General features: G+C 41.0%; 1 protein-coding gene across 1 annotated transcript; it reads right to left on the bottom strand.

Annotated features, from left to right (window-relative positions):
* Positions 1-11,993: 11,993 nt before the first annotated feature.
* Positions 11,994-60,940, bottom strand: E2F7 (E2F transcription factor 7). The gene is made up of 13 exons (XM_066368507.1): positions 60,741-60,940; positions 59,939-60,031; positions 52,115-52,390; positions 46,986-47,154; positions 42,718-43,008; positions 40,611-40,766; positions 39,046-39,180; positions 23,013-23,198; positions 22,171-22,243; positions 19,409-19,910; positions 17,852-18,107; positions 15,732-16,153; positions 11,994-14,089 (listed from the first exon to the last, which is right to left on the bottom strand). Exons 1-13 carry the CDS (start codon positions 60,804-60,806, stop codon positions 13,919-13,921), a joined length of 2,796 nt encoding a protein of 931 aa, XP_066224604.1. The 5' UTR covers positions 60,807-60,940; the 3' UTR covers positions 11,994-13,918.
* Between the last annotated feature and the right edge of the window lie 11,149 nt (positions 60,941-72,089).

Here is a 72,089-nt window from a genome sequence, read left to right as displayed (position 1 = left end):
TTTGTTCCATTTAGGTTTCTCTCTCCACCCTGGTCTTACTATGTGTGTGGGAAGAAGTGATTACAGAAACATGATCCGTGGCAGAGATTGTTAAGTGTTGCCCAAATTCTAGGTCTATTTCTTGGGAACTGAGCCATGTTACATCTCCCAGCCTCTTGCTAGTGGCTGTGTCTATATGAAGTGGTGCCCAGCCTCCAGGTATAACTTTGGAAAGCTTTCAGCCACGGTCAGGTAGCTTACTTGGTTGGAGTGTCTTCCCAACGCACTAGGTTATGGGTTTGATCCCCAGTCAGGGCACGTACTGGAATCAACCAGTGAATGCATGAATGGGTAGAACAGCATATTAATGTTTCTTTCTCTCCTTTTTTCACTCTCTAAAATCAATTGGAAAAAAAACCACACCTTCAAACACTTCTCCCACTCTTTCCCACTTCTAGCTTACCTGGTTTGAGATAATGCCAGGGTCATCTTGAAAGCCATGTGTTAAAGACAGCAGAACTGCTGTCAGCCTGTTGACCCTGAAGGCGGGAGGTGCTGCTGGCGTGCCTGCCTCAGACTACAATGTGAGTGAGCAAAAGGCTTCTGTAACGTCTGAGCCATGATGCATTTGGGAATCCACTTGCTACAGCGATTTAATATCTGCCTAATACACACACTAATTTTCAAATCATCTAATGAGGTAGATACTATTTATTTTTATAAAGGAGAACTGAGGCCCAAAGTGAGGAGGTGACTTTTCTCAGGTTACACAAATGGCAAAGCAAGGTTTGAACTTGGTCAGTCTAACCCCATTCACACAGAGACCGCAAATATTTCATTCATACAGAGAGAAGAGCCTCCCAGAGTTGTACTGTAGAGATTCTCATCATAGTTTTACATGTGGGACAAAAAACCCCACTTTATTATAGATTAATGAGCTAAGAGAGCAATTCTTATAACATTCTGAACCCAATTTGGGCAAGAGGCAATGTGCCATGATGGTATTAGAATCTTACAGTCTAAATCTGCCATTTGCTGTAAGGCACATCATTTAACTTCTATTGGTCTCAGCTTTCTGATCTGGAAAATTAAAGTAAAAATTAAAATGAAAAAGAATTTTGGCTAGGAATCACCGATGAATGGTTATCTATTCAAGTTTTTTTCCCCCCACTTCCTTTTTGTCAATAACCTTTTCTCAAAAAAAGAAAAGAAAAAGACATACTTTGCACTCAATCGAATCTTATAGTCACTGTATCCTGGGGTATAAAAACATTAAAAAATAGGGTTGTATATTAATAGAAATGATATTTTGAAGATTGAAAGAAATAATAAATATTAACCACATAGCATATATGTACAGTACCTAGCTTATAATAGATGCTCAATAATATCATGATCTTTTTAATAAGGCTTAGTGGACTTTGTTTTTGGGTATCCTGTTCAGGGTTGCTTGAGAATTCTGGGTGGTTTTTTTTTAATTTTATTTTTTGTATTTATATCTTGGGATGTGGTTAGCTTAAGTCATAGCATCCTGCTCTGCTTTTGTTTGTTTGTTTCAGGAAAAGGAGGTAATTTGGGCTGCAGCCATGTTCTCATTAGAGAAATTGAGGGCAGTTAATGGTTTGTGTTCAAGAGCGACAAAGCTCTTTTAGTTGCTTAGCAACTGAAGCTGGGGTGGGGGTGGGCAGAGACAGTGTAAGCAGAGAAGAGAAAAGCAACAAGGAGTGTAAAAAAAATGACTTTAATGTCCGAGTCATCCCCAGTTGGGTGAATAAAGATTTATATAGCTCTAATATTTATAGCTATAGCCTATTTTTTACATGACTGGAGAATTTAATGAAATAGTTTTAAATTCATCAGTGTTTAAGTCACAGTGGACATTTATTGTTCTAATGCAATATGTAGACTGTATATTTAACATGTTGATGGCAAATAAAATGTAGCAATGATTTAGCAACCCCTCTGGATTTGGAAACCCATCCTTCTGCATAGACACTACTGCCACCGTGTGGACAATGCTGGGAGCCTACAGGGAGCTGAAAGATGAGGGTTCATTTCTGGAAATATGATAGTGGTTTGCAGTATCCCTTAGAATAATATAAAAGTTTCTGGTCCACTTTAAAGTTGGCATATAAAAATTTAAATGATAAGTTTAAATAATTGTAAGAAATGTAATCTCTTTTGTCCGTGAATATTGACATTTTAAAATAAAACTGCTATATCACTTCTTTAAATATATACAGTGGAATTTAAAGGATTTAATACAGGGGTCCCCAAACTTTTTACACAGGGGGCCAGTTCACTATCCCTCAGACCGTTGGAGGGCCGGACTATAAAAAAAAACTATGAACAAATTCCTATGCACACTGCACATATCTTATTTTAAAGTAAAAAGAACAAAACGGGAACAAATACAATATTTAAAATAAAGATCAAGTAAATTTAAATCAACAAAATGACCAGTATTTCAATGGGAACTATGGGCCTGCTTTTGGCTAATGAGAGGGTCAATGTCCGGTTCCATATTTGTCACTGCTAGCGTAATAAGTGATATGACGCTCTTCCGGAGCCGTGACATGTGCATCCTGCGTCACGGGAAGTAGTACTGTATGTGAGTGATGCTTTGCGGCGCCGCCACATACAGTACTCCAGGAGCACAGGATGCGAATGCTGTGCTCTTGACCACCAATGAAAGAGGTGCCCCTTCCGGAAGTGCGGCGGGGGGCCGGATAAATGGCCTCAGGGGGCCGCATGCGGCCCGCAGGCCATAGTTCGGGGACTCTTGATTTAATATGTAACACTAGTCATTTTTAAATTACACGAGAATGCTATTTTAAATAAGTAATTTTTACATAATATTTTTTTCTCCTTTAACTTATATTTGAATTCCACTTCCCCATCAGAATTATATCCTAATATTTTATGTATATCTACCTTAGTTAACTATAGAATGTTATACATATAATGTTATATATATTACATCTTATATATGTATATTTCTCTGTAACAAAAATAAATATATAAATTAGAATTTAAATTACAAAATTTTTTGCAACTATAAAACTATAGTAGTTATCCTTATCTTTTTAGCACATAATTGATTAAAAAACACAAATATCAATCAATAATTCTTAAACATTAAACAGTGGAGCTTTATTTGGAAATTGCCCCTTTGTGAGATAGGGTTTTTTAAAATACTACCTCACTTATCTGTGATGAATATTACTGCTAGAATGAATAAAAAGTACGCATTGATACTGCTTATACTTTCTATTTTTTTCTAGTTGTAAACCTCAAGAAATTTCATTCAAAGTAGTAAGTAATGAGACTGGAAGAAATTTTAAAGGCAACATAACTCAATTCTTTGAATTGTTTGTGTGTTACTTGCCAAATGTGACCTTGTACAACCCCCCCATATACGGTATATACTTAATGATCAGTGAACAACTGCTTCATTTTGCTTCAGTGGTATCGAGACCAAAAGAATTGGAAGCTACCTGACTTGCAAAAGGATTTGGTACCCAGCCATTACAATCATTTACTTTCTCAGCACAGATACCAATGATTAAACCTGTCCCTATGATGGCCATTCCATCGATTTCTAGTGTACCTATTTAGGCTTCAATTGTAGAGGTGGTAAGATCTTTTTTTGTGGGTGAAAGAACTTTAAAATGGGGTAGATGGAAATGGAATACTGTAACAACATAACACAACATGATGAGACAGTTACACTAGCGAAAGTTGGCCAGAGATTACCAAGGCTATCAAGTTTATCTGTCTTAGTAATTACAAAAATTATCAGTTTTAGAAATAAGTATAAATAGAATTGGAAAATACAAGGAAAGTTAATTATTTTAATATATACCTATCCCTTGAAAACTCTTTTTACATCCTAGGTTGAAATCACTGATTTATCCCCAACATCAGTCTATGACGAAGTTTTTCATAAGTCCGATACCAAAATGGTTAAGAGGCAGAAATTTTCAACCTGCTGAATTGACTGCATCGCAATAATTCTATTTTTGCTGTAATGTCTTCTTCATTGAAAAATGAAATGGTGCTGGGAGGCGTTAATAGCGACTTTGAAAACCCATGCGATGTTGGTTCTTCCTTTGTTGTACTTTTAAAATTGTGTCAGTTAGGATAGTCTAGATGAGGTTGCGGGAGTAAACAACCCAGATCTCAGAGATTTGAGAGCAAGTTTTATTTATCCTCATGCTTCATGTTCATTACAGGTTGTCTACGTCTCTGCTCCTTACTTAAGACAGTGACGGAACAGCCCCTCTCTGGGACCTCTGATTTCTTGGCGGAGGGAAAAGCAGACATTGAAGACCATGAGCAGTCTCTTAAAACTTCTGCTCCAAAGCGATTTCCATCTACGTCTCATTGGAAAAAGTAAGTTCATGAACTCAGCTGAGTTCAACAGAGTGAGCTTGTACAAACCTCCTCTAGGAAGAAGCAACAGATATTTTGACCAATATTGCAACTTTTCACACCTATAAGAACCCCAAATCTAGGAATGGTTGACTTAAACAGAAGATAATCATTTTCTAAAATTATTATATTAAGATATTTAATTTTAAAGTTACAAATAATCCAACATAGAGAATAGTACAGAGATGAATAAAACAAAGATATGAGTACTTATATCCCAGAATTACCAACTGTTAATTTAACATCTGCTATATTGACTTCAGTTCCCTTTGTTAAAAAGAGAAAGAGATCATTGTAGGTGCTGCTGAAGGCCCTCGCCAATCCTGTCTCATTCCTTCTTTAAACCCTGCCTTTCTATTCTGATGCTAGTATGTATTCTTTGTGTCTATTCTTTTATATGTTTATTACATAATCTAAAATGTGCACATCTTTTGACAGTGTTTTCCAATCAGCATTATCAATTTTAGACATATTGTGTTGATGCATATAGATCTAGTTGTTTTAAGTATTCAATAGTAGTTTGCGATATGAACGGGTCACAATTTATCCATATTGTATTTTTAGTTTCTAGCTTTTTGTTGTTACAAAAATGGAATGACAAACACCTCTCTACATTTTCCTGTGTATAAGACAAGAGTTCCTCTAGCATTTATGCTCTAAAGATGATAGAAACACTTGACCAGGTGGCTTGCAGGGTTGAAAAGCTACTTGCTTTTGCAAATCAAATTAAAGCTTTACAAATGGCAGCTACAAAGAGGCTGACTTAACAGGAAGTGGGACTGTGGCCCAGGCCTGTTACTGACCAAGTTTGGTAGGTCTTTTAAATGTTGTGTACAGAGAGGCTAGATTCCGAGGCAACAGGTTTTTTGCAGAGAAACATGGTGTTTATGAGGCAGCCCAAGGAGGAGGTGAGGAGAAAGCCCACATTCGCCTCCCAGATTGATTGAAAGCAAATATAAAGAATGGGGGAAAGGAGGGGCTATGCATATTCATTAATTCTAATGTAGGGGATATTCTGATTGGATAGTCTTAGAAGAGGCCATCTAAGGTGAAGAATGTGAAAGCACAGGGGTGGGGGAGAAAGTGATTTCAATCTGCCAAAGTTTGATTGGTCACTCTTGTATGTGTCCATATTTGATCTGGGCACCAGATCGCCCTGACTGATAGACCCCCGCTTTTTGAAGGGCTTTGAATGGCTACAGTGGCACTTCTGTTACTTGAGTTTTGTGACTTTGTGACTTTTGGTTCTGTGATGCTCTAGAGATCAGCTTAGGGTCTTTTGGCTACTGACTGCACCTGCTCACCTTCTGAGACCCTTCTGACCCAGCTGGGTCTGGTGGCCTCTGGAGAGCTGACCTGGTGTTATCTGCTGAAAAACGAAAAAAAAACAACAACCCCCAAACCCAAAACCAACCAAACAAAAACAGTAGATAGAAAAAAAAACAACAACTATTGGAGTCTGGTTTCAGTGATAGGGTCAGGTTCAGTCTTACCTGAAACCACCGTGGCCGAGGGAACAGCAGCCTCGCAGGGCTTTGCAGAGTCCCTGCGTCATGGGCAAAGCATCGGAAAGATCACCATCCTGGAAAACAAGTGCTTCCCCATGGGGCCGTGCACGATGAGGTGAACGGAGGATGGAGACCCGCAGACTCAGAGAGAGACTCTTGTGGTTTGATGAGGAAGGTCCCGCAGGGGATGCCAGGGGCGTGGACTTGGCATCCAAGGAACTCATAGTGGTTGTCAAAGGGATGCAGGAACCAAAGAGCAGAAGGAAAAAATATACATCTCAGCTGATGTCAACTTGACCAGATGAGGGCAGAGAGCCCGCTTGTTCTGCTCCTGCCCTGGTGCCGCGTGAGGGCAGGGAGAGGGACCGGGCTGTACTGAGGTTGCTGATGCTAGCTGGCGTCTAGTTCCTCCTTTTCCCATCCTAACAGAGCCCAAATTTTGTTCCGGTGTCAACCCCTCCCTTACAGAGTCCAAGTCCTTCAGTTCCAGAGATAAAGGTTATCCTTGTCCCTTGCCAGTAGTTGGTCTAGAAATGGACCTGTGACACAATCTGGGCCAATCAGAACTGAGAAGAGATTTTCGGGGGGACTCTGAGAAGGTTGTTTCTTACTCCTCAGAAAGAACTTTCAGAGTTGTTTTTTCTCTCCCTTTGATCTTGAACTTGTATGGAGCCATAATCACTGCAACCTGTGGATAAAGCTAACTTATAGAGGAAGAGCAAAGAGACTGAAGTGAAAGTGAGCTGCAGCCATTGTCCTTTCTCTGTGCTTCTAGTGATGGAAGCCAACAAGGCCCTGTACCACTTAAGTTTGTTTGAATTATGAGTTTGAATTCTTGCTGGTAAAAGGTACTGCTTCTAGAGAGTGGCAGGAAGTATGTGTGGGGCCAGAAGCGGGCTTAGCTGACTGATGTTATTCAGAATGACTGATATTAATTTCTGCCACAAGGTAGAATAGAGTCTTAAAATAGGAAATCATTTCAATCACAGAATATATACAAATGGTCCTTGCTTTCCACGGTTCTGATGAGCATGATGTCAGTTACCATGGTTTAGTTCAATAAACCCCAGTCTCCAAATAACATGGTTCAAATTTCAGTTACTATGATATAATATATTAATTGTAATTGGATAAAAGTAGACACTTTGCTGCTTCAGTCCACAAATCCCTATATGAAAAGCAGGTGCCAATCATGACCAATGGCCAATCACGTCACTCCTTTCAAAACCTGTTTGTTACAAAGTCTTTCTATGCAGACAGCAAAGCATGCAGTTATATTGGCTTTGTGCTTCCCAATGGTGAAACACATGACATTTTAATAAAGTGAAATGCTGTATTTTCAATTTGCGGTTGGGAACCCTCATGTGCGGAGGACCAACTTAAGTAAGACTCAAGTCATACTCGGATTTTCAACTGCAAAAGTGGCTGGCACTCCTAAACCCCGTACTCAAGGGTTAACTGTACTTGGAAGAGCAAAATGGCCACTAAAGATGCAGTGAAGCAAACGACCAGGTAGTGGTCCTCCTGGAGGGGAACAGGACTTGAACATAAATGGAGTCAAGGAGAAACAGCTGAGAATGGGGATGGTGATACTGCCCCCACTGGAGAGCCTCTGCATATGCAGTTAGAGGAACTCAATGAAGATGAATTTATCCACATAAGTGAGGAAAGTGATTGTGATGAAGAAGATGACAATGCCCCAGAGAAAATGATGCTACTAAAACTTACACTCTTGGAGATAATTCATAGAATTGAAAGAGTAAAATTGGGAAGCTGTCCCAAACTCAGAAATGAGTACAATTCATCCACAATACAGAAAAGATGACCAGTACTTATTGAATTTAGACAATGAGAAGATAAGTACTGTTCAAACTATCATTGGTAACTTTTTAAAAGAAAAACAGGCCTGACCTGTGGTGGCGCAGTAGATAAAGCATCGACCTGGAATGCTGAGGTCGCCCGTTTGAAACCCCGGGCTTGCCTGGTCAAGGCACATATGGGAGTTGATGCTTCCTGCTCCTCCCCCCCTTCTCTCTCTCCTCTCCCCTCTAAAAACAAATAAATAAAATCTAAAAAAATGAAAAATTAAAAAAGACAGAAATAAAGCACTTCAATTCTTAATGTTTCTAATATTTTAAATTACATACTAAATATTAGTTTTACTATTTTTTCGTTTTCTGAAATATTTAGTCAACAGTAAGCATTTTTAATGTTTTGATATAAAATTTTAAAGATCACAGAATAATCATAACTGTGCATCTATGCCTTTGACGCCAGCCACTGCCTGTGCCTCTGCTGCCCGCCTCCCGCCCCATTTCTCGTGGTCTACTGATGAGCTCATATGCATCTTCCCAAACCAGGTCACATGTTCAGATTACTTTGCACAGTTTCAGCTGGCTGTGCAGAAGGACTGCCTATGGAAGTCACACCTTTTTCGCACACCCGGGTTTGTAATCTATAAAAGTTATACATCTTGAAAATTGGATCGGTTTGTGTGGATGACTCCTTCAACATTTTGTTACATGATTGTACCATACTGGACCGGGATGTTGGGAGTCTTGTGTTCTGGTCTCAGCTTTCGGGTTAAGTAACTGTATGATCCGGGGATAAATCCCTCTTGTTTCAGTTTCCTCTCCGTATAATAGGTGAGTGACTAAGATGACTTTTAAGGTTTCTTTGGGAATCACATTTCTATAATTCTCTACCATGATTAAAGAGAGAAGAAAAAAGTGGAATGCTGCCCTGCCCCATTACTTACATTTGCATAGTAACTGTGAATGTTTATTGAGTAACGGGGCAGGGGGGGCGGGGATTGTGAACAGATAGAAACCATCTGTGGTCTCCGCCCTTAAAAGGCTAATATTAATTCCTTTTGAGTCAAAACTAAAAAGAGTTTTAGAGGGTTGTTTAGCCACTAAACTTTAGTGGATTAATTCATTGCTTCTCATAGTTCTACAGAACTTTGTAAAATGTCCTAAAGAAACAAAAAACAACTATGAAATCAGTTCAATTTATTTTTTATACATACAAAATTCTTGTGAATTTAAGTCTCTAATAAATCCTGTATTAAAACAATGGGCGCTTGCCTAGAAGAGCCAATCATATTGACGACTACCAGTGGGCCATTTCCAACAAGGGATTTAGATGAGAATAAGACGAACAAAACTACTTTAGTTTTAGATATTTCTTAATTTCAGAAGCATTTTCAGGTTCAGAAAGAACATTAAACCAATTTTAACACTAACAACAAATGATTAGCTATCAAAATTTACTTTTATAAAGATGAGCTATTAAGTGCAATAACAATCATTGAGGAAAATACCAATCTCGGACAATGTTGAGTTGATAACTGTTGTAACAAGATGTTAAACGGTGAGCTTGGCTGCAGTGTTAAATTATAGTCAAGGATGCATTCCAAACATTGAGAGGAGGTTTTGCAAACCGTCACACAACTATTGAATGCCTTCACCCACGAGGCTTGAAAGGTCTGACCTGAGCAAACGGAAAGAGAAACACATTTTGTAGAGATGTCCTTGGAGGGTTAGGCTGTGGATCCTCACCGCTGCCTCCTCAGAGCCACTAAGGGGAGGTGTGGGGCGTTGCTTCCTTCTCACCCCTTTCCTCTCAATGTAGGTGTGTTCTGGTGTGACTCTGGCCTGTGGGACCTGCGGGATGTGGGTGTGCCAGCAACTCTGGCAGTGAAGGGAAGAGGCTGCTGAGTTAGCAGGGTCTTTTCTCCAGAAATCAGAGCACAGGGCACCAATGTGGGCTGATGGTGGAGCCAGACGGGAACTATTCTGAATCCTGCCCAAGAATCAGTGGCCTTGCTGGGGCTAGAAGCCTAGGCAAGCACACTGAGGGTGAGCAGATGCTCAGCAGAGATAAAGGGCCATGCCCTTCTCCAAGTGAGACGAGCTGCCACTTTAAATACTTCCATGTAATGAATCAGACTGTCTTTGTGGTTTGAAGTGACTGTAGAACTTCTGTTCCCTACAGTAACCAGGTAAGTCCCAGCACATAAGGGTGAGTGGGTTACCCTCTCGGACCAGGTTTCCAGGATCTGGGAGACACGTCAAAGCTGTTTTCACGTAGACTCTGATTCCTGCTTGTTCAATGCAGTTTACACCACTCAAGACAACCACAGAAGGGCCTAGATGATACTGGAAATGCCTACAATAAACACAGCAAGATCCTGTTACAATGTAACATGCCCCTAAATATATGCTAGTAATATCCTAACCCAGTGCTGTGTAGAATTGACCCCGGTTTATTTTCTGTCGTGTGAGACAAGGGACTGGGGCAAGAAGTGACAGGTTAGAAGAGGTCACAGTAAAATAAGGGAGGGACCAGCTAAATCTAACTGAAGACTAGCACAGGGACAAGCCCTATGGGGGGAGGGGTCTTACAGTTCCTCTGTTCACCATTTTGGGTGCTTCAAGTGGGTACCAAGCACTTGATATTGGGATTCAAAGTTGTTGCTGTCACGAACACCTCACAATTTAGCAGGGGAAGCTAACAACACTGCGACATTATTGACCCGGGAGATATAATGAGCTAGTGTAGGTCAGATTGTCTGCTTGGAGGTTCATTGAAAAGTGAGGGTTAACAATGGAATTTGACTTTGAAAGTGTGAGACTAAGAAGTGTTTAACCTTGTAGATACCATGAGAAACTGGGGAGGTGGTCTGCATTCACCTGTGATTCTATTGCATGAGCGTCAGAATTGTTCGGAAACTCCAAACCTCCAGAGACTCTAAGTTAGACAGAATTCAGAAGCTGAATAGCACAGTGCTTCAACCCCCCTCCCCCCCCCCCCAAGCTCCCGTGGAAATCTAACACAAGATGTTCTGGCATTGGGGAGCCACCCAGGTCTGCCTTGGGTTTACGAGGGCCTGCTGGCTATCCTGCAAATATTGCCGATTGTCCTGGAAGCAGCACACACAGAAAGTCCAGCAACACATGTAACTAGCACCCCTTAATTTTTATTGCTGTTTTATAAAGCTTAATAATTTTTCTAAAAGAATAAAGAAATCCATTTACATGTAGTCAAGTTACAAGTAAATAGCTATAGATAATATAGCCATCAGAAAAAAAGAGAACTAGATATGGGAACAAGAACAGCGAGCAGCAATAAAATTAATACCTACATAAAACCAGCAGCGCAGTAAGAGAAGCAGAAGGTAGCTTTACACAGAAGAAAAACATGACTTAAACACAGAAATAGCACCTTACAAGAAGGAATTGAGAAATGTAAACTTGGTAGGCAGATTCAAGTATAAAAGTGATACCCCCTGGGTCATGACAGGGTTTCACAAACCCTGGACAGGGGAGGACACATACCCTCCTCAGTGCCAGTGCAGAGCGGCATCCCCTTAGCAGGCCGACTCGCCATTTTTTCTTTGACTGAATGACACAGTGATAGACTCAAGGTCCCTAGGGCTGCGTCACTGCCCCGGACACCCAAGTCTAGCTCAGCAGCCTTGCTGCCGTCAGGTGCTCTGCCTGAAACGGACCCATCGCCTGTCCCCACAGAGACGGCCACTGCATTGTCCTCTGTACACAACACACGGCCAGAGTATGAAGTGGGTCCTGAACACGAAGGAATCTGTTCTTAGCTTTCTGTTGCTCCCTGTGGTCAGGGTCATGATCATCTTACTGATGGGTTTGCTCCCTAAGCCCCCCCCCCCCCCAAGAACTGAGAATTCTCTGAGGTGTACAAGGTCTTGTCAGGAACAGCATTTTCCAAAAGGACAGTCAGGTTAGAGCGAGGAATATCTAAGGCAGGGGTCCCCAAACTTTTTACACAGGGGGCCAGTTCACTGTCCCTCAGACTGTTGGAGGGCCGGACTATAAAAAAAAAAACTATGAACAAATCCCTGTGCACACTGCACATATCTTATTTTAAAGTAAAAAAACAAAACGGGAACAAATACAATATTTAAAATAAAGAACAAGTAAATTTAAATCAACAAACTGACCAGTATTTCAATGGGAACGATGCTCCTCTCACTGACCACCAATGAAAGGTGTGCCCCTTCCGGAAGTGCGGCGGGGGCCAGATAAATGGCCTCAGGGGGCCGCATGCGGCCCGCGGGGCCGTAGTTTGGAGACCCCTGATCTAAGAACAGTGAGGAGAAAAGTCAGTTTGTGTTTTAATTTAAATGCAGACCTCTCAGGTGAAAATGTTTTGGGAAAACCCTGACGTGCGGTATATTTAAAATGCAATCCCTGTGCAGGTCTGTGGGCCACGTGTCCTGGAAAGACAGGTGTTCATCTCTTTCGAGAGGAGATCCATCATGTCAGTTCAGGGTAACCATTATCAGTCAGTCGTTGATGACTGAACATTTTTATGTTTAATTCTAGAGAAGACTGTGAAAAAGGGAAAAATATCACCTTGTAAACTTTAAAAGTTTAGTGTTAATAAAAATTTTATGTAGTCGCAAATTTATTTAATCTGGCTACCTACCTCGAGTTTCAGAAATATCTTGTGGGGTAATAAAGCTAATAATATCCTGTAGTTAATATAAAGCTACTTTACACAGACTCCTAGAGTCTCTTAAATTAATATTTTTATTCTTTCATAGAACATTTTATTGGGTCCAAAAGTAAAAATAAAATAAAACCCCACACTAAGGTTCCAAATCTAAGAGAAAATTTAAAAAAACAAAGGAATAAAGAGGGAATGACAGCAGGCAGAGAGGAAGGCAGGGGAGGAGGGAGGGAGAAAGCCGTTTATTCTCAAGAGACAGGACTGAGGTCAATAGCAATTAATCTGGGCATACAAAGCTCTAGTTTGGCTACTTCCAAATGCCCCAACATGATATGGTGTAACAACGAGATACTGCATACATTTCCAGAATTGTAGTCATGCTAGAACAATAAACCCCTGCATTCACTGCTCCTATTTTCCAGAAGTTCTATGAAAGTTAACTCAGGTTCAAATGCTCTTGAGATACCGAACATAACGGGTCCATTTTCCTCTTATCCTTCTAGACTGAAGAAAAAGAGTAAAAGGAAAAAATAAAATCACCTATTGTTCTATTATCGATGTCTACATTAACTCTTCAGAATTCTATCAAAAGGTCTTATTCATGTCCTAATTTTCCATTTAATTACTTTCCACCATCCTGATTTATTCAACGAACAGCCATTGTTAGAAGGCATCCGTACTTTATACTCTACAGTTAACATTTAAATAAAGAAACCACAGGGGCACGTAGTGAAGGCTACTGAGCATGTCCACACAATTAGGGAGACGCCGTGCTGAGGCCGCTGGACTTGGTCTGAGTTCGCATGCTCAGATGGGTGGCCATTCACAGTTGTTTTGGTCTTGACATTCTGTCATGTGTAGACATTTATCCACATTATCACTAGGTTGTAAAGTAAGTGCAGGGCAAGTTATAGGACAAAAGTACAAACATTCAAGTCGTCATACCCTGAAGAACATGGTTGGCTGCAGTTGTAAACTCTTTGCACTAAACCCCATTTCGGGAGCAAAATAAATAATACCATAGGCTTCACAACTGTAGCTGCCTTCCTGATGAAGCCAAAGGAAGCAGTAGCTTTTTTAAACTGCAGAAAGGAGGTTTCTCTCACCACAGATGTCATCGGGGCGAGTGGAAATGCACGTGGAGAATGCTCACTCGAGTTAAGTGCTAGACGGGCCCCGCCTGCAGGAAAACCGCGAGGCTCCGGGAGTCTGTTCAAATCTACGTCTGGCAAGGAGATAATTCTTGAAGCAAAACCACAGGTCAGTCAGCACTTTCACTGGGAAACCAGGCACAGGATCTGGACTCTAACTCGGATTAAATGCACAGTGAGTAACAGTGACCTTCAGGAAAACGGATGGTGCAGGAAGTTAACGTTGGAACTGGTGGATGAAAGAGAGGAAGGGGAAGATGGTGCGCATGCTGCTCTCCACGCCAGCCTGAGGACATGGCCGGTGACCTGGGGAGATCCAGGTGGGGTGATACCACCCCCATCTGGCAAGGCGTCAGGTTAGTCGGCCCCGCTGCTGGGTATTTCGAGTCTCCTCTGTGCTGAGCTGGTGCTCTGTGACCGTTTGCTTTCTCTTCTCCTAAGGACACGGTCTCCGAGGCTGCCAGGTGTCTTGAAGAATGTCTCCCGGTGTGTGTCTCGGAGGCTCTTGGGGGTCACAGGAGCTGGTGACTACAAAAGAAGAATAAATAATAGCAGAAGTGAAGTCAAATTGTTCTCAGTCTCTGAACCGGAAGCCCAGACCTGTCACTTTAATCCCTAGGCAGGTGTTCGCTCCTTTCACTTTCCTATCACAGTCATCCAATTTCTCTCCTTCTCGACACCTTCTCACAACTGGAAATTAACTTGGTGTGTGTGCAGAAAGGCAGCCTAGCGAAGTTTACCCGCGTGGCACCCGGAGCTGGGGCTGGGCTCTGCCAGCACTAGCTGTGCAACCTTGGGCAAGTGACTTAACCAGTGTGTCCCTCAGTTTCTCCATCCATACAATGGGCATGAGGAAAGTACCGACTTCAGAGAGTCGTAAAAACTGAACAATATATTTACAAAGCACCTTAGAACATGCTAGGCAAATAGTAAATATATGCATACTACCTTTTTGTTTACTAATATTTATTCTCTCCTGTTAAATGCGAAATATTTATCCCCTTAATGTGCCCTAAAAGGGCAGGGACTATTATACTGTTTACTGTTCTAGCTTCACTGCCTAGATCAGTGTCTGGCACATAACTGGGGACCAAAAAGCATACATTATGTTATAATCGCCTTGTTTTTTTTCTTTTTTTAGCAAGAGACACAGAGGCAGAGAGAGGGATTAATAGGGATAAACAGACAGGAAAGGAGAAATGAGAAGCATCAAGTCTTTGTTGTGGTTTCTTAGTTGTTCATTGATTGCTTTCTCATATGTGCACTGACGGGGGGGGGGGGGGGCGACACAGCTGAGCCAGCGACCTTGGGCTCCAGCCAGTGCCCTTGGGCTCAAGCCAGCAACCATGGGGTCATGTCTATGATCCCATGCTCAAGCCAGCGACCCTGCACTCAAGCCAGTGAGCCCACGCTCAAGCTGGTGACCTCGGAGCTTTGGCCCTGGGTCCTCAGTGTCCCAGTCTGATGCCCTATTCATTGAGCCACCATCTGGCCTCTGAAGAACAGTTCTAAAATATTTTTGGCCACAATGTAACCCTCTCTTTGGGAGAGAAAATAATCACTCTGAACAATGCCCAGTGCAGGATAGTCATTCAACAAATACTTACTGATTAAAGTACAGGTGGAGTGGGGAGAAAATACAGTACTGATTAATATAATGATCATATACCTTTATATATGTACACCTGCATATACTTTATGAGTGTGTGTGTATATATATATTTATTCATTGCCTCCAAGCACTACATTTTAAGAACTGACAGATGCTAAAAATCTTTGCATCAGGATTAACACCATCTTCCGTGCTTCTGTTAGCTGTTCAATTAAAATTCAGGGCAGTCTACTTATGAACCTAACAAAATGAAAGCTTGAGGAATCTGAATACTCAGCATTCAACAAAAATCTACCTGAACTAAGCCTAAAATAAATCCCCCTAATTTTAAAAAACTGAAAAATATTTTTGTCTTTGAAGCACAGATCTCCTGCCTGAAGCATATGTTTTATAAAACAAGCAGAAAATTGTGAGTCTGTAATGGAAGCTGGCAGAACCCGACCTAGAACCTCTGTCCTGCAGTCAGGTGACTAAACCAAAGCTACTTAAACGCAGGTGTACTCGTGCCAGAGAGAGGAGCCTTCCTGTGCCACACCGAAATGCAACTTCAGGGCTTACCTGCTGTGATTTTACTGCAGAGACCGGTTGTCCCTCATAAACTGGGGGTTGGGGCTGGATGATGTTGTGTGGTCTGGACATCACTGGGCTCTGGTTCAGTGAGCATGGACCCTGACGCTGGGCGTCTGCGGAAGGGAGTGTCAAGGATTTTGGATTAACCATGCCTGCAGGGCTGATGAGAAGATGAGGCGTTGATCCAAGGCCTGGGAAGCCAAAACTCACATGTCCTGGGTTTGGGAGCGAGCCAGGAGCGGAGGAAACGGGCCCGGCCACTGTGGGAGAGTAGAAAACCGGAAACGGACCCAGTGTCGAAGACGGTAAGACCATGCAAGGGACACTGAGGGATGGCAGCTGACCCGATGGTGGTCCCACAGCATGAGGGGTCTGACTGCCAGGTAAGAGCACGCTGAGACCATTCAATCCTGCAACAGAAGCAGAACAAGGCAAAAGTCGGCACAACCTGAAGACGTTCTTCGTGGCCCTTGCACATGGGAGCCCACAACTGACCATCCCCACCTGAGCGGGTCAGCCCCTCCTCTGTGCTCTCTCAGCCCCACAGCCACTTCTTCGCAGAGTGGCTTGGACTGAGATCCCACACATTCCTGTGTGAGAATTTGGTGGATGCCTGTGTCTCCTGAGAGGGTTTCTACATGTGAGCTCCACCGAATCCAGATTGAGGAGGAAAGTGAACTTGGATGGGAAAAATTCTGTCTTTACTTCTAGCTGAAATTTTATTTCACGCTGTTCGGATCACAACACTATTAATAGTACTTTGTATTTCAATATAACTGGCTTCTTTTGCCATCTCTATGTTTTATGCATTTGTAAACATACTAAGGAGGAGTCCACGAGCTGCACCACAGTGGCAAAGGGCCCCTGGCCCAGCCCTGTTCTGGGTGGTCATTTACATTCGGCAGGGGCTGCGTCTGTTTTTTGTTCAATGTACCTGTAACACAAAGTATTTTGCTTAAACTCTCAAAAAATGTTTGCTAAAGGAATAAAGAATATTTTCTTTTCCTTTTGTTTTTTTTAGGTGAGAGGAAGTGAGATAGGCAGACTCCCACATGCACCCCAGCCAGGATCCACCTGGCAACCCCCTCTAGGGCCAATGCTCAAGTACTGAGCTATTTTTAGTGCCTCAGGCTGATGCGCTTCAAGGAGCTATCCTCAGTGCCTGGGGCCCATGCTTGAACCAATAAAGCCACTGGCTGCAGGAGGAGAAAAGTGAGGGGGAAGAAGCAGATGGTCACTTCTCCTGTGTGTCCTGACTGGAAATTGAACCCGGGACTTTGATACTCTGGGCTGCTCTATTCACTGAGCCACCAGCCAGGGCTAAGGATGTTTTCTAGATGAGGGAATAATAACCAGTACCTACCTAACCTGAGAGGTAAACAAGGAATTGAGGAAAATCAATTTAAGTCTCTTTGCATCAAGAGCAACTTCCTGTACAATGTGCCTAGCTATCTTAAAAATTAGGAATCGATTGTATCTCCTCTTTATTTCAAAATAGTAACAGCATTTATTGAGTCTTGCTGAGTGTCAGGCACTATTATTCTAAATGTTTTTGTTGTATTATCTTATTAACTTTAATGTTCACAGCACCTCTCCCCCCCCCCCCCCGCCCCCATCAAGTCGGTGCTATTATTATTGCTGTTTTACCAACGAGGACGGCTGAATACTCGTCTGAAGTCCCCACAGATACTACATGGTCCTCACAGCCAGCCCTTCACTCCTGCCCTGCACTGGGCCCCGGTCCCATGCAGCACAATCAGATACTCAGGAGATCAGCATGCCAGGGGCACACAGCGTCACACGGAACCAATGCCAGGCTCGGCTAATTATAAAGTCAATCATTTTTTGAATTTGTTGTGCTTTTTTAGGTTTAATGTATTTTTTTGAAAACAATCACCTGCCCTACTGATTTTCTCCTTCTCCTTGAGGCTGGTGAGAGTGAGAGCAGCCTCCCCCTTCGTCACATCGTTTCATCGATGGAGGAGACAAGAGGGCAGAAGGCAGCTCATCAATGAACCGCTCTGGTCAGGTGACATGTCAGAGGTTTAAAAATCCAATTTACGGCCTGACTACCCCCAGGGACTTGAAGGCAGGATGACGTCCCTTACCAGCTGGCGGCTGCACATAAAGACAAGGCAGCAGAGAGGGTTCTTTGGTGCCTCCCTTTTCCTTGGAAGGCTTTTCAACCTCGGTATTTCTGGAAAGACTTCCCCACTCAGAAGAAACGAGGCCGCTTGCCAGAGCCTTTCCCCAAACTTCCTCTGCAGCAGGGAGCTGGCTATGCACGTGCGCGTCTCCGAGGGGCACGGACTCCCTGCTGCCCGGCATCTCGGGAGAGGCAGTGTCCGTGGAACCTGAGGGTTTCTAAGCACAACCAAACCCGGAATTAGAAAAGCAAGTCAAAACCCCAGCGGCAAACCCTAACCCTTTGAGCAGTACGAACGTTCATGTACGTCCTCATGCCTCCTGACCGCCCAGAGTACGATCGATTTATTTTAAAAGTGTGTTAGGCAACATTAAAAAAAAAGTAAATGTATGTTCTTCTTGTTTCCATAAATTGGTTATCAAACAAACATGATTTTAAGTTAATAAAACTGGAACTGGAACTAATTTCACTTTTTGAAAGAAACTCACTCCCGGGGATCAGCAAGCCTGAAAAAAACCTCACTACTCAAAGGGTTAATAAAATTTTTATCAAAATAGCTAACATATACACAGAAAGGTTGAACATAGCCGTGCACCACTGCCATGTGTATATGTCAACTGTCTTAGTCATGTTTACAGGGATGGTCTGACAGTCAATGCCACGTCTCAAGCACAGAAATGGTGGAGATTATAATGGAAAACTGGCCACAGTGTTTAGACTGTGAAATAAATGTCTGAGCTGCTAACACAGGGTGTGGATACTATCATCTCTGAGGAGCCTGATAAGAATTGTGGGGAGCCCCAAAGCTGTCCTGGTTTTCTAAGGCATATTCTACTCAGTGTTTCTCTTCTGTCTCCAGCTCAAGCTATACACAACTTTAGGAGAATTCACTCTGGCAAGAGAAAGGAATAGAGGAGAAAAGGTCTTAATTAATGAACTGATTTCCATGAAGTGTGCTCAGCTGACCCATGATAAACTGCTGTAATGACAGGGCTTCTGCCAGACTGTGAGAGTTTCGCTGGTCATGTGTCATGGACCTCTGAGTGGCTAAGGAAATGGGATCTCTGGGCGGAGAGGACCACTGACCAAGCACAGGCTCGGACAGTCGAGCAGCATCCCCACTCCTGACTCTGGAACTTAGGTTCATTCTGGAGTAAGGTTATTTCTGTGCTCTCAATGTATTTAAACAACAGTACAGCAAAAAGACTGGGAGGAAATAATACCAACGTTAACAGTGATCGCCTCTACGGAGAGGCATTATGGGCAGGTTTCTTTCTTCAAACTTTTTTATCATTTTATATGAAGCGTGACTTTTATAAAAATCACTTTTCTTACAGTACTACTTTATGGCAAGATTTTTTTTTTTGGTGAAAAGCTGTTCATGGCTTAAGTATAGAGGTGACAGATGAAACACTTCCTATTCCAGACTCAGTAGCTTATTAATATCTGTGTGTCCTTAACAGGAAGAAGCTCTCGGTTAGGGAGACGTCACTAGTCACGTCCACCTGAACCCCCTTACCTTGGGCATGACAAAAGAGAGAGGGCCATCTCCGTCGTCCCTACTTTGCCTTTTAGGGGCCGGCGCCTCCTCCGCCTGAGGCTTCCTCTCCTCACCGAGGCGCTTCTGGAAGGCAGGTGCTGGTGACGGCTCTGGGGCTGCTAAGACTTCTGAGCTCCTGCTGTCCCTCTCTGACCCTGAGCCTGGGGACGGTCCCTCCTGCAGGCTCCCATACAGCATGAACAGGGAGGTGGAGGGCACGTATAGCAACGGCTGGCCGGCCAGCAGGGCTGGCTGCAGGCTCTCAGCATCTGAGGCTGCCGAAGGGAGCGAGACACCGACTTCTCCGTGCAGACCGTTCCGTATGGAGAAGGCCTGCAAGTCCGTGTGAGGCACAGAAAACACTGGGTGGGCCAAAGGGTTGACACAGTGTTCTGAGTCAACAGAGAGGACAGGGAGAGGAGCAGCGGGGTCCAGGTTGCTTGAGGGAGGCATCGCTCTCGTACTGTCAAAGGTTTTCTCCCTGCAATAAAAAGAAACATAATGGGAACCAACGAGTTACCACAGTCTACCAACTCCTGACTCTGCTTTTCTGAAGAGAGATGCACCAAAGCAGGAGCAAGATATGACCGCCCAAGATGATATTAAAGTCTTGTTTCCTGAACACGCATTGGCTACTAACCCAGAAGCAGACAACCGGGTGGAACTGTGGCGGATGGAGAGGGAGGGGAAGCTGACGTGGCCGTCGTTCTGGGAGGGTCTCGGGTGAGAGTGACATTGGCTCCTTACCTGCCTCCTCCACATCTAACCACTTGCCCAGCACGTACCCCTTACATACATACTATAATAATCAGCATGTTATTAATAACTTACATAATTATTGTAATACTGATAGCCACTCTCATTCCCCCCAGTTTACTAGGGAGCAAAACTGAGGTCCAGAGGCTAAGCTACCTGCTGAAGGTCACCTAGCCGGGCCTCACACAGTCACCGTGAGAGGTCCCGGGTGCCTAAGAGACTGTGACATAAATGAAGTGGGCAGTGAGTGAAAAAATCAATGTATCTACAAAATTATTTTCTCTCATTCTTGTCCCATTCTGCTCAGTATTACTATAGAATTTCTAGACAACACACATTCAAAATTAAGGCCCATCAATATGTGAGATTACACAATGCTGGCCTTTTATACAAAAAAGACTTCCAAATATTAAAAAAAATAATAAAGTTTATATGTTTAATATTATATCTTTTTAGAACTAGATGAGGAAAATCCCTTCAAGACTCCTTTAGGAACTAGCAGGCAGAGACAGGGATTCCCCGCAGCCTTTCTGATGGGATTGCTGAGATCGCAGTGCCCACAATCTCATTGTCCGCTGCACCGCTAGGAATAACATGGAGTGCACTGGGCTGCAGAGGTGAGTCTCTCCAACCGCAGCCCTCTCCGAACCAGTCATCACTCTTCCTCAGCTCTGTGAAACTCAATCCCACACTGAGTACATCACCCACCCCTCTACCTCCAGCCGTTAACCTTCAACCTCTCCATCTCTACTGACAGCATAATCGTCTGAGTGAGACCCAGGTGTTCTCTGTGTGACACCTCTTTCTACTTTGGTAGGTCTTGCTGACTCACTGATTTCTTACACTAATTTCCACCTCCAGCTGACCTGCTCAGGCCTGCACCCCAGACCAGAATGACCACAAATGCTCTGCTCTCTGATCTGCTCACCTGGCACCTCCTCTACCTGCTCCAATCCCACCTGCTTCAAGCAGCCATGATGGTCTTTCCTTCCTAGTAAACCTTACAACAGTTCTTTACTGTTTGTCTCATATATCCAAACTTTTTTTTCCCTTTACAGAGAGACAGGAAGGGAGAGAGAGAAGGGGAAGAGAGACATGAGAAGCATCAACTCGTAGTTGCTTTACTTAAGTTGTTTTTCGATTGTTTCTCATACGTGCCTTGACCAGGGGGCTCCAGCCGAGCTAATGACCCTTTGCTCAAGCCAGAGACCTTGGGCTTCAAGCCAGCAATTCTGGGATCATGTCGAAGATCCTGCGCTCAAGCTGGCAGGCCTGTGCTCTATCCAGTGACCTCGGGATTTTGAACTGGGGCACACTGTCCTAGGTTGACACGCTGTCACTGCGCCACCACTTACTAGGCTACATTCAAACTCTTGTATCTGGCTTTCAAAGCTTTTTTCCAACTTGACCTACTTACTTCCAACACCTCAAGCTCTTCTTCTGAATGATATTTCCTTTTACTATCCTATTTAGATAAATACTGCAGTTATCACTAATTGGCTTACTGTCCCTCACTCCCTGACTCTGCCTCAGAATCTGTTACTGCCCATATCTGTCATTAAAAACTGCTCTTGTTCCTTCTCTAGCATTTCCTCTGCTTCCTCTGATATGTGATTTCTATAAAACAAGGAAACAGCACCAATGATGACAAAGTGATTCATGAGACTACAATGCGTCATTTCTCAGTGTCACACTAGTGGTGACATATCTTTTTTCAGTGTATTTGTTGTGTTTTTTTTTAATATTTTTTCCCTATAAGCTTTCATAGCTTACGAGACTTGTTTTGTATAAATACTTTTGTGTTCCTGATGCTACAACCTGTACAGTGTTTTGTACAAAGGGAAAACTAAAAAATTTTAATAAACAGCTGACTTATGAGCAAGATTACTAAAATTTATGTTTTGATGGGTGGCATTTCAATTTAGTCAAAATTCACTCTCAGAAATAGAAAAGAATACACCTGGAGTTTTTAAAAGACTACTTACGGTGAACTGTCTTCTATTTTCTGTCGGTAAACAGCTGCCAGACTTCCAATTTCTAAGGAGAAGCCACCTGATCCTATAAAGGAAAATGAAGGTCTAACAGATACAGCAAGAGATGTACACATACCAATTATATACAGCAGGACTCATTATTCACAGTTCAGGGATTATACGGCTATCTCAAATTCACTCTGGTTTCGATTCAAAGAGAGAAACTTTCAGAAGCTAGTTATTAATTCAGGTCTCACCAAGAATTAGTAAGAAAGGCCCTGGCTGGTGGCTCAGTGGATAGAGTGTCAGCCCAGTGTATGGATGTCCCGGGTTCAATTCCCAGTCAGGGCATGCAGGAGAAGTGACCATCTGGTTCTTTCTCTGTCCCTCTCCCTTCTCTCCTTTTACCCCTCTCATAGCCAGTGACTCGACTGGTTTGAGCATTGGCCCCAGGCACTGAGGATAGCTTGGCTGATTCTAGCATCAGCCCCAGGTGGAGGTTACCAGGTAGATCCTGGTTGGGGCACATGTGGAATCTGTCTATCCTCCTCCCACTTAAAAAAAAAAGAAACTAAAGTTGTTTTGTAATCAGATTAATTTTTGAGATGTATAAAACAGGCCAATTTGTAGCAAGCTAATTGATTTTTAAGGCTGTGATCAATTTCAAGGAACAAGGCCATGTTCATACCCTATGAAGTCACCAACTTTTTTACCCCCAATAACTGTTTCAGTTCAAGTAAGTGAAAAAAACAGGCAGGACCTAGAAAGTTAGTTCAATTTAAAGTGCCAGTGCACGTGTAAGGCGACAAGTACCTGGAACTGGCAGATTCCATGGATTAAGTCAAGGCACGTACCTTGTTCTTTTCTGGAAGGGCTGCTGGGTTCTGAGTTCGCTTTCCTGTGAATCTTCTCAGAAACTAGAACTGTGTTAAAAGAACCATGTCGAGCCAGCTTCTGTTTTGCACAGACTTGAATTTGGCTATATGTTTCTCTGTTCAGTTCTGGTAAGACAGATGCAGAAACATCCACTAGTTCTTCATCTAAATAAATGAGAGATTCAGCAATGTTGTTATACAGCTATAATTCAGGATAATTTTACCCTTTTTTAAGATATGGCTTTGAAAGCCAATAACTGGACCTTGGCTGGTTGGCTCAGTGGTAGAGTGTCAGCCCTGTGTGTGGATGTCCTGGGTTCGATTCCCAGTCAGGGCACAGAGGAGAAGCGATCATCTGCTTCTTCACCCCTCCCTCTTCTCTCTCTCTCTTTCCCTCCTATAGCCATTGCTTGATTAGTTCAAGTGAATTGGCCCTGGGTGCTGAGGATGGCTTTATGGCCTTGCCTCAGGTACTAAAATAGCTTGGTTGCCAATCAATGGAGCAGTAGCCCCAGACGAGCAGAGCATTGCCCCATAAGGGGCTTGCTGGGTGGAACCCAGTCAGGGCACATGTGGGAGTCTGTATTGTTGCCTCCCCTCCTCTTACTAAAAAAAAAAAAAAAAAAAAGAAAGCCTATAACTGTAATGGAGCTACCCTATAAATTGAAAACTATGGCACTCAGAGGAATTTCATGATACTTGTCTCAAACCCCAATTTTTTCAAAGTACAAAGCTTTTTTTAGGTGATGACTATAAAGTGAGAGTGAATCTATATACATTCTAAAATTATCTAAATTGCAACAAAAGTAGAGCAAGATGTTCTTCACCCTAAATTAGAATGGACCTGCCATTTCAGATACTTTTTTGGGACAGAAAGCAGCAAAGGAAAACCTAGCTATGCTCGGACCAATATGCATATTTTGAGATTGTAATGTTAATGGAAATCAGCTCCTTATGCCCTAGCTCTAGGGCAATGGATATAAGAGTTCTATTTTCTGCTGCTTTATTATTTCTTTCTTATGCAGCAGGAGGCTCCGTTACTAAGTGACCAAAGGAATACGGTCAGCAGAAACTGCATGGTTGAAAAACTGCAGAACAGTAGTTAATAAAAGGCTGGGCCTTAGGGGCCCATTTTAAGCTTAAAAAAACCTAAATTATGTCAGGACAGGACCTGCATATAGGACCAGGCCTGTATTTCTGTGTAGAAATAGTCCCTGGAGAAAGCAACCAATGAACAACTAAGGTGCTGCAATTATGAATTGAGACTTCTCATCTCTCTCCCTGCCTGCCTGTCTGTCCCTCTCTCTCTCTCTCAAAAAAAAAAAAAAAAGACCTTGTTGCTCAGATAGTTATTCCTATCTTTTTCATCTGTGCTATTTCTTTTTTGTAAGCTCAAAACATGCACATTTTACTAAGACTAATTAAACTGAAAAGTCCAGCTAATAATTATATTCTCTAAAACACACAGACATTGAAGAAAAAAATCACCTTTATGGTTTTCTATTTCTCATAACAAAAACCCAGTACGTGGTCTTTTTAGAAAATCAGGAATTACAGACTCCAAACAAAGCAGATGGGTCAAGGCATTAATAGGGCTCAGAGTTCCCTTCCTCTCTGAAACAAACATGAAACAAAATAAATAAAACAATGGCTCTCAAGACACTGACCTTCAGGACATGAAAGACAATGATCCTTTAGAGACAGGAATCTAGTAAAGTAAGCTCCATGACCGACCCTGTGTACTGCCAGGGCAGTGTTTCCAGGCTGGGGTGTAGAGACGGGGACCTAGATAGGGCCTGGAAGTCTCTCCAACTAACAGGGGTCCCCAAACTTTTTACACAGGGGGCCACTTCACTGTCCCTCAGACCGTTGGAGGGCCGCCACATACAGTGCTCCTCTCACTGACTACCAATGAAAGAGGTGCCCTTCCCGGAAGTGTGGCCGGATAAATGGCCTCAGGGTGCCACATGCGGCCCGCAGGCCGTAGTTTGGGGACACCTGAGAAGATGGGGCTGGGAGGCCAGGAGAGCCAAGGCAACGAGAGTGAGTATGACAAATTACTGGAGAGGAGAGCATACAGAAAGTGCTGGAGATGCCCCTCAAGAGTTCAGTGAAATACACAAGTGAGAAAACTGCCCAAGGCTGGGGATGGGGGAGAACAACTCAGAAGGAGAGGAGGGCATAGCGTCTACAGCTCCTACAGGGCTGGGAGAAGTGCTTGTGCTTACTGCCAATAACCAGAGTAGAAAAACCTCAGAATTCATGAGTCACTGGTTCAAAATATAAAAAAGGGGGGTGTTTCAATAGTGGGGACAATGTCCTTAAACTAAATGCTACTGAATATCTACCAAAGCTTAAAAGTGAGACCAGAAAGGACCACTATTTACATAACAACTTCACTGTATCCCAGAACACAGCTCAAGAACATTTTTAGGAGTACAGAACTATCTAACACCTAATAATATATAATTCTCAGTGTCTGGCATATAATTAAGAATTTCCAGGTATGTAAAGAAGTAGGGAGGCCCTGGCCAGTGGTGCAGTGGCTAGAGAGTCATCCCAGAGTGCCAAGGTTGCCAGCTCGACCCCCAGTTAAGGCATGTATAAGAAGCAATGAATGGATGCACAACTAAGTGGAACAGCAAGGTCATGTTTCTCTCACTCTCCCCTTCCTCCTCAAGATAAGGGAGGGAAATATCCACAGTGATGATAAAAAGCAATTAAGATGGACTCAAAGTGACACAGATGATAGAATTAGTAGACAGGCACATTAAAACAGCTACTATAATTGTATTCCATAAATTAAAGAAACTGGAGGAAAGACTTAACATGTTAAGTAAGGGAGAGACTGAACATTAAAAATATAAAGGCCCAAGTCAAACTTCTGTGATAAAAATGACAATGCTAGAGATGAAAACAATAATGAATGGGATTAATAGAAATTAGATGCTCCAGAACAAAATAATGAACTGGAATACATAACAGTAGAAACCAAAATGAAACAGAAAAAAGGTGGAAAGAAATGAACAAAAAATGCCAGTGAAGGAGTGACGTCAGAGAAATGGCGCCAAGAGGAGTGCTTCTGATACCTCTCCTTGAAACTTCAACAAATTCAACCACTAGAGACAGAAAAACAATCTCAGGAGCATCTGAAATACACATCAAACAAACGTATGATTGGGCGAAAAGGTGGCTGAATATATAATCCACTCTAAAGGAAATAAGACGGAGAATGATGTATTCTGCTTTCCTCACTGACCTGAGCAAGGGCTGCTTTCACTTGGAACTGAGAGAAAGCGAGGACTGGGGGCGTGGAAAAAGCTGGACTAGGGCAGAGATGTTCAAGCCAAGGAGAGAGTGTGTCCGTGGCTCAGCCCATGTGGAGCTAACGCCAGCAGCAGAACCTGGCAGAGGTGGGCGAACAGTTGCCTTGTTTATTCCCAGTATCCCAGTCAGCGAGTGCGGGCAGTGTAGGAGTGGATCCACCTGACACTTCGGGCGTGGGTGCCTGTGTTCCTGGATGGAGGGGCTGGGTAGGAGACTGTCAGTAGTGACCCACTGTGTGAGTAGAGACCACAGTTCCTGAATAATCCCGGCTTCACAAACAATAGCGCATGGGAAGTACATGAAAGCTGGCTTCCCTACACCCGGACCTGTCTGCTTGCAGCACCTCCACCAGCCATACAGGCTAACAAAGCACACTCCTGGGGAAGAGAACTGTGGAAGTGGTGGGGGGAAGGGCATGCAGGCAGCTTGAAGACAACCTCTGGAGAGCAGACCTGCGGAGTGCTGAGGCATACTAGACATGCCCGGAGGCTCATAGAAAGACACCTGAAAGGCAATCGGCTCCCAGCCCTGCCTGATTATGCTGGCGGCTCTGGCTGGAAAAGCCTTACCCAGAACCCTGCATTGAGTGGGGATAGAGAGGGGATTTGGCAGCTCTTAGAGTCTCTTGCTCTTCAGACAGTGGCTGGGGCAACTTCACAGCAAAATCACCCAGGCTGCTAGTTCAGGAAGGAGAGATTTGGGGAGAGGCTCTGGGAAAACAGACTCTCCCATTGTCGAAGCCTGCAAACGCTAACAAGCCCTGCCTACCAACGGGACTGAGGCCTAGTTTATGACATCACCATAGCAACACAACAGCAAAACTCTGCTTAAGAGTGCCACAGGGGCAGACCCTGGGGTACAGTGCCCCTGGTCGAAAATAGAAGAAAGAAAAAGGAAGAAGATAACTTCTCAAAACCAGGAAAAATCCACAGTCTTTATAACTTTTTCCTTTCTTTATCTTGTATTTTTTATCTTTTTCTTTTTTCTTTCCACCTTGGTCATTTTATCCTCTTTCCATTTTATTCTTTTCATTTTGAACGTTATTACCCATAGGTGTTACATTTTCCATTCTTTATTTTTTCTGAGTGTTACATTCTAAAAAACTTATTTTTTTTCTCTCTTTTTGTTTCTTCTTTTCTTTTTCACTTTTTCTCTCATTCAAATCTCACCCAAAAACAAATTATTTTATTCTGAATTCAAATTTTTTCTTTGTGGCATTTTGTGTGCTTTTTATTTCACTTTTTATCTCTTTACCATTTCCCCCAACTCCGGCTCTCCATTCTATAGTTTTTGTGCCACTTAATACAATAGAATTTTCATTTTTCACTGTATTTTTTTTCTTTTTTCTCTTTTTCTTTTCCTTACACTATTTCTTTCATTCGACCATCATTTACAACAAATTATTTTATTCTTGATCCAAATTTTTTCCTTGTGACATTTTGTGGGTTCTTGCCTCGTTTTCTGGCTCTTTGTCACTCCCTCCCAACTCAGGCCCTCCATTCTATGTATTTTTGTTCCACTTAGCACAATAAAATTTTCAGTTTTTCACTGCATTTTCTCAAAAAAATTTTTTATCAACTCTTACTAGTGTTATTAACAATATTACTTTCAAATGCCATTAAAAAAAGAAATAAAATATCATGGATAAGAAACAGTGATGTAGCTCAGACAGAGGAGGAAAAATCTATAATAAAATATATTTCAATAGCTTAGAAACCTTGGAGTTAAATGACAGAGAATTTAAAATTGAAGTCCTAAAAATACTCAGGGATATACAAGAAAGCACAAAAAGGCAATTTAGGGAGCTCAAAAAACAATTCAATGAACAGAAAGAATACTTCACTAAGGAAATTAAAACTATGTAAACGAATCAAACAGAGATGAAAAGCTCAATTCATGATCTGAAAAATGAGGTAACAAGCTTAGCCAATAGAACAAGCCAGACAAAGGAAAGAATTAGTGACATAGAAGACAGCCAACTAGAGGTACTACAAAGAGAAGAGGAGAGAGACTCACGAATTTAAAAAAAATGAGGTAGCCCTACAGGAATTGTCTGACTCCATCAGAAAGAGCAACATAAGAATAATGGGTATATCAGAAGGAGAAGAGAGAGAAAATGGAATGGAGAACATATTCAAACAAATAATAGATGAGAACTTCCCAAGCCTGTGGAAAGAACTAAAGCTTCGAATTCAAGAAGCAAACTGAACACCGAGTCATCTTAACCCTAATAAACCTACTCCAAGGTACATCATAATTAAATTGGCACAAACCAATGACAAAGAAAAAATTCTCAAGGCAGCCAGGGAAAAGAAGAATACAACATATAAAGGAAGGCCCATTAGAGTATCAACAGATTTCTCAGCAGAAACTCTACAAGCTAGAAGAGAGTGGGCCCCAATATTTAAAGTTCTGAAAGAGAGGAACTTCTAGCCAAGAATACTAGACTCATCAAAGCTATCACAAAGCTCATCACATATCAAATATGGAGGAGAAATAAAAACATTCACAGATACAGAAAAGATGAGGGAATTTATCACCAGAAAACCCCCACTTCAGGAAATACTAAAGGGGGTTTTCCAATCAGACACAAAGAACAAAACAAAACAAAACTACAAGTAAAAGCTCCATCAAGATTGCAATAAAAACAAGATTAATCTGTGACAAAGAAACAAAAAAGGGAGAGGACAAAGATTAACAGTAGCAAAGGAGGATGAAGTGCAGAAGTACTTATGAGATAATGTACTACAACGAACATGATATGTATGCTTTCCATTACTTAATGGTAACCACCCCTGAAAAAACCAACAGAGAAGTACATGGCTTGAAAAAAGAAGTAAGAGAGAAAAGAAGTATGGATTACAACCAAACAAAAACAAATAGAAAAATAGAAGAACCAAACAAGATAGAAAACTATCAGAAAGCAACATATAAAATGGCAATAGGAAACTCTCAAATGTCAATAATTACACTAAATGTAAATGGATTAAATTCACCAATAAAAACACACAGAGTAGCAGAATAGATTAAAAAGAAAATCCAACTGTATGCTGCCTACAAGAAACACATATAAGCTACAAGGATAAAAACAAGTTCAAAGTGAAAGGTTGGAAAACAATACTCCAAGCAAATAACATCCAAAAATAAGCAGGTGCAGCAATACTCATATTTAACAATGGTGACTACAAGACAGCAAAGGTAATCAGAGACAAAAACGGTCATTTCATAATGATTAAGGGGACACTGAATCAAGAAGACATAACATTTCTTAATATATATGCACCAAACCAAGGAGCACCAAAATATATAAGAGAACTACTGACTGACCTAAAAACAAAAACCAACAAAAATATAATTATACTTGGAAACCTCAATACACCGCTGATGGCTCTAGATCGTTCATCGAAACAGAAAATCGATAAAGAAATATTGGCCTTAAATGAAACACTAGAGCTATTGGATATGATAGACATCTACAGGATATTTCTTTTTTTTTTATATAAATAAATTTTTATTTTAATGGGGTGACATCAATAAATCAGGGTACATACATTCAAAGAAAACATTTCCAGGTTATTTCGTCATTTAGTTCTGTTGCGTACCCATCACCCGAAGAGAGATCGTCCTCTGCCACCCTCCATCCAGTTCTCTCTGTACCCCTCCCCCTCCCCCTCTCCCTCCTTCCCTCCCCCCGCCCCCTGTAACCACCACACTCCTGTCCATGCCTCTTAGTCTCGCTTTTATGTCCCACCAATGATGGAATCCTGCAGTTCCTGTTTTTTTCTGATTCACTTATTTCACCCCGCACAATGCTACCAAGACTCCACCATTCCACTGTAAGTGATCCGATGTCATCATTTCTCCTAGGCTTTTAATCATCTACAGGTTATTTCATCCCAAAGTGCCAGAGTATACATTTTTCTCTAGTGTACATGGAACATTCTCAAGAATTGACCATATGTTGGGCCACAAAAATAACATCAACAAATTCAGAAAGATTGAAATTATACCAAGCATATTTTCTGATCATAAAGCCTTGAAACTAGAATTCAACTGCAAAAAAGAGGTAAACAAACCCACAGAAATGTGGAAACTAAACAACATACTTTTAAAAAATGAGTGAGTCAAAGAAGAAACAAGTGCAGAGATCAAAAGATACATACAGACAAATGAAAATAACAATACAACATACCAGAATCTCTGGGATGCAGCAAAAGCAGTAATAAGAGGGAAGTTCATATCACTACAAGCCTAAATGAACAAACAAGAGAGAGCCCAAGTAAATCACTTAACTTCACATCTTAAAGAACTAGAAAAATAAGAACAAAGACAACCCAAAACCAGCTGAAGAAAGGACATAAAAAAATCAGAGTAGAAATAAACAAAATAGAGAACAGAAAAACTATAGAAAAATTTAATAAAACAAGGAGCTGGTTCTTTGAAAAGATCAACAAAATTGACAAACCCTTGGAAAGACTCACCAAGGAAAAGAGAGGAATGACTGATATAAACAAAATCCAAAATGAAAGAGGAGAAATCACCACAGATATCATAGATATACAAAGAATTATTGTAGAATACTATGAAAAACTATATGCCAACAAATTCAACAATCTAGAAGAAATGGATAAATTCCTAGAACAATACAATCTTCCTAGACTGAGTCATGAAGAAGCAGAAAGCCTAAACAAACACATAAGCAGGGAGAAAATAGAAACAACTATTAAAAAGCTCCCCAAAAATATAAGTACAGGTCCAGACGGCTATACTAATGAATTCTATCAAACATTCAAAGAAGACTTGGTTCCTATTCTATTCAAAGTCTTCCAAAAAATTGAAGAAACAATACTGTGAAACACATTTTATGAGGCCATCATAACCCTCATACCAAAACCTGGCAAGGACAACACAAAAAAAGAAAACTACAGACCAATATCTATAATGAATACAGATGCTAAAATACTAAACAAAATACTAGCAAATCAAATACAAGAACACATTAAAAAAATAATTCATCATGATCAAGTGGGATTCATCCCAGAATCACAAGGATGGTTCAACATATGTAAAACGGTTAACGTAATACACCATATATCAACAACAAAGAAAAACCATATGATCTTACAATAGATGCAGAAAAGGCATTCAATAAAATACAACATATTTTTATGTTTAAAACACTTAACAAAATGGGTATAGAGGAAAATATCTCAACATAATAAAGGCCATTATGATAAACCATCAGCTAACATCATATTAAATGGTATAAAACTGAGGACTTTTCCCCTTAAATCAAGAACAAGACAAGGTTGTCCACTCTCTCCACTCCTATTCAACGTAGTGCTGGAAGTTCTAGTCAGAGCAATCAGACAAGAAAAAGAAATAAAAGGCATTCATATTGGGAAAGAAGTAAAGGTATCACTTTTTGCAGATGATATGATCCTGTACATTGAAAACCCCAAAGACTCCACAAAAAGACTACTAGAAACAATAAACCAATACAGTAAGTTTGCAGGATACAAAATTAATATACAAAAGTCCATTGCCTTCCTATATGCCAACAATAAAACATCAGAAAACGAGCTCAGAAAAACAATCCCCTTCATGGTTGCAACAAAAAAATAAAATATCTAGGAATAAACATAACAAAGATTGTAAAGGACCTATATAATGAAAACTACAAAGCATTGTTAAGGGAAATCAAAAAAGACATAATGAAATGGAAAAATATTCCTTGTTCCTGGATAGGAAGAATAAATCTAGTCAAAATGACTATATTACCCAAAGCGATATACAAATTTAATGCAATTCCCATCAAAATTCTAATGTCATTTTTTAAAGAAATGGCACAAAAAATCATCAGGTTTATATGGAACTATAAAAAACCCCGAATAGCCAGAGCAATCCTAAGGAAAAAGAACGACGCTGGGGGCATTACAATACCTGACTTCAAATTATATTATAGAACCACGATAATCAAAACAGCAATGGTATTGGCAGAAAAATAGACACTCAGACCGATAGAACAGAATAGAAAGCCCAGAAATAAAACCACATGTATATGGTCAAATAATTTTTGATAAAGGGGCCAACAACACACAATTTGGGAGAAAAGAAAGCCTCTTCAACAAATGGTGCTGGGAAAACTGGAAAACCACATGCAAAAGAATGAAACTTGACTACAGCTTGACCCCGTGTACTAAAATTAATTCAAAATGGATCGAAGACCTAAATATAAGACCCAAAACAATAAATTACATAGAAGAAAACATAGGTACTAAACTCATGGACCTTGGTTACAAAGAGCACTTTATGAATTTGACTCCAAAGGCAAGGGAAGTGAAAGCAAGATAAATGAATGGGACTACATCAGACTAAGAAGCTTTTGCACAGCAAAAGAAACTGACAACAAACAGCCAACTAAATGGGAGATGATATTTTCAAACAACAGCACAAATAAGGGCCTAATATCCAAAATATACAAAGAACTCATAAAACTCAACAACAAACAAGCAAACAATCCAATAAAAAAATGGGAAGAGGACATGAACAGACACTTCTCCCAGGAAGAAATAGAAATGATCAACAGATATATGAAAAGATGCTCATCTTCATTAGCTATTAGAGAAATGCAAATCAAAACTACAATGAGATACCACCTCACACCTGTTAGATTAGCTATTATCAACAAGACAGGTTGACAAGTGTTACAGAGGCTGTGGAGAAAAAGGAACCCTCATCCACTGTTGGTGGGAATGTAAAGTAGTACAACCACTATGGAAGAAAGTATGGTGGTTCCTCAAAAAATTAAAAATAAAACTACCATATGACCCAGCAATCTCTCTACTGGGAATATACCCCCATAACTCAAAAACACTGGTATGTAAAGACACATGCAGCCCCATGTTCACTGCAGCATTGTTCACAGTGGCCAAGACATGGAAACAACCAAAAAGCCCTTGAATAGATGATTGGATAAAGATGTGGTACATATATACTATGGAATTCTACTCAGCCATAAGAAATGATGACATCGGATCATTTACAACAACATGGATGGACCTTGATAACATTATACTGAGTGAAATAAGTAAATCAGAAAAAACTAAGAACTATATGATTCCATACATAGGTGGGACATAAAAATGAGACTCAGGGACATGGACAAGAGTGTGGTGGTTACTAGGGGTTGGGGGGAGAGGAGGAGCACAAATAAAACCAGATAGAAGGTGACGGAAGACAACTTGACTTTGGGTGATGGGAATGCAATATAATCAAATGTCAAAATAACCTGGAGATGTTTTCTCTGAACCTTTGTACCCTGATTGATTAATGTCACCTCATTAAAATTAATAAAAAAAACAAACAAAATGCCAGTGAATGATGGGAAAACTTCAAGCAGTCAAATATGAGCATAATGGAGACCCCAAAGGACAGAAGAGGAAGAAAGAAAAATGTTCAAAGAAATCATGGTTGAAAATTTGCCAAATTTGATAAAAACTTCAAATTCACAGATCCAAGAGGCTTAAACCCAAGTATAAAAGACAGGAAGAAAAGTACAGCAAGGCACACATAATCAAATTGCTTAAAACCAGTCACACACACAAAAAAAAAATCTTAAAAGTAACCAGAAAAAAAGCAAAAACATTACAGAGAAACAGGATGACAGTAAATTTCCTTTCAGAAACAATGCCAGCTGAAAGACAGTGGAGCAACTTCTTCAAAGTGCTGAAACCTTCAACCTAGAATCTTCTTATCCAGCTAAAATATCTTTCAAAAACAACAGTGAAATAAAGACATTTTTAGACATATAGCAACTGGAAGAATTCATCACTGGCAGACCTACTTTATAAGAAATGTTAAAGCTCATCAAGCTGAGAGAAATTATACCAGATGAAAACTTACCTCTACAAAAAGGAATGGTAAGCACCAGATACAGTAACTACATGGCTAGATATCAATTTTTTCCCCTTATTAAAATCTCTTAAGAGACAATCAATTCTTTGAAGCAAAAATAGTAATCATGTATTATGGGGTTTATAACAATAGAGCAAGTAGTACAATGTTTGGAAACAATCGTACAAAGGTCGTACGTTATTCTAAGGTTCTTAAACAATAAAAATGGTATGAAAGTTAAAGGTGCATACTATAAACCATAAAGCAGTCATTAACTTAACACAACAAGTAGTTATAACTAACAAGCCAATAAAGGTGGTAAAATGGAAACATAATAAATCCAAAAGGAGAAAAAACGAGTAAAATAACAATGAGCATGTAGGATAAACTGAAATAAAAAAGCAAGAGGATAGACTAATATCCAAATATATCATCACATTAAATGTAAACAGTCTAAACAACCAAATTGTTAGATTAGATAAATCTAGCTGTCAGATTAGATTAAAAAATCCTCAACTCTGCACTACCAGGAACTCACTTTAAATATAGGCATCAAGAGTTTAAAAGTAAAAGGATAAACAATATACACTATGCTAACTAGTCAAAAGAAAGCTGAAGTGACTATTACATAAAGTAGATTTCACAGCAAACAGTATCATCAGGCACAGAGAGGGGTTATTTCATAAAGCCAAAAGAGTCAATTCTTCAAAAGACATATCAATCCTAAAATATTTATATACTTAATGTCAGCTTCAAATAAATGATGCCAAACTCAACAGAACGGAAAGATCTACACAAACCTGCAATTATTATCTGAGACTACAACATTCTTTCTCAATAACTGACACAAGTAAACATAGAATCAAAAAGGACATAGAAGAATTAAACAACACTATCAACCAACTTGACCTACTTGTCATTTATAGATCACTCCACCCAACAAAGCAAAATATACATTCTTTTTAAGTATACATGAAATATTTACCAAGATAGAACACACCTGTATCATAAACAAGCCCAATAAATGTAAAAGGATTCAGATTATACAAAGTAGGTTCCCTGCCCACAGGAAGTGAAATTAGAAATCAACAAGAAAAAATTATCTGGAAAATTCCAGAATATTTGAAAACTATGTAACACACAGCTAAATAACTTAAGGATCAAAAAAGAAATCAAGAGGGAAATTTCAAAGTTATCTTGAATTGGAAGACAATGAAAATAATCAAAATTTGTGGTACAGAAATAAAAAGGGAAACTTTAGCACTAAACAGGTATTAGAAAATAAACCAGACCTCCAATTAATGACCTCCACTTCTATCTCAAGAGACTTGAAAAAGAGCAAATGGAACTCCAAGTGCAAGAAAGGAACTAATAAAGAACCTGAATAACCCTACAGTTATTTAAGTAATTAAACCTGTTTGTTAAAAACCTTCTCACACAGGAAAAAGCAGGCCGACATATAGACATGTAATGAATATTTGTTGCAGCTTTATTTGTAATAGCCAAAAAATAAAAAATATAATCTAAATGTCCATCAACAAGTAAGTGACTAAAGAATGATATACCCATACAGTGGAATACTCCTTGACAATAAAAGGAACAAACCACTGGCACATGCTACAATATTATTAATCTCAAAATAATTATGCTGACTGAAGGAAGCCTGGTAAAGAGTGTACAGAGTACAGTCTATCCTTATTTGTGATCCTTGTGTTTTATAAAGTCAGCACAAACAATAAATTAGCAAATACTCAACCACTGATCCTACAAGAAATACAGGGTTAGGTTCCTATGAGCCTCTGGTGACAGCATTTTTGTCAACTGATCAATACATAACCCTGTTTTCTGTGTTTCTGTTTAAAGACACTACATTTAATAAACGTTGTTGATCCATTAACCCTGAACTCTAGCCAACAGCATTAGAACTCACGCTTAAATGAAGACTCTTGAACATATATATGCATTTTCTCTGTAAGGTACATCACTTAGAAACACTAGACCAGGGGTCCCCAAACTTTTTACACAGGGTGCCAGTTCACTGTCCCTCAGACCGTTGGAGGGCCGGACTATAAAAAAAACTATGAACAAATCCCTATGCACACTGCACATATCTTATTTTAAAGTAAAAAAACAAAACGGGAACAAATACAATATTTAAAATAAAAAACAAGTAAATTTAAATCAAGAAACTGACCAGTATTTCAATGGGAACTATGGGCCTGCTTTTGGCTAATGAGATGGTCAATGTGCTCCTTTCATTGACCACCAATGAAAGAAGTGCCCCTTCCGGAAGTGTAGTGGGGCCGGATAAATGGCCTCAGGGTGCCGCATGTGGCCCGCGGGCCATAGTTTGGTGACCCCTGCACTAGACAATGCTTCAGTACACTTGGGAACCATTTGAAACAGCAAAATCACCAAGTTGAAGCACACAAATGTGAAAACATGGCAAAATTGGCCTGACCTGTGGTGGCGCAGTGGATAAAGCCTCCACCTGGAACGCTGAGGTCACTGGTACGAAACCCATCTTGCCTGGTTAAGGCACATATGGGAGTTATGTTTCCTGGTCTTCCCCCTCTTCTCTCTCTCTCTTTCTCCCCCCCCCCCAAATGAATAATAATTTAAAAAAAGACCACAAGAAAGGACACTTGTTTATATTAAGAGAGCTGAAAAGAGGTACAGCGTAGCCTTGTTTGACCTCAGCCAGAAACTGCTGGCAACTCAGATTGTTTGCCACTCTTAGCATGTCTGTGAACAACTGAAAATGGCGCAATGATTAATTCTGGAGTTACAAATAAATTTAGTTAGTAGTAAATTCACAAATATGGAATCTGTGAATAATTAACATGGACTGTATGTGACTCACTGATAAAAAATTTTTAGAGAATAAACAAATCTGGAGTGAAAGAAAGCAGATCTGTGGTTCCCCGTGGGGTGGGGTCAGGAAGGAAGGAATTTGAAAGGGCAGGAGTCGTCTCTGGAGGGTGATGGGTTCATCATTCTGGCTGTGGTGACTATTTCACAGGTGCAGACAATACAAACACGTATTAAATTGTAACTCCCACCACACGCCATTCAGTGTATGTCATGATACCTCAAGAGAGCTGTTAAAAGGAAGAACAGGCCATCATGGTGGGGAGGGAAAGAGGAAAGAGGCATCTATGAAGTTTAATTGTGAGGCGGTGCTCATCAAGGAGGGAAGGAGTGTGAGTTAAGGAGTCAAGGGTAACTTCATGTTCTACATTTGACTGCTAGGCTGAAACTAGGGACTGTAGGAGAATCATGTTTCTGAAGGGTAGGTAATTCAATATGGGTTCCTGACTTTGTTCCAAGCCCTCTTTCCCTCATCATATCTAAGCTCTCCCAGTTGCTATTCCACTGGGTATGCAAATACATGAACTCAGTTTCTCAATTTCAGCACATTTCCCCAACTCGTTCATTTTCTGCGACGATTACCACATCTTACAGTCCACCAGAACCTAACCTATGTCCCTCTCTGATTTCTACTACCACCATGCGTAGTGCTTGTTTTCTAACTTCCAAATTATACACCTTCGATAAGTTTATTAGCCAACTAAAGTGAGTATGGTACTGATCTGGGTACTACAGGTAATCAAAGATGAACAAAGACCTCTTCTGCCCTCAGATGCACAGGGAAGGGACAAGAGCATAACATCAGCATCTCCAAGGACAACAGCACAGTGCTAAATTGCAACAGTTTAGACGAGACACTTTTTGCTCTGGGTGATCTGGGAAAGCTTTATGAAGGGGTTGACATTTGTGACAGATCTTGAAAGTTGAACAGAATAGTTTCATTTCAAAAAGAAGAGGGCGTCACAGGTGAAAGGATTCAGAGAAACCAAAGGCAGAGGATAGAAAATAGCAAAGTTGTGTATTTCTCCTGGGCGGGGACTACATCATATACATCTTCAAATCTCTCACGGCGCTCAGGATAATAATTGTGCCCAGTCCGCATTCAGTAAGTACTTGCTGGGTTGAATTAGTTATACTAGATATTAAGTGGTTTCATCTAGATCCTAAGTGAATAATGGGTTATAATGAGGTAGACAGCAGTATCTTTTATAAACCTGGGTTACGTGGCAGGAATTTACACCACTAGCACCAAAATTAGAAGGGTAATTTTAAAATAACTATAATAGCTTTTTTGCAGGCAGCCCAGTTATATGTAAAGTGGCCAGTACAGCAGGATCCAGTCCCCACTGCTCAGATATTATCTGTGAAGTAGGTAGAATACCCTCTTTTGTTCTAGTTTAGTAAAACTGACATTTGTAACCTTTTAAATAAATTACAAAAAAAAGTGTTCATTATAGCCGCACTATATTTAGAAGCCATTTTACCACATTCTACCGTTTAGTGATGGTAATTTTTATATTATCCAAAATTTCAAAGAAAAGCGGAATTTTATTCCACTCATGTTGTTATCACCAGACTTTGTATCATTTTTAGTCCTCGGTTCCAAACTTCCAGGGGGAAAAAAAAAACACTTCTGGATAAGATAGAAAATGCTAAAGAGCTGTAATGTAATAGCTGCAGAAACTCTCACATGACAAGGTCTCCACATTTTCCCTCCTGCCGTGCGCACCAAGCAGCACGTACCATTTGTAGACAATACTCATTGTTCCAAGAGCGGCATCACCGGTCTAGGTTTGAATGTGTCTTGGGGAATGGGAAATGGAGGAGAAGATCAATCTCACTCTGTAGTAGATGTCTGATTTACAAAAGGAACTGGAGATGATAAATAAAACAGGTCCCTGTCCAACCCATGCCTTACCACTGGAACCGAAGTCCACGGGCCCGATCCACTTGAAGGCAGGTTTACGGCCCCGTTCTTCTGTTACATGCACTTTCTTGATCAGGGCCAAGCTGGTCAGGACATTGGCTATGTCATAGAGGCGTCGTACCTTGGCTTGAAGATAGGAAACACAATTACGGTCATGCTGCCGTGACATTTCAGTGTACGTGGCGGGTCATTTTCTCAGCCGCCACATGAACCTCGGTGGGAAAGCAGTGGGGTAGAATGAATGACCAACGGCTCTGTCAGGAAATCACCCAGGATTTATGTATCTGATGTGTCTGAAGATGCAGACTAAGTAAGGTCAGTGTGTCCTTCCACTTCCACAACTTCACACCTTAAAAGACAAGCAGGGAGTGCATGGATGCAGACACACCCAAGGGAAGGAAATGGGCTGTACTCAGCGGCTCGGTAAATGTAATTTTGATGTGTAGCGTGTTGAAAACTTGCCTTGAGCGTCTCCCAGCAGGAGGTGGTGGCACCAGCTCCACCAGGCAGCTGGGCTGTGAAAATGACAGGGATTCCCTAGAGCCTCCTGCAAGGCTGCACTCCTGGGCACAGGAGGTGTTCCTGGCTCGAGATGACGGGGTACAACTGTGCTAAAGACGGGCAGTTCCTCCCCTGAAACCCAGAAGGCCACCCAGTGAGGGAGGGGTGGGGCACACCCTCGCTGAGTCTGGAGAGGTTTGGGGAGACGCATTTGAAAATGCATGTACTGGAGGAGACATTCGGAAGGGGTGGTAGCATATTAAATAGGCAGGAAAATGCCCCCAAGGTCATTTCCATTTAAGAAGTCAGTTTACACATAGGAAACTCGCTTGACTTCAGGGCTAAAATCACACAAAAGGGGGCTCTAATTATCATCTAGAAAGAAGAAGTATTCGTCCCAGGTGCAGTGTTTCTTTCTGATTATTGTAAAGCTATATTCTCTTTAGTCATTTTCCCCGTAGGGTGACTATAATTCCTGGAAACAAATAAACAGCTAGAGTATGTTGAGCACATGGCTTCCCAGGGCTTGAAAGGACTACCAGCAGCCAAGGACATCTGGCTGGGGACCCATGCTTGACAGAGAGGAAGACGCACCGAGTATGATGCTCAGACACGCTCTCCTTGTCCGGCAGCTGTGCCCCACCACCCTGGCCCTGCCCTGGTCATTGCTCTGGTTCTTACCTGCAGACGACTTTCATCTCCACCCATCAGAAGGGTATGCAGGGGCAAGGAGAAAAGGGGAAACAAAACTCAGACACTCTGTCTTGGACGCGGCAATACGAAAGAGAAATGCAAAGAATCTTACACTCTCCCTGACCTGCACTGGGGGACGGCACTCTGCCTCCGCCGTCCACTCTAACGGCCACGGAGAGACACCCGACAGAACTTGAATGGGAATTGCAGTAGGTGACTCACTTACCCCTCGTAGCACCAAGAACCTTTGGACGCAGGAAGGAGTGTACTTCTCATAATTATTTTATGTTCAGAGGCAGAAAATGTCAACTTAGGACACCCCACCCTTCCTGTGCGAGGAGGATTTAGGTGAAGATGCTTACTTTTAAATTTACTGTGGTCTGGCATGTCCTGGCTCTCTTCTATCAGGATTTTGGCAGCCACATCCAGAGTGACAATCTTGGTTTTAGAGACGAGGAACAGCATGACAAACTTCTGGCTCATGATTCTCAGAGACTTGTCTTTTCTGTTTGCAGATGCTACAAAGGGAATAAAACAAAGGCATCAGAAAAGATAATTTATCACAAGCAAGACTGTTCTTACAGTTTGCTGAACCACCTGACTCGGCTAGCAGATGGAAGATCACTTCTGTTATAGCGAGAAGCCTTCCAGACACATCATGAGAAATGGCTCATGGAGACACAAAGGAACTTTCAGTGGGTGTGAACAGTGGTGGGATTCAAATAATTTAACAACCAGTTCGCTGCCCTAATGACAGTTCTAAGTATAAAAAAACGATACACCGAAAGGTAGTTTATTATTTCATGCATTTAATAAATAAGAATAAAAGAGGTACATAAAACTAGATTATAAAGAATTTTAAAATATTAATCTAAAAATATTAAATAATGCATGACAAAAACAATAAAACTGTTACTTAAGATATTTCCATATTGCTTCTTGATTGGCATCCTCACTTGCAATTTTGTTTGCCTGTGGACAGAATGAACATTACTATGGGCACTTAAATATGCTGCTGTGCAGATGAACGTTAAAAAAGAGTAAGGAATGTAAATTTGAGATTTCCACATTGGGCGGTGGCCCAGGTGCCCACCTTAGAACCCTGAGTACAAGTGCCATTTTAACAACTGGTTTGCCGAACTCCACAAAAAATTAGGGATCAGTTCAGCCATATTGGTGCAAACTGGCTGAATCCGACCACTGGGTATAAACCCTGAAATGCGGCTGTCCAGCCACTCATAATGCTCTGTGCCCATACCTCACTGAGCAGAATCCATGAGGTAGTTTTCCTAAAGCAACTTTTTGCCAGGATTCATGTGGAAGGAAAAAAGGATAAGATGGGGATGAGGTACTGTTTTCAGAGCAACTCTCCCTTTAAAGGCAAGGGCTACGCGTTAATGTCTCTGCCCAGACACAGGCAGACCCCCTTTTATGGCTACTCGCTTTATTGTACATCACAGATACAACCCTTCCTTCCCTCCTCCCTCCCTCCTTCCCTTTTTCCTTCCTTCCCTTCCTCTCTCCCTCCCTTCCTTTTTTCCTTAACAAACTGAAGGCAAGACCTTCCACCAGCAAAAAGATTAGGACTCGCTTTATTGTGGGTCTGGAAACAAACCCACAGGAGCTCTGAGGTAGGTCTGTATCTAGAATATACTCCAAACGCAGTAGGTGACCACCTCTTCTATTTCTTTTCAGAAACAGGTGAAGAAATAAAAAGCAAATAGGAGGTGCTGATGGGATGTGTGCTGCTGCGGCTGGCAGGCAAACAATCCCCGACAGATGGCTGTCTCCTCTGGTTACTAAGATAAGAACTGGCTCATGGGGTAGAACTAAAAGACAGGAGGCAGTAACATGAATGAACACCAGGCCCACCTTTCCATTCCCATTTCTTTAATTTGCAAGTGAACTGTGAGTGATACTTGTACTCTGTCACCTTAGCAACAGTGGAGTGGGGTGAGAGCCATGGAGACGATGGTAAAAACAGGGAGGGCATACACGGGCTGGGAGGGGAAGAACGATGTAGGTGTAAGTGAAAAAGTGCTGCACCCAACAAAAGGAGGGGTGTCCACCATTCTGGTCAGCGTTTTTTGCTAATGGGGTTCTTTTCTAAGTAATATGCTCCAATATATAATTTGGAAAATTGAATCCATTTTAACAATAATTTCGTTCAAAGTAAATTTTCCTTAAAATAGAAATCAGCATGGGGCTGTCAATCTGAAATGAGGGTTCTGTTAGCGATCTGCAGTCCAAACACCAAATACCAAGTGATCTGCCACTCCCCAGGTTTTCAGTGAGGTTGAGTGGGCAACCCAGTTGGGGAGCCATCTGTCTCCCTTTCTCCAGTAGTGAGAATGAGAGGACACCTCCCTCCAGGGCTGTCAATCTGGCACTTCCCATCCCAGCAGTGAATCTCTGCAGAAGAGACCACCACCGCCTTCACTATTGCTTGTGTAGCTGCAATGAACTCACAGGAGGGATAGTCAGGCTCAGAGAAATCCAGTAACTGTTGATCGTGGGGATCTGGAGAACAATCTCTTTTACGTTCTCCGAATTTATAGTCCATCAAGTCTAGCTCTTTCTGCTGGAGGTGCGCCATCTGCTCCTCGTATTTCTGCTCCTCTCCCAGTCTCTGGAGGCTCCGCAGGGTTTTTGGCAGGCTGTGCCGTCCATGCCAGCCATACTGGTTCTTGGCCACCCGGCTGACCAGATGCAGTGACTCTAGCACATTTACAATGTCATAGATGCGTCTCCTTTCAACGCCTGTTTGAAAAACAGAAGCCAACCATCAACACGCAGACATTTGTGAGTATAAATCCTTGAGAGCCTGGACCATGTCTGCAAACTACTTTGCATGATGCCCAGTGAAATGTCTAGCAAGTGTGGATCCCAAAGATCCATCTCGTAAGGATGCAAGTAGTTGACATTTTTTTTTCTTTCCTTTTCTTGGGATCCAACCACCAATAAGATAGAGGATAAATCATCCACCTGGAGATGAATGATATTCCGTGTGTATCTGTATGACATACAGTAGTACGTCTTTTCTTCAGACCTGTTAGGCAAACTGCACAATCACTGCAGCAGATTAAAACGGGTGGGACTGAGCCTCTCAAGTGCTAGGATGCCTAACAGACAGCCGAGGAATGCTGGCTGGTTTATTCTAATATTCCTAATCATGCAGACTATAAAATAAATTGTGTTCAATAACTGATACCTTGTCTGGACATACTATCCTTTCTTGAAGTTTGAACGATGTGAAAGAATTATCTCGTTAACTTTCTTGATGGTCCAATAAGAAAAACATATAGTCAATATTCTGTGTCCTGTTTTACACAGATACTCGGGGGTCAAGAGCTTGGGCACCCTTTTCAAGTTGATGGAGGAAGCTACAGCCAGGCCTGGAATAATATGAGTATCCCCTGGTTCATCATGCCTACTGACAACTCTGCCTGTGCCCTCACTCACTGTATCCTGCCAGACAGCCCAACAGTAGAAGAGACTTCATGTACAGTACAGATGGACCATCAAATTCATCAGTTCCCTACCCTCTTTCCCAATACTCCTCAAATAGCTCGGATTATGGGCTGCCAACTGAATTTACCAAAACTATTTATGGTGGTTAGTGTGGGGGCTTCGGGGACAGACTGCCTGGATTTGAATCCCTGTGCTGTCCCTTACTAAACGGGCGATGCTGGGAAGTTACTGAATCTGTCTGTGCCTTAGTATCTATCTCCTAAGACGGTGAGGGTTAAATGAGACCACAAACGTAAAGGGTCTCCAACAGATGTCTACTTTTACACTGTGTGTATAGTATTTTGCAAATACTTCCTGGATGGCATTGGGGATACCTAAGATCGCTTGCTAGCCTAAGAGGATTAGCAGAAACAAATTTTTAAAAATCTGCCTGTGACTCACACTCTTTTACAGCTGGCCTCTCTTTGCTCTCATCTAAGTATCCGTAACAGAAGCTTCCAGGCATCTTCTAGAAAACCAGCCCGGCTGCACAGATGCCCTCTTTCTGTTCCATTGCCAGGAGCTGTTTCACAATCAGGGCAGAGTTAGTGGATGTGGCTTTTGGCCCTTCACAGAGTTAACAGGAGAGGTAGACCATATGACAACGAGGACTCCGAGCTGAGAGGAAGTTCTAGCACATGCATGAAGAGGCATTTCACTGTCAGAACATTTCAGCTCCTGACCCTGAAAGGCTCTTCACCATCAGGAGCTCCCCCCTCAGTGCCAGATGTCTGCAGGAAGGTGGTGGCAGGGGCAGCCAGCAGCCCCTTGTCCAGACCTCCCAGGTTCCTTATTCCAATCTGCCTTGATGTTTTAACACATCGTATTTAGACTGTAACATTCTATAAACCTTCCCATTGGAAATGTCATGTGAATGCACCCTAGACAGCCCAGGGCCAGCCACATGCCCAGCTATTTTGTTGTTTTGTATTAGATGCAAGCTGTTAAGTCTCCACCTAGTGGCTAGACGTCTCCAGAAGGGAAAATAAAGGAAGATTCAGATCACTTGGAGAGTAAGATGGTATTTAATGCGCACACTAGGTGTTTCATAGGTGAGGCTGGTCACAGCACGTGCAGCTATAACTATCACCTTTTCTCCCTGGAATGAGATCAGCTGTCCACAGGCTGGTGCACACAAAGCCCCGTTTCACAAGTCTCGGGGTGTGCAGGCTTCTCTGGGCCTTGCTCTGCCAGGAAGGCATTCCTTGGCACTCAGTCTTCTTTCCCTTTTGTCTCAAGGCAATCCTGTTAATCCTAGTCATGGCATACACGATGCCTTCAGGGATTTACCAATTCTTACCCGGCTCCCCTTAGTCCCTGATGGAGCTCACCGTTCCAAGAATACCTCTCCACCCTGTCAGATAGTTTCTGAGGCTGTGCTAGTTTCCATTGATAAAGTCACTACCAGTTCTTTAACTTCTCACCTTAATATCCATGTCAAATCTACAGGGGACCAGAATCTGGGAATGTGTGCAATCCGAAGACTCTGCATGTCCCTGGTTAAAAACTGGTGGTCTTATAGCCTAACACCTGGCTTGCAGCGGGGAGTTTAGACTCAACCAGAAGCAACGGTCACCACTGAACTAATTTCCAGGGGGGACCTCCTTTCTCGACTTCACATGATGAGTTGTGGCAAATGTATCTGGTAGGTCTGGGTGATGTGAGGCATTAGGAAACTGTTAAAAAAAAATCTCTGGTGCTCTGCTCCAGGCAGTCATAACCTGGGACCTGCAGAATGGCGTGTAGCCCGTGAGGAGGAGTCTGCTCTTCTGTCCTTGAACACAGCCTTCCCACAGCGAATCTCTGTCTTCTGCATATACCTCAGTGCGAGGCCCTGGCTGCGTGAACCCCAGTGAGGACACTGGGATTTGCTGATTTACCCTCATCCTCCGTAGAACTAGTTTCCACACGACGCTGTGCCTCACACGGCTCTATGCCAAGCCTCTGTGCAGCTGGGTCGCTGTCCCCTTCCTGTCTCATTGCCACCAGTGCCAAATCCTGTGTTCTACTTCTGGGTTTCAAAGTGGCTCTTGAATCAAAGTATTCTGCTTCATCTTTCTAAGTGCAGAGGTGGAAAGGACAGCTTAGGGAAAGGGGGATACATCTAGTAAGAACGGAGTGAAAACTTCCATGTAACAATAAGTCACCCACGTCAGGCTCCAAGTTAGGCACGTCACCAACACGATCCTGACTTTGCTAAGTGTCCACCAGGTAAGTGCCATGGTCCCCAAGAGAAAAGCTTAATTAACTTCTCAGAGCTCTCACAGCCTGTAAATTGGGGAGCGGGCCTTCAAATCCAGCCCTATTGACCCAAAGCCAAGGCCGTGGTCTTCCTATCACAACCCACTGCCTCCTCATTCTTTCCGTTTCCAGCAAATCAGAATTCCAGCCATCAGTCTGAATAATTCTGATGATGATGAATAAGACTGGTGATCATCAACTGGTGCAGATTTCTCTGGAAGAACTAGAACTAGTAAACAAACTAAAAATATAATCTATCAAAATCATGTATGAAAAACTTTCTGAATTTTTTAAGGAGATACCTCACACTTTCAAGTCTTTGTGATTTCTGCTTACTTAATGATTGTCTACAATATGTTCATCCTGAAAGCAACTGCAGTCCACGTCCACTAGAGGTCTCTGCTCGGAGGCTGCTGTACATACTTACAGAACATACACCACTGCACATTATACACGTCCACCCCACGCACACATGTATTCTTCTTTGTTATAAGGTTTAGCTGTCTGAGTTATGTCCAGATGTGGCTTTTTCTAGTTGGGTAGGCTTGCTGCGAATATCACAGCATAGGGTTTCAAATATAATGTTCTTGCTCCCAAATCTTGCTTTATAATATAAATAACACCAGTTCTGAACCTTTAGAAGTATTATTAAAAATAAATATCGGGATATTTTAAAAAAATTTTTTGAGTCTGTCTAAAATAAGATGAAATTAAAATATGAGATATTACACTGCAACATGAGTCTTGTAAAAGTATTTGTTAAGGTTAAGATAACCAAATTTCTGTATGACCCTCAGGCCTAGAAGGCACCCTGGAATCCTGTGCATAATGATAATGGCAAAGCGAGACTCTACCTTTTCCTCTGTGCTCACTCCTTTGGAAGGCCTACTCTTAATAAGAGGCAATCTGAAGCTTAAAGCTGCCCAAAGAAACCAGTCTTCCACTATACCCGGAGACAGACTTCCAGGTAACCTGACGATACATACCAAGACTGACAGCAACTTCATCTAGGGAGATGGTAGTTTTCTCAGTTGACAAGGGATAACTTGGATAGCGAGCCAGAAACTTCTGGCACAGAAGTCCTAAACTTTTCTGTTTCCTGCTTGGCCTTCGCTTTTCAAATTTGTCCACAGCACTGTCTCCAACAACATGAAGCTACAAAAGCAGACAGAGGGGCGGGGGGAGACGTCATGGTTAACACTGTAATAAAGAAATTGCATTGGCAGTATTGGCAGGTGGGGGGAGGCATCCCAACCCATACCTTCCTAGATTCTAGTTAAAGTGTATTTCCTAAACTAATTTTCTTCACATTCGACCTATTGTATTCTCTGGACTGAATTCTTTCTCCTTTGTAATCTGAGGCCGAGTCTACTGGTTAAAGGCTTAAACAATGAACCACGTGGTCTTTCCCAGGTTGCTGTACCCTTGCTGATAGTGTGTTCGTAGGACTGCACATCAGCAGCACTAGGAGCTGCTTAGAGATGCAGCATCTCAGGCCTCATCCCAGACCTCATCTATCAGAATCTGTGTTTTTATAAGATCCTGGGTGATTTCTATGGACATGAAATTTGAGATACACTGACCTCCACTGTGTCATTAAACTGTTTTATATGTTTACAATTGAGAAAGGGTTGATAGAACAGAACATGAGCTAAATCTTATTCTTCCTCATTGCAAAAACGCAGAAAGAGTGTCCTTGTCTCATCAACCCACATTTGAAAAGGACTGAATTTAATCCCAAGAAAGTAAAAAGTTTTTCAATGAACATATTCAAAGAGAAAAGCAATATAATTATTTCTATAGCTTCAGGAAAAACAATTTAATACATTTAACACCCATTCATGATTTTCAAAATGCTCTTAGAAAACCAGGAATAGAGAATTTTAATCAAGTATCAATAAAAACCCAAATGTAGATATCTGTCTTAAAAAGAAAATCTCGCCTGACCTGTGAAGGCGCAGTGGATAAAAGTGTCGACCTGGAATACTGAGGTTGCTGGATCAAATCCCTGGGCTTGCCTGGTCAAGGCATATATAGGAAGCAACTACTATGAGTAGATGCTTCCCGCTTCTCCTTCCTCTCTCTCTCTCTCTCTCTCTCCACCCTCTCTCCAAAAATCAATAAATAAAATCTAAAACAGAACAAAAGAAAAGAAAATCTTGGACACACTCCCTTAAAAATCAGGAAAAGATCTTCTGCATCATATGGGAGATCCTAGCCAGTGCATGAGGGTAAGAAAAAACCCACAACACAGGAATTGGAAAGGAATAAATTATTCATTCTGCAGAACACATGATTATTTACATGAAAACTCAATACTCTAACAAATTATTAAAAATAGTAAGAAAAAGCCCTGGCTAGTTGGATCAGTTGGTAGAGCATTGACTCAGTGTATGGAAGTACCAGATTTGATTCCCAGTCAGGGCACACAGAAGAAGTGACCATCTACTTTTCCTCCCTCCACCCCCTTTTTCTCCTCCCACAGCCATGGCTCGATTGATTTGAGCACATTGGCCCTGTGTGCTGAAGATGGTTCCATGAAGCCTCCACCTTGAGTGCTAAAAATAGCTGGTTGTGAGCATGGCCCCAGATGGGCAGAGCATCGGCCCCAAATGGGGGCTGCCGGGTGGATACTGGTCGGGGTGCATGAGGAAGTCTGTCTTTCCATCTCCCCTCCTTTCAGTTGGAAAAAAGAAAAAAAAAAGTAAGAAAATTTAGCAAGGTGGCTGAGAAGACAAGACTATATTTTAAAAAGTCAGCTGTATTTCTATATAATAGTAACAGAAAATGAATTAAAAAGATATTTATATTAACAAAAAGAATGATAAAGTTTTTAGGAACAAATCTAGCAAATATTTATTTGCATAAAATATTAAAACTTATATCTTAAAGAAATAAGACCTAGAACTTAGAGAAACATATACTCATGGATAGGAGGACTCAGTACCCTAAATAGGTTAATTCTCAAATTAATCTACATGCAATGCAATTTACAATTAAAATCCAATTTAAGTATTGTACATATAGAAGAAAAAAGGGCAAAGAATAGCCCACATATTCTGAAGGAAAATAAATTTGAGGTTCTTGCTTTATCTAATATGAAGGCTTATTATAATGTGGCATTGTGTACGGATGGACAAATTGGCCAACAGAACAGAAAAGAGCCCAGGAAGAGATGTACACACAGTGGAACTTAGACATACAACAGAGGAAGAACTGAATAAATGATACAGGGACACTTGATGATAAGAAGCAATATAAAGAGAAAAGACAAGCACCAAATTGAAATGTAACACGTATAACTAATAAAGGTTTAGTTTCATGAATATACAATAAACACTACAAATCGACAAAAACATCAGCAAAGGAAACAAACAGGTTATTTCACAGAAGAGGAAAAATATCTGGTGGCCAGTAAAGACATGGAAAGAAGCTTAACCTCCTTAGTAACCAAGGGAAAAAAATGAATACCACACTAATACACAATTGTACATCCACTGGATTGGCAGAAATTAATAAATTTGAAAATTTCAAGTGTCAGAGAGGGTGTGGATCAATATAGGTTTATATATTGCAGGTAGAGGCAAACAGCACTTGGGAAAATAATCTGGCATTATCTTCTGAGTATTTGGCCAATAACCTAGTAATTCCACTATTAGGTGTATACTCTAGAATAGTAGTTCTCAAACTTTTTGGTCCAAGGATCCCTTTATTTATATATTTAGCAAAAGAGAGAGAGAGACAGACAGACAGACAGACAAGAAGGGAGAGAGATGAGAAACATCAACTCATAGTTGTAGCACCTTACTTGTTCATTGATTGCTTTCTTATTTATGTGCCTTGATGGGGAGAGGGGCCTACAAGCTGAGTCAGAGACCCCTTGCTCAAGCCAGCGACCTTGGGCTCAATCCAGTGACCTTGAGTTTCAAACCTGGGTCCACAGCATCCCAGACCGACATTCCATGCACTGTGCCACTGCCTGGTCAGGTGGATCCCTTTATACAGGGGATCCTCAGGTTACAACACAGTTCCGTTCCTACGACAGTGACGTAACCCAAATTTTGGTGTATGTCAAAACACACCCTAGCCTAACACAAATGGAACACTTGTGTTTTTAAAAGTCCAAAATGGCAGAGTTAAGCATACTGGAGGATGCAACTCCCTCACTCATAGGCCACATTACTACGTATTCTTCCGCCACATGAAACCAAACTAGTCTGCCCACATAATCTGTAAGTACGATGCTAACAGGGTAAGCCGAAACACTCATGTCTCAATTTTTTAAAGTTTTTATGGGAGTGAGCATCTTAAACTCTAAACGTCATATGTCAAGACTGTATAACCTGAGGACACCCTGTATCCTTAAAACTTACCGAGGAATATCTTTTAATAAATTACTCTTTATTATCCATTGATAAAATATTTGGTCATATAAAATATACTTTATCATACATAATGTCTTTAATACCCATGAATCTACCTCCCAACCAACCACTACACCAGAACAATACTATTAATTTACATTTGCCTACGCCACAGAGTAACCTCCCTCCTAAATTTGTATTTATCAATTCCTTGACCCTTTAACTCACTCTATCACATATATGTTTATCCATCTATAATATATTGCATAGGCTTGTTTATTTGGATCTTAGTAGTTTGGGACTTGTTTTCTTTAATCAACCTACAACAGGTCCTTACCTCAAATAACGTTATTTAGTTCAACATCATTGTGCTATAATGTTGAGGAAATGCTATAGGAACTTAACTCTTGTTTATATCAAATAGCCTATGATAAAAATAGTTTGGTTTTTTTGTGTGTGTTTTTTCATGTTAGAGAGAGAATGGGTGGGGGGGGGGGAGGAGCAGGAAGCCTCAACTCCCATATGTGCCTTGATTGGGCAAGCCCAGGGTTTCGAACTGGCGACCTCAGCGTTCCAGGTTGATGCTTTATCCACTGCGCCACCACAGGTCAGACCTGTTTGGTATTTTTTTAAATGTCATTTTGCTTAAAGTCACATAACCTATTGACAATATTAAGTGTTTTCATTGCTGTGTGATAATCCATTGCATGAATAAACCTCAATTTATTTATCCATTACCTGTTTATAATGATTGGGTTGTTTCCCAAATTGGGTTAATAGGAACTACATATACTGCTATGGTATTCTTGTTCATGTCTACTCATGTACATGGACAGGAGTTTCTCTAGGGCAGTGCTGCTCAATGTGTGATCTAATCTGCATTTAGTTACATGAAAGAATCTCTTCTACCCCTGCAGTAAAGTGTATAGCAGATTCATTTTGGTCTATAAATTTCAAGTTGTAATTCGAGGTATCTTTTTCTCTTCCCTAGTCCTACTTTATTTATTTTGGTAATTTTTATAAATTAAAAATCTTTTTTTGCCAAAATGAGGAAAAGTGAAAGAAAAAATAACACTCAAATCTGTAAGTAATTTTTCTTAGCAAGTCTGGGAAAATGGAGATGAGATTTGATAGGAGAGTAAAAATTTTTGACCACTAATTTAAAAAAATATAAGAAAGTATAGATATGCTGCTTATCTAACAGCTCTGGTTTGCCATTGAACATGTAATTTAAAGATCAAATTAAAGCCCCAAACCAACAAACTAAATATACATTAAAATAATAAAATTTCCCAAGTCAAAAATATTTAGATTAATATTTTCCTTAAGATTGGAGCAAGTTACACCCATAGTAGCATTTAAGATAAGAAACAAAAAGCAAATTCCCTCATTAAATCAAAATGATTAAATATGGTTGCTTAAGATTTGATTTTTAAATGTGTACTGGTCAAGGGAGTATCCTCCCTTCCAAGTGCTAACCAGGCCCAACCTGACCCTGTTAGCTTCCGAGATCAGACGAGATCGGGCACGTTCAGGGTGGTATGGCAGTAGACTCGAGGGAGTATCCTAAAGAAAGCATTCAGTGTAAAAAATGAGATCAAGTAAAAATTCCATTTCAGCTATATTAAAAAATATATTAAGTTTAATACTGCTTTTGGCTTAATAGCAGCTGAAAAATTGAGAATTCTATTCTTTTTAATAAGTAAAAAATTTAAATTCCATAAAAGCCCTTGGGAGCACAGCCTGTTTACCTGCAGGGAGTCCGTAAATGCTTCACCCTTGTTCTCAATGGGTCTGAACAGCTCCTTCCTCTTCTCCCAGTCTCTTATGTCTGGGCTGGCGGCGCTGATAAGCATCTTCAGGTTGGCAGTGGGCGTCCATGGTTCTGTCTGTTGTATGTCGACAAGCTTCACCGGGGTGATGGGATTTCTTTCCGGAGTGAAGATTTTTTGCTTCGATAAGTCAATTGGTTCATTTTTTATAGGAGTCTTCAGGGCCATCCGTGATCGCTCAACAAATATATTTTCCTATTTTAAAAAGGAGATCTTTTAGCAAGAATGAGAAAGATCAGCTATCAGCTAAGAGGACAATTAGTTCCCACCATGAAAATACAAACAGACCATATGGCCATGGCTGAAAAATATTAGGATAGAACTAATAAAAACGGATGAAAGGATTCGCTGAGAAACTGATCATAGTCGGCTACTCCTTTTATGCATATTTCTCGTGGCATCTTTGCAAAAGAAGTGATGAGTGTATCTGTCACTGGTGGATGCTCATAATAACAGTTGGGGATGAGAAGGGCAAGCGTGAGTTGAGTCCATATGCTCCTAAGCGTCTTACTTTTTAAGACTGTAAGTCTGCATTAACCAGTGAAGAAAATTATGCTTTTGTAGTTCAGTGTTCACCACTGAGAAGACAGCAATTAGCAGGGCCAATTAATGGAAGCTCATCCAACAAAACGCCACATTTCAAGCAAACCTGGAGAGCTATCTAATGCTATTCCCCCCCAAAGCAGTTCTTCTCAAACCACGCATGGTAAAAGAGTCTGCCAGTCAAACTGGCCTGCAGCCTGTTTAACAAGGAGACCGCTGATCACAGGCTTAGACGTCATGAGGGAAATACCAAATGGCTATTGAGGTTTCTAAGTGCTTAACTCTCAGGTTGTATTCTTAATTTTTTGCAGCATGATAATAGTTTGTGGAGGATAACCCTCCCTCAGATCACACTTGATAGAATGTCTTAGCTAAGTATAAGAAAAAATTAATGGTGGGCCCATTATGTCCATTGTAAAAAAAGACTGAGCATAATAGAGAACCCACATTTAAAGCTACCAAGTAATTAAAACAAATTTCTTTCCTCTAAAACCAGTGTTTGGCATTCAAATAAAGAGAAAGCCTGCTCTTCTTGTAGCAGAATTCACCTCCGGGCAGTAGTGTCTTAAAGAAAGATGAAGGTGGGTGAGTTAAGTGTTTGTCACTCCCTTTCCTGTGCATACATCACTTTATAGCTAATGTACTCTTATATTTTGGCTGAACAGTAGTTTAAAAAATTGCCTTCTTATAAATGAGCAACATGTGAAGAGGGAACCGATCAGGAGAAACTGGAGTCTGTGTTAGCATGCCAACCCTTGTTCCTGGGATTAGCAGAAGCTGCCAGCTAGCCACGGTGAGGTTCTGTCCTCTGGCAACAGGAAGGAAGAGGGCGGGCATGGGAGTGGCGGTTTCTCACACCACTGCAGCAGCTAGAATCCAGCCTGGGGGCTGCATCTACCAACATCCCTTAACAAGTTCCTACCAGTCTTCTACAAGGGCACCCTCCGGGGAAAGTATCCAGTGTTTATCATCTAGCACCCCCTGGTTCATGTATTATACCTATATTCACTCCTCATCTAATCCTGTGACCTAGGTACTATTACTATTATTTTTTCAGCATACAGATGAAGAAATTGAGGCACAGAGGGGTTAAATAACTTGCTCGACATTACATACAACCTCATTCCATATAAAAAGTAATGGGTATGCAAGAAATAGCTGAAAGCAGGAGGTTCTGAAATTCTGCATCTAGAAATAAGCCTGCCCTGCGTGCCAGTGGGGAGAGAGTTATCTTTTCCACAGCTCCGACGTACAGCGGCCACTAGAATCCTCGCTGAGGCAGAATGGGTAGCCACTCTGCACGCAGGCTCTTGGGCCAGACACTTAGCAGTGCGAGGGAGGGCACATTCCTCTCCTCACTAGGCTTTCATTCTCTCAACTGAAAATGAAGTTCATAAAAACACTAACCTCAAAGGTTATGAGAATAGTTCCTGGCATATAGTGAGCATGCAATAAAACTTAGCTATTATCTCTTCCATTCTTTATTACCATTCATTCTGACACTCAGAGCTAATAACTTCCTGGGTGTATTTCTTGTCTCATTAACGAGACTGTGCACTTCTGGAGGTCAGGGAGTTAAGTTCCACATGTCTCATTCCTCACAACTTCTGGCACAATGCCTTTCCCCATATCAGCGCTCAGAGAACACTGTGCCTTGATTATTTAGTTATTTGAAAAGGTACCCCTACAGTAGAGGGTGTGGCTCAGGCTTGCTGAGGTAGAGGTGCACCTTCCTCCTCTGCCTTCCCTGGCACTGGTACTCACAGGAGCGATGTGCTCCCACTTTTTACCTACCAAGGAGGAATTCAGATAGATCATTTCCTCCAACACTTTGATAGAGTTCCACTACAGTTTATGTGTTACTGATGCACCTTGACTTACGAAGTTATGTCCCGAGAAACCAACTGTAAGTTGAAAATGCATGTAGTATACCTAACTTACCGATCATCGCTTAGCCTACATTATGGGGATGCGGCCCCGTCGTTAAGCCGAGGAGCATCTGTAACTACTTCCTCTTTTCACCAGAAGCAGGAGGCCCTGAAAGCATTTTGTAGACATGCGGGGATGTGAAAATATGAACCACAATATTTAAAAACAGCAACAATGGGTTTTGTACCCTCGTGGTCCCGTGGCTGGTGGGGGCTGCAGCTGGCTGTCATGGCCCAGCCTCACAAGGGAACATCCTACAGTCCATCACCGACCCGGGGAAAGAGCAAAATTCAAAACCCGAATTATGGTTTCTACCAAATGTGTATCACTTTCACACCTTTGTAAAGTTGAATAATTGTAAGTTCAACTGTCTTAAGTCGGGGCCATCTGTACCCAAAGGAGGAGGGGAGTTAGGTTACCTGGCAGGTGTGATTGTATCCTACCTCCACATCAAAAGGAAAAACAAAGAAAAAGCCTAGCCAATTGTTTTATGAGATGGCGGTGGGTAGAAAGTCAACTGCTATCTAGTCACACCTGACTCTGTCTGTTTATCCTGCCGTCCTGACAAAGCAGCGGAAAGGGGACTGAAACACGAATTTGGAAACCTGGTTATTGTCTCAGCCCTGTGTCTCCCTCACACGGACAAATTGCTCATTATGTCTGGGACCCAGTTTCCTGATCCATTAACTAAGGAGCTTAGATGAAAGTTTCTATCTCCAAGGCTTTCCAGCAAGGCTGCCCAGCTGTGCAGTGGACACTGGGATGCAGCCAGACGTCTTCAGGAACGAGCGGTGCATCCCCCAGCTGCTGCAACAGAAGCTCTCAGCTGGAATGCCTCGGCTGAAGATGCCTGGACCTCCCGGCCGGCAGAGGTAGCACGGATCCGTGGAAGCCTGGCTCCCTCACCGACTCAGGACTGCTCCGAGGGGTCATTCCAGAACTCCCTGTTGGGTACACTCAGACTGCCATGGAAACTGTGCTGCAGATCTGCTTCTTGCTCTGTCCATTTCTGCTGCCTTCCAGCTTCCCTTCCGTTCCCCAGGCACTGAGCCCCAGAACACTCCCTACAAACCTCCTCCTACACACTAAGCTCTGTGTCACAACTGCTTATCTGGAAATCTAAGCTGCAACACCCTGGAAGTCACTTCCTCCCTTAGAGCCTGGAGAAAGTAACCCATAACACAGGGTCTCTAAGATTTGATATGTAAATGTAGGTAATACACTGGCTTACCTACCATAGAATCACTGTGAGGATCAGATCAGACCAGATAATGAAGGTGAAAGCAGTTTGTAATCTGTGAAGTGCTATACAAATGTTCATTATTATTAATTATACCAGCATTACCAGTATGCTGGACGCTTCCACAGAAAGGGGCTGGTAGTTAAAAAGATCTTGGTTTCAGTCCTGCTTCTGCGTCAGACACAGCTCTGATCATGTTACCCTAAATAATATACAGCCATCAGCCTTGGCAAGGCCTTTGGTAATATTATGCCAACCTCCTTTCCAGTTCCATCTCATGCAAATTCCACATTCTGCCCCAACATTCCACTTGCATTTCTTAAACCCGCCCTGCACTTGGTCACATCTGAGCTGCTGCTCACACCATCACTTTGCCTTGAATGCCATTGGCTACCGCCTGGCTTGTTGACAGTCTACCTATTGTTTAAGGCTCACTGCCCCTAGCTACTGACGAACAACTCTCCTCCTCTTCAGAGCACTTTCTAGAATGAGTAATCCACACTGAGGGCTTTCCCTGTATCCCAGGGGTGCCTCAAAGGATCAGTGTATTCTGAGCCACTGCTTCTTACTTAGGCCACCTTTCAGGTGCCAAATCAATGGCAGGAGACCTCAGGTGACCTCACTGCAATGGTTAAGACTGTTGGCTGTTCTTTGCCATATGAAACTGCCAATCTGGAGACTGCAGTCCTTCTCTGTTGGTTCTCTTCCTAGTTCCCTGTTCTCTCTCAGCCTCCATCACTGGTTCCTCTTCCCACTCTTACTAATGACCCTCCACTCCTCCTCACTTGCTGTCTCTGGGTAGTTCACCACTCTCCTGTCCATGGCTTTAAAACCAACCTGTACGTTGATAATTCCTGTTTGTGTCTGGCTAGCACCTTCCATGATTTCCAAAGTCAGGCAATCAGCTGCCTTCTGCACATATCATCACATAGGTACATATATATACATATATATATATGTATATATATTTATATTTATATATATTTCATAGTTAACTCACCTTCTTAACCACCCCTCAAGAAGATGAGTGACATTTAAAGAAAAGCTGTGCCCACTAAGTCTAGCATTGTGCTCAAATATACCACTCATTTCTACTTCTTTACTAGTTCCTTTCCTCTCTACGTGCCTGTCTTAGCCTTCATTCATTCAAGCTCTAGTGTATGTTCTTCACAAAGCCCTCCCAAGAGCTCAATCCTTACTGCTCACCTCTTTATCCCAAATCATCCATTTTCTAGTTTTGTCATGCCTTAATGGTCTGTAAACAGCATAGGAGAGTTGTTTATAATCCCACAACTGGGCACAGTATTGGGTAATCAAGTTGAAAATCCTTTATGTTTTAAAGTAAGTGTCTCTGTGAGTAGTAAGAAGATGCATGTATAATACAGTATTTATAAGAGTTCTTGACCAGTCAAGAAAGATATATGCCGACTAATCCACAGGATTCTGCAGCAAGCATCCCTCAGAGGGTTTAAAGAAGGAACAACTCAGCTCCATGAGTTTGTGGTCACGCTGAATCTCTTGAAGGTTTCTTAAATGCCCACACATCATGTTGTTTCTCCTGCCTACACTGTCCCTCTCACCCACTTGTTTTGTTTGTTTTTATAAATTCATTTATTGATTTTAGAGAGAGGAAGGGAGGGAGAAAGAGAGAGAGAGACAGAAACATTGATCTGTTCCTATATGTGCCCTGATCAGGGATTGAACAGGCAACCTTTGAGAATTGGAATGACGCTCTAACCAACTAAGCAATCCAGCCAGAGCACTCCTGTCTTCATGTAGGTTGAACATTCTCAACCATAATGTTAGCTCTTCTGATGCCTTTCAACTCTCCCTAGACTCCTCATGAATTTATTTCTTCCTCTTCTGTTCTGTGGGGGCCACTCTGTTCCCATTCCTATTAGAGCACTTACCAAATCATAGTACAGTTGGCTAGTTTTACATCTGAATCCCTGCAAGTCTCTCCAGTAACTGAGGGCAGGGTCTGTATCATATTCAGCTTTAGGCTGTCAGTGTGAGTAAGTGTGAAATGAACACTAAGTGTTCTTGAGTGCTTAACAAAAACCCGAAGAGGGAGATGCTACTAACTTGCTGCAATTTAGTGAAAAAAGAAACAGATTTAACAAGGTAAGAAGACTTACTAAGCCACTGTACCCCTAGCACCTTTGACATAAGTATTTGTTGAAAGACTGAATAAATATAGCTGTTCGAGGTAACATAGCTACTAAATGGCAGAACAGAAACTCAAAACCCAGATCTGACTCCAAATCCCATGTTCTCACCATCCCTAGAAATCCTTCACAGCAACAGGAAAGGACAAAAAGCCACACCAAGTATGGAGGCAGAAGCACTGTTCTCATCTCTTGCCTTCTCTTTGAGAGAAAAGCAATTTCTGCCCAGACATTCCATTTCAAGCATTTTAACCACTTCCCCAATCTCTTTCGAGTCATTTGAGTTTTTCCTCCATATCCATTAGATTGTGAAAGCTTAACTGGACACAGCCCTCACCGATGTTCACTAGAGTAGAGGTGCCCTTGTTGAAGGTACTTGATAAAAAGTCAATGACCCAGAAAAGTGGACACCAACTTAGGCTTTATATAAATTATATACATATTTTTTCAAGGCTGTCCCATCCAAATGATAAAAGATAACAAAGTTCTGCTCTGAAGCTCACTAAGCCAAAACTTTAAAATTATAGTCTGGGCATTACCACCCTCATATGGCTTAGGTAATTTTTTTAAAGTCCTCTTTAGAACAATAATGCTTTGGCATCCTTATTTCCCAAACAAACAAACAAACAAAAAAATCAAATGCTAAGAAGAAAAATACCCCTACACAGAAAAGCATACGATTTCACACCTATCCAAAAATTAGTGGTTGTCAAATATTCTTCAAAGGGCCATCCATATACTATAACAGGTTCTTTGCAGTCAGGCAGTTTCATTGATGGAAAATCTAAAGAAAGGTGCTATGCTCAAATATATTCAAAGTTTCTACATGCAGGTTTGTTACATCTGTTTGCCTTTGTCTAAAAATGCTTAGATGTTTGTTACTAACATTCACAGCTTTTTGGTAGGTCACTGGTCAGTGAGTGTCTGGGCTGATGTGGGTACGGTGATAGTTTAGATATTGCTATGGCCAGTTTACTTGGTAATGTTTCTTGAGGACACCATCACGGTCTTACAAATCACAGGGGTGCAAAACCGGAGGGATGACTCAGTACAAAACCAGACCAATAGTAGTACTGTAACATATTCAGAGTGTGTTGGTGGACTGCCACTTACTGTATTTCCCCATGTATAAGATGCACCGTTTTTTGAAAAATTTGGGGTCTAAAAACTGGGTGCTTCTTATACAGTGGTTGTAGATATTTTTACTTGTATTTCCTGCTTTTTTGAGCTTGTTTTGCACTTATTGTTGACGACAGTGATTTGTCACCAGATGAGGACAAGCTAATGGATGGGAGTTTTGACAGTGATGAAGAGTTGTATGAATTTTATGATGAATACAACTTGACTTCAATAACTTTATGTAATACATTTTCTTCAAATTTCGGGCCCCAAAATTAAGGTGCGTCTTATACATGGGAGCATCTTATACATGGGGAAATACAATATCTTCCTACATGGAGAATTGGAACAGCCTCTAGAAACTAATTAATGTGCATGAAGACCATTTCATAGCACTTTAATAATCCAGCATTTAAAGCAAAGAGTCTATTCTCAAGCCTTAACATTCTTGCACAGCATTAACTCATTCCAGTTTTGCCAACTTAAAGTACTACAAACTTTTGATCTTGGCGTCCATCATGTCTTTGATTCATACAAATTGGTCTCAACACTAACCTAGCCTCCTTCCACTGTACAATGACCGAGAAACTCAACTAATAATGGTGGGCATGCCTCTATTAAAAAACAGTATATTTCTATAATGTTCATCATAATTATTAGGTTTATAAGACAAATACAAGTGGCATATTTGAAACACTTAATTGAATTAGACATCACCATCCTTTTAGACCTTGGTGCACTTACCTTTTGTGCATGATCCCCATCTTCAATTGCAAAATCTACTCTGGGCTGCCTGTGGTCGATCAGGTCTTTTAGTGTTAAACAATTTACATCCATCTGTAATGCCAATTACATTAGAAAATGATTTTACAATTAGATACTTTCTCCTCCAACAAAAATATCTATATACTACTTGCTCGTGAACATGAACTTCCCCCGCCCTCAACTCATCCTGCGAATTTCCAGGCGCTAGCCACCCTCCAACTCTCTGAAACGCACAGGAACGAATACAAACACCCACTAATTACTGAAAACTTGGGAAGGAAAAAAAAATCGACAGAAATAGTACAATTTTTTTTTTTAAAATGAAAAGCAACAGAACAAAATAAAAGTTACCACGTCAGGAAGGTGTAGGGCCAATCTGTCAGAAAGTTCGGGGTCTCCTAGGTCAGTTAGTTTTGGCGCAAAGAACTGGGAGGAATTCAACTTTGAGGAGGTTTGAATCCGGGGGGAAGGAAACCTGATCGCTAAACCAAATCCATTTGGCGCTTAGCGCAGCCCCTCTCCAGACTCCCAAGCAGACCCTAAGGACCAACTCTTCCAGTGAAACCCCCAAATCATGAGGAAAGGTAAGTCCCCTCTGCAGTCCGGCCATCGGAAGAGCTGCAGCCAGGACACCCCATGCCCGCCTGATGCGGGGGCACCAATTCAGTTCCCGGTCAGCCGAGGAGAGGAGGGGAGGGGTAGCAGGCTGGCAGCGGGGCGGGAGGGTTCCTTTTCCCCCATTCCCGCCTGCCCGCCAGCGCTGCGGCCGCACGCTACTCACCCCCACTTTGCGAAAGAGGTCTCCTGCCTCCACCCGGACCTCCACGCCCTCACAGCCGCGCGGCATCAGCGGAGCAAAGCGATCAGCAGCCGGGCGGCGACCCCGGGCGCGGAGAGCCAGGCGCGCAGACCCCCGCTCCGAAAGCCCTGCGCCCGGGGGCACCCCGCGGCATCCGGACAGCACCAAGGTCCAGACACGCCAATAGCGCAGCCCAGGATCGCAATCCCCGCTAAAACACCTCCTCTGGCGCCTTGAGGCCGAATTTGAGAGCCCACCAATCAGCGGCGGCCGGGGGGAAGCCGCCCCGACCAATCACGCGGCCTCACGGCCCCGGCTCGCGGCCCTCGGAGTCTTGGCGCTCCTGGCCGCGCGTTTCGCTCTCACCCGCCGGATTGTTGCCGCCTCGATTCCCTCCCCCTTCCGGGTACCTGGAAACCTGGGGCCTGGGAGCCAATTCCTGCGGTGACCGCGGGCCCGGTGGCCGCGGGAAGCCGAGGTGGGGGCGGGCGGGGCGGCGGGAGGAGAAGCAGGAGCTCTTTTGTTATGCAGAAAAGACCCGCTCCGGTCCCCTAAGGTTGCCACGCGGGGAGAGAGGAGCCGGCGGGCACAGCTAAGGGAGGGGAACCAGATGGGGTTTAGAAAGCGACACACACTCTGGATGCTGCCACCGCCGCCCCCTAACCCCGGCAATTTGCGCCGAAGCCAAGTTGCCCAGGCTTGTCGGGGACAAACTTCCTAACACCTAACGCTAGTGCGACACGTGAACCATGGTTACTGCACTGCCGCGAGCAGATGGCACGCCAGTTAGCCCTGGAAGCCAGGCTGCAGGCAAGGCCAGCTCCCCGCCCGCCCTCCCCGCCCCTTTTCTTGCATGTCTGGAAAAGTTTTTTGGTGTTTTCATTTCGGAACATCGCCAATAATTAGAGGGGGGGGGGGGTGGAAAAAGCTTTATTAAATAGTTCTTTGCAGTAAGGACTAGTACTCTGGGAAACAGTCGAGAAAATTTCCTCTACATGACTGATTTCTATTAGAAGTTTCATTTCCTTCAACTTGAGCTTCTTATTTAAACTATTGATAGTCTTCCGTGCGCGAGCGTGTTTAGACGTTATTGTTTGCGACAGTTTTAAATTTACAGAAAAATTGAGAACAGAAGACAGAGTGCCTGGATATCCAGCAACCATCTTCGCCTATTTATTAACATTTTACGTTTCTATAGTACTTTTGTTAAAATTAACGAACCAATATTGATATATTATCCTTAATTAAAGCCATCACCTTCTTCAGATTCGATTGTTACCTGTTGTCCTTTTTCCTTTTCTAGGACACATTACATTTAGTCTTCATGTCTCCTTAGGCTCCTCTTGGCTGTGACAATTTGTCATACAGTGATTTCCTCATTTTTGATAACCTTGAGAGTTTTGAACAGTACCAGTTAAGTCATTTTGTAGAATGTCCCGCTATTGGAATTTGAGACAGCCTTCTTTAAAGCGTGTCTACAGACATCTTACAAACCATATACTTTTATAACAAGAATATCATTCTTTTTATCATCTTTTCTGTACCAAGTGCTCCACTTTCCACCCCTCATTTCCCCAATACACACAATTTTAAATGAACTGTCTGCATAGTTCAGGGTGCTCAATCTAGTCTTTCACTTCCTACCTAGATTGTTGATATAAATACTGCCTAAAAATCACTACTAGGTTATATGTTAAAAAGATGATAAAAGCATGGAAACCTTAAAAATAAAGAAAACAATGGTAATAAAAATATGACACTTTATATTAGAAGTGATATTTTGAACTGAAATCTGTCATGTAAGTAGAAGTATAAGGAGACAAGTATAAAGAATAAAATAGCAATTTATTAAATTTTGCACATGTGGAATCAGAACATTTCTATTAGGAAACGATTCTTTTTTCCAACTGTATTCATTTACTGTGGCTGCTGTAACAAATCAGCACAAACTGTTTGGTGTAGATCACAGATTTATTCTCTCACAGTTCTAGAGGCCGGAAGTCCAAAATCAAGCTCCACACTTCTGGAGTGTTAAAAGAAAGTAAGTTCTTTGCCTCTTCCAGCCTGTGGTGGCTTCTATACTAATGGCGGCCTTGCTCAGGTCTCCGAGATCTGTGCATCAGTGGTCACATTTCCTTCTCCCCCTCTGTCTGTTAGATCTCATCTGTGTCTCTTATAAGAATTTAGATTCTACTTGTATAATCCAGGGTGATTTTATTTCAAAATCCTTAATTATATCTGCAAAGACCCTGTTCCCCAATAAGGTGGCAGTCACAGGTTCCAGGGATTAGGATAAGGATACACCTTTTTATGGGAACGCCATTCAGCCTTCTAGACCCATATTAATATGATTCAAAATTCATTCATTTTTCTGGTATTTCAAAATAATAATGGTTATTTCTTTGAGGTTAGGCAATTTTATGTTGCAGACTTTTTCCTAGCATTTTCAGAGTATTTTTTAAAAATTTCAATTCAGATGTAGCCGCTATTCAAAACAAGAAAAACTCAATATGTGGCTTCAGGCACTTGTAATTTCATTGATTGTTTAAAATAAGATTGATTTTAGACTTGGAGAAAAATGAAAATGAATGTTTGATGGGCAAATTCAGAGGTATTACTCCAGCTCTTATTTATATTGATACTTTCAAGTCCTGGAATTTGTAAATAAGCTATCAATCTCTCAATTGTTCACTTGATACTGAAGATGGCTAGGAACTTGGGTCTGGCATCACTTCCTGCATGTGGATTCTTCATGTGGACTGATCTTCCTTACAGTGTGGTGGCTCAGGGCTCCAAGACTGTCCTAGCCTGTGAGGTGGAAATTATGTTGTCATTTGTGATGTAGCCTCAGAACTAAGATAGTATCAATTCTGCTATATTTTTTTAGATGGAGCAGTCAAAGATCCACCATATTTATGGGGAATAAGGAGAGGGCATACATCCTACCTCTCAATGGGAGATGTGTTGAAGAATTGGAGCCATATTTTAAAACTGTCATACCAGATTTTATGCCATCTGAAGAATTTTTCAGTTCTACCCCAACAATCTCTGCAAAGGTCATTGACTTGGGCATAGTATAGTATTATATATATGGCAACAGTCCCAATGGCTCTGTATTGCACTAAGCTCATGGTTTTCAGCCCTGTCCAGGCTTTAGAATCAGCTGGGAGATTTTAAAATATACCCATATCTGAACCCCAGACCCATAGATTTCTAGTTTACTTGATGTGGAATTGGACTTGGGGTATTATTTTTTCAATGCTTAGTGTCTTGTTCTTTAGCATCGTGCCATCTGTACGCCTATTCATCAATTCCTTTGATACTTCTGACTCAGTGATTTTATAAAGAGGCCTTCAAGTCCCATCAATAAGAATAGGAAGAGTCGGCTGGGTATGTTACCCTGTGGAGTAGATGCAGAGCTTTCAAAGGGCTGGGTCTTGCTGGTGTGTGGCTATGTCACTGGTTTCTGGAAGAAGGTGAGGTTGTAAATGAGAAATCTTATGAGCAGGGCATATGCTGGAGGTATAACAGAAGGATAAGCAACAAAGGCTGTGCTCAGGAGAATATACACCAATGGCGTCTGACATTCCTCTGTGTAAAAGACTCAATCGACAGCTTCTCGAACTTGCCAATAGCCTTTCACCCTTTCAAGGTTCCAAATCCCAAGGTTTATCTACCTTTACAGAAAGAATATACTGTAGTGAGGTATATTTCATGCTAGAACAGTCTGAGTTGTCCAGTTAATGGATAAGCTTCCTCAGATATTTCCCTTTCCTTTCACTATGGCAAGTATAGTCATCCTGATTTATCATCTGCTCACAGAAGTGCAACCACAGAAGGGGATTAGAAACTGGGTGTCCACCATGTTGGTAAAAGGGACTTTGGCTTCACATCTTGGCAATGCTCAGGTCTTCTTGAGTGGGTCAGGTTAGCAGTTCTTCTAAAATTGAGTACTACCATTAAAATAACCCTTGTTTTCAGGCATCTGTGAGTCTGAGAATATGACACATTTGTTTCTATAACTGCTAGCAAATTCAGAGAAGGCAGAAAAGCATTTTTTCCAATATATTTTAATTAAAAATTTAAATTTATTGTGTTAACGTGGATTCAAGTGTCCTGCTCAATATAACACCCTCACTTCCCAACAACATGCCCCATTACATCCCCTTTGTCCTCTTCTCTCTGACTCCTTCCCCCCTTTCCTCTAGGATTTTCTGTCCTGTTCTCTGTATCTATGTGTTATGTATATATTATATTTATATAATTTCACTAATCTGTTCACCTTCTCTAATCCCTTCCCCTCATCTGCCTTCCCTCTGACAGCTGTTCCTCTGGTCTCTATGATCCTGCCTCTTCCTCTATCCTGTTCCTCAGTTTATTGTGTTCATTAGATTCCTCATATGATGAGATCATATGATATTTCTCTGCCTGGCTTATTTCACTGAGCATAATAATTCCAAGATTTATCCATGACATTGCAAAAGGTAAGCTTTTCTTCTTTTTTTACAGCTGCGTAGTATTCCATTGTGTATATGTATCACAGCTTTTTTATCTACTCATCCATTGATAGACACTTGGATGGTTTCCAGATCTTGGCTATTGCAAACAATACTGCAATAAACATGGGAACACATATCTTCTTTTGAATCAGTGTTTCAGGATTCTTAGGAGATATTCCTAAAAGTATAATAGCTGAGTCAAAAGGCAGTTTCATTTTTAATTTTTTGAGGAAGCACCATACTGTTTTCCACAGTGGCTGCACAAGTCCTCATTCCCACCAGCAGTACAAGAGGGTTCTCTTTTCTCCACACAGTCACCAGCACTTGTGTGTTGATTTGTTCATGAACACCATTCTGACAGGTGTGAGGTGGTAGCTCATCATGGTTTTAATTTGCATTTCTCTAATGATTAGTGACATTGAACGTTTTTTTTTATATGCTTTTTGGCCATCTGTATATCCTCTTTGAAGAAATGTTTATTCAGTTCCTTTGCCCATTTTTTAATTGGATTGTTTACTATCCTGGTGTTGAGTTTTAGAAGTTCTTTATAAATTTTGGTTATTAACCCCTTCTCAGACGTATTGGTGAATATGTTCTTTCCATTGTATGGGTTGTCTTTTTATTTTTTAATCGTGTCTTTTGCTGTGCAAAACTTTTTTAGTTTCATATAGTCCCATTTGTTTATTTTGTCCTTTATTTCACTTGCCCATGGAGATATATCAGCAAAAATATTGCTATGAGAGATATTGAAGAGTTTACTGCCTATGTTTTCTTCCAAGATGTTTATGGTCTTTTATCTATGTTGTCCATTTAAGTCTTTTATCCATTTTGAGTTGATTTTTGTGAATGGTATAAGTTGGTGGACTAGTTTCATTTTTTTGAATATACCTGTCCAATTTTCCCAACACCATTTATTAAAGAGACTATTTTTACTCCATGTATACTCTTACTTCTGTCAAATATCAATTGACCACAAAGGTGTGGATTTATTTATGGGTTCTCTGTTCTGTTCCATTAATCTGTATGCCTATTCTCATGCCAGGGCCAAGTTCTTTTGATTACAATGGCCTTGTAGTATAACTTGATAATAGGAAGTGTGTATCTACCACTTTATTCTTCATTTTCAAGATTACTGAGGCTATTTGGGTTCTTTTTTGGTTCCACATAAATTTTGGGGATATTTGTTCTGTATCTTAGAAATATGCCATTGGTATTTTAATAAGAATTGCATTGAATCTATAGATTACTTTGGGTAGTATAGACATTTTAATGGTGTTTATTCTTCCTATCCATGAACATGGTATATGCTTCCACTTGTTTGTATCTTCCTTGATTTTGTTTTCCAATGTCTTATAATTTTCTAAGTACAAGTCTTACCACTTTGGTTAAATTTATTCCTAGGAACTTTATTTTTCTTGTTGTTATTTCAATAGTAAAGGAGGTTGTTTCCTTATTTTCTCTTTTTGACAGTTTGTTGTTGGTGTATTAAAATGCTACTGATTTCTGAATATTAATTTTATATTCTGCCACCTTGCTGAATTTATTTATTAGGTTTAGTAGTTTTTTGATTGAAACTTTAGGGTTTTCTATGTACAGTATCATGTCATCAGGAAATAACAGTTTTACTTCTTTTTCAATTTGGATGCCTTTTATTTCTTCTTCCTGTCTGATTGCTATGGCTAGGACTTCCAGAACTATGTTGAATAAGAGTGGTGAAAGGGGGTCCCTGTTTTGTTCCTCATCTTAAGATGCTTTTAATTTTTACCCATTGAATATAATATTAGCTGTTGGCTAGTCAGATATGGCCTTTATTATGTTGAGATATGTTCCCCATATTCCCACTTTGCTCAGTTTGGATCATAAGTGGGTGCTGGATTTTATCAAATAATTTTTTGGCATCTATTGATATAACCATGTGATTTTTACCCTTTCTTTTGTTTATGTGATGATTCACAGTTATTGATTTGCTATTATCGTACCAGCCTTGCCTCCCTGTAATAAATCCCACTTGATCATGATATATGATCTTTCAAATGTATTGGTAGATCTAGTTTGCTAATATGTTCTTGAGAATTTTAGCATCTATGTTCATCAGGGATATTGGCCTATAGTTTCCTTTCTTTGTAGTATCTTTACCTGGTTTTGGAATGAGGATAATGAGTGTCTCATAAAAGGAGCTTGGAAGTCTTCCCTCTTGAATTTTTTGGAATAGCTTGAGAAAGATAGTTGTTAGTTCTTCTTTGAATGTTTGGTAAAATTCAACTGTGCAGTCATCCAGTCCAAGGCTTTTGTTTGTTGGGAGTTTTTTTATAACAGTTTCAATTTCATTTGTTGTAATTGGTCTGTTTAGGTTTTCTGATTCTTTCAGATTGAGTTTTAGAAGATAGTATGTTTCTAGGAATTTATACATTTCTCCTAGATTGTCCAAATTTTTGGCATATAAATCTTGATAGTATTTTCTTACAATCCTTTGTATTTCTGTGGTGTCAGTTGTTACTTCTACATTTTCATTTCTAATTTTTTTACATTTTTTAAGACTTTATTAATTTTTAGGGAGGGAAGAGAGAGAAGGGAGGAGGAGCAGAAAGCATCAACTCCCACATGTGACTTGACCAGGCAAGCCCAGGGTATCGAACCAGCAACCTCAACATTTCCAGGTCAATGCTTTATCCACTGCACCATCGCAGGTCAGGCCTTTCCTAATTTTTTTTTATTTGGGTCCTCTCTCTTTTGTTTTTGATGAGACTGGTTAAAGGTTCATCAATTTTGTTTACCTTTTCAAAGAACCAGCTCTTGGTTTCATTGATCTTTTGTATTGTTATTTTAGCCTCTATGTCATTTATTTCTATTCTGATCTTTATTATCTCCTTCCTTCTACTTCCTCTGGGCTTTATTTGTAGTCTTTTTCTAGTTCTTATAGGTTCAGGGTTAAGTTGTTTATTTGAGCTTTTTCTTGCTTTTTAGGGTATTCTTGTAATGCTATGAACTTCCCTCTCGGGACTGCTTTTTCTGTGTTCCATAGATTTTGAGTTGTTGTATGTTCATTTTCATTTGTTTCAAGGAAATTTTTTATTTCTTCCATGATCTCATTGTTAACCCATTCGTTATTTAATAACATGCTGTTTAGCCTCCAAGTATTTGAATGTTTTTTAGTTTTTCTACCGTAATTGATTTCTAGTTTCATGCCATTGTGATCAGAGAAGATGCATGATATGATTTCAATCTTCTTAAATTTGTTGAGACTTGTCCTAACATGTGGTCTATCCTAGAAAATGTATCATGAGCTCTTGAAAAGAAGAGCTGCTTTGGGGTGAAATGTTCTGAAGATATCAATTAAATCCAGTTGATCTAATGTGTCATTTAAGGCTGCTGGTTTTTTTTGTTAATTTTCTCTCTGGAGGATCTATGCATTGATGTTGGGGGGGTATTAAATACTATTATAGTATTGCTGTCAATCTTACTCTTTATGTCAATCAAAATCTGGTTTATATATTTAGGTGCTCCTATATTAAATGTATAAATATTTTCAATGGTTATAGCCTCCTGTTGGATTGCTCCCTATATCATTATGTAGTGACCATCTTTATCTTTTACTATAGTCATTGTTTTAAAGGCTATTTTGTTGGATATAAGTATTGCTACTCCAGCTCTTTTTTCCATTTCCATTTGTATAAAACACTTTTTTCCATCCTTGTACTTTCAGTCTATGTGTATCTTTTATTCTGAGGTAGGTCTCTTGTAGATAGCATATATAGGCATCCTGTTTTCTTATCCATGCAGCTACCCTAAGTCTTTTGATTGAAGCATCAAACCCAATTTCATTTAAGATTATTATTGATATGTACTTATTATTGTCATTTTATTCTTTAAATCTACAATCCTCTTTTTCTCAATTTCCTTTTTCTGTTGCTCTTTTTATAGCAGGCCCCTTAATATTTCTTGGAGTACTGGTTTGGTTGTAATGAATTCCACGAGTCTTTTTTTGTCTGGGAAGCTTTTTATTTCTCCTTCAATTTTAAATGAAAGCCTTGCTGGATAAAGTAGTCTTTGTTGTAGGTTCTTGTTTTGCATTACTTTGAATATTTTTTGCTAGTCGCTTCTGGCCTAAAATGTTTCTGTTGAGACATCAGGTATCATCTTTATGGGGGCTCCTCTGTAGGTAATTAACTGCTTTTCTCTTGCAGCTTTTAATATTCTTTCTTTGTCTATTTAACTATGGCATTTTAATTATGATGTGTCTTGCTGTAGGCCTCTTGGGTTCCTCTTTAATGGGACTCTCTGTGCTTCTTGAACTTGTGTAACTTTTTTCTTCATCAATTTAGGGAAAATTTCAGCTATGATTTCTTCAAGCAAATTCTCCATCTGCTGTTTGTTCTCTTCTCCTTCAGGAACCCCTATGATACAGATGTTATTTCTCTTTATGTTGTCACAGAGGTCTCTTAGAATTTCCTCAGTCTTTTTGAGCCTCTTTTCTTTTTGCTACTCTGCTTCTGTGCTTACATTTATCTTGTCCTCTAAATTGCTGATTTGATCTTTCACTGATCCAGCCTGCTCTTGATGCCTTTTAGTGCAGTCTTCATTTCTGATATTGTATTTGTCATTTCTGACTGGTTCTTTTTTTATGAGTTTAGTGTCCCTTTTGATTCTTGCTTTCTCTTTGTTTAAGTTCTTATTGTGCTCATCCACTGTTGTTCTAAGATACTTGAGCATTCTAATAATCACTATTTTAAGCTCTGCATCTGGTAGTTTAGTTACTTCCATTTCATTTAGTTCTTTTTCTGGGGATTTCTCTTGTTGATTCATTTGGGCCATATTTCTTTGCCCATTTTGTGTGTGTATTAGGTAGCACTGCTCTGACTTTGAAATTTGTTATGGTGTCTTTATGAGGAAGATGGGCTCAGTGGTACTGACCTCCAGGCCACCTGCATCCCTTGTTCTAGGAATGCTTCTTGAGGATAGTGTTTACCCTCCTGTGTATGTGAGTATTGAATGCAGTTGGTCATTTCATGGGTGTGGTTATCCCATCAGGCAGTTGGAACATCTGCCTACTCCATTGCCATCTTGGAATCTACCTATATCATAATTTCTTTATGCACTCATCCATCAATGGTCACTTAAGTTTAGAAAAACATTTTTTAATTAAATTTTTTTTCTTTGTAAGAACAAAAAAAGTTTTGCTCTAATATTTTTTTCTATTGAATTTATTAGGGTTATACTGGTTAATAAAATTATATAGGTTTCATGTTTATAGTGCTATAATACATCATTTGTATTTTGTATTGAATGTTGCCCACCCCAAGGCTAGTCTCTTTTCATCACCATTTTATCTCCTGTTTACCCTCTTTTACCTGCCCCCACTCCTCTTCCCTCTTATGATCCCATGCTGTTGTCTATCTTTGAGGGTTTTATTTAAAGGCAGAAAATGTATTTGTGATTGATCCCAAGCAATGTCAGATGGAGAATGAGTCCATGATTGTTTCCTACTCATAGCCTTAGCAACAACAACAACAGTGATTAATATCAAAGGGCAGTTATGGCTCCCATTTCAAATGACATACAGATGTCCAGCTGTTCAAAAGGAGGTTTTTAAGCTTGATTCCACATCCTGTAAGAAACATAGGAAACCCATTATTTATCTTTATAGACTTATTTTCATGCATAGCACTGTGAAACAAGGTCATTTTCCTTAATGATTGTGTCATTTGCATTCTTACTAAAAGATAGTGTATTTGGTGAGAATGTATGTATATATTCAGGTAAGGATACAGGAAAGGGATTGTGTTGTAATAGACATTTCAGACCACAACAGATAGGATAGATTTGAACTGGGTTGGGCATTTCTTGGAACAATGGGACAACAGAGAGTATATAACGGGGGACCCCTTAACATGGTGCCACTTTTATGCTGCAGGTTTGGGTGTGGTTTTTTTGAAGATACCACAGAGGTTGGGACAGTAAAAATGAGGATTGACTACTTCCCTGGAACTGATTTTCTGGAGAAAATGGGGACAAGGGTCTCCTTAATATCCAGAGCCTTACCCAGAAGGGAAGGAACTAACTTGAAAAGTAGAGAGACATAGTTCTAGACAAAGCTTGTCTATAAACTTGCTGGGTGACCTAGAACAAAAGGTTTTGCTTACCTGGGCTTCATTTTTCTCATTAGAATGGTAGTAGGGCTGATTTAAAAGACTTCCTGAAGAACCTGTCAATTCTTATTCTAAATACTTATTGGATACTGAGGATATCCTCTTAAAACTATTTGCTACTAACTCCGTGCCTGACTGGTGGTGGCACAGTGAAAGAGTGTAGATCTGGAATGCTGAGATCCTTGGTTGAAAACCTAGAGGTCACCAGTTTGAGCACAAGCTCCTAGGCTTGAACATGGGGTCACCAGCTTGAGTGTGGGATCATTGACATGATCCCAGGATGCTTGTTTGAATCCAAGGTTGCTGGCTTGAGCCCAAGGTTGCTGGCTTGAGCAAGGGGTCACTAGCTCAGCTTGAAACCCTGGTCAAGGCAGATATGAGAAGCAATCAACAAACAACTAATATGAAGCAACTACGAGTTGATGCTTCTTATCTCTCTTGTCCCTGTTTTCCCCTTCCTATCTCCCACTCTTTCTCTCTCTCTCAAAACAAAACAAAACAAAAACTATTTACTACTGACTTCTAACCACTTAGTGTGGATATGTTAGGATATTGTTGGCTTTTTTATTTGAAAATGAAATAATTTTTAAATTCCATATTTGGTGAAACTGAACACATCTGTACTCATCACAATACATATGTACATACATACATATATACATACATACTGAGAATGATAAAAAATA

Source organism: Saccopteryx leptura, chromosome 2 (genome assembly GCF_036850995.1).
Source record: "Saccopteryx leptura isolate mSacLep1 chromosome 2, mSacLep1_pri_phased_curated, whole genome shotgun sequence".
In the NCBI taxonomy this organism is placed as follows: Eukaryota; Metazoa; Chordata; class Mammalia; order Chiroptera; family Emballonuridae; genus Saccopteryx; species Saccopteryx leptura.
This window is presented reverse-complemented; position numbering and strand designations above follow the sequence as displayed.

Bases quoted from the DNA above. Each gene is read 5' to 3' on its own strand.
- E2F7 (XM_066368507.1), bottom strand. From the start codon at position 60,806: ATGCCGCGCGGCTGTGAGGGCGTGGAGGTCCGGGTGGAGGCAGGAGAC. The intron at 43,009-46,985 runs GTATGTATCGTC...TTTTTCAAACAG, and splicing joins TGAAGTTGCTGTCAGTCTTG to GCGTTGAAAGGAGACGCATC. The intron at 18,108-19,408 runs GTAAGGGGGTTC...GGTTGTGCTTAG, and splicing joins TCTCTTTTGTCATGCCCAAG to AAACCCTCAGGTTCCACGGA.